Here is a 72,089-nt window from a genome sequence, read left to right on the forward strand (position 1 = left end):
AATTTGCTTTTTGGCAACTTTCCCAGGAGGACCATAATATTTAAATTGGTTCTATATGAGCTGAGGTGGCAAGCAAGGCTTATAATATTAGGTACTTTGCATTGTTGGGTATATATTTCAATACAGGTCTACAAACAAGGGTCACCACCTAAGAGATAAGTGGAACTTTTGCTAATTAAAAAACAAGCTATTAAACACTGGTATCCTGATATCCTGCCCAACTGTTATAATTATACAATCATAAACCCAGCTTTGCTGGATTCAGAGGACTTCAGTCCCTTTAAAACCAGCTGGACAGTGCAGATCTGATAATGTATATGTTACTTTGATGGAAAATGACTTCCTGCACCAAGGTATAACTAGAGGATCCAATGGAATGAATTGCCTGGCAATATTTTGTAAAGAATGAATTGCACAGCAATATTTTGTAAAGTCTCTCTAAAAGCACTTTTCAGAGTTAGAGATGTCTCAAGTATTAATGTTATGTAAGAGACATATTTTGACAGGAGTCCCCCCAGGCAAGCCCCTGGGTGTGTATGCAAGAACTGAAAGCCCTTTAATCAAAATCTTTTTATCTGTACCCACAACGGCCGCAGGGCATGCAGCCCAAATGTGGCACCTTATGGAAACAGAAGAGTATTTTAAGATACAAAATCCCATCGTGAGAAAAAAACCAAAACACGTACTTGTTACAGATTGAGAAATGTGTGTGAAAATGTGAGAAACTTCCATGATCGTCAAGGTAGAGCAACTCAATCCCTCGTGGGGGATTGGAACTTGGTGATTACATCTTCAAACTGAAATTGGAACTTTGCACAGCAATGCGTAGACATACTGATGCATTCTGTGGCTACAGAATACAAAGAATGGTGGGCTTTGTGGAACACCAACCAGCAAAGGTGGTAGGGCAGTGAGGAAATCCATTTGCTTTCTAGAAACTTCATAGTTCCAATAGCCGAACAAGGAAAAACTTGACATCTACCTCCAAAGATGGATGCTTCCCCCAATGATGATAGCAATGTGTAAGAAGGGAGGGAAAAATTACCTTGTGACAGAGATACCCACCTGTGTAGGAGTTTGGTGTTACCAGCAGAAGGCCCCAGGTCCAATCCCCAGCTCTCAGGTAGCAGACCTGCAAAATACCCATGCCTGGGACCCCTGCAGCAGTGCAACCACTGCCAGTCAGAGTAGACAATGCTGAGCTAGATGGACAAATGTTTGTACAAGGTGGCCACATAGCTTCATATACTGATTTAATGCAACCAGCACTTGCAAATGTTTCTGCCTGGAAAAACTCTAATCACTAGAGGTGTGCAGAACATTCCACCAGAGGAACGTTCTGCCTTGAAACGGGGCATTTTGAGTGTTCTGAGCTTGAACACATTCTTTTAAAAGTAGTCCTGTTCTGAACATGGAACAGAACAACCTTGTTTTAACCAGAACACTCTGACAGTTCCGGTCGCCAATTTGAAATCCAAAATGGCGTCTGGAATGGTCCGGCAGAACAAGGGTCATTCCGTTGGAACATTTGGCTCACCTGGTTGTTCCAACGGAACATTTTGTGCCCCGTTCCAAACTTGGAATGGAACACAAAACAGAACACAAAATGCATTTCATGCAAATCCCTACTGATCCCAGTAATTTGTTTCTACTTGGCATGGATTATGGTGCATTATATGCTTATATAAGCATATAAATGCTTATAGTGCATTTGAACCGGGTCCTTTCCATTCCTTCTAGAGTGCCTAAGATGGCACCCCTCTGTACACACTTGCCAAATTATTCTTTAGGGATGTACGAATATGCTTTGTTTTCCACCATTCTCATATTATCTCTCCATTACTGCATATGTAAAAGCCTCTGGTGGGATTTAGTTAATAATCACACTCACTTGTAGTTAACACATCTGTTGTATTTTCTATGTTATTCACCAAGCAGGCTAAGAATACAGGAAGAAACTTATTACATCAGACCAAAAGCCTATCTAGTATAGCAGTGTTCTTCACTAAAGCCCAGGGCCCAGTGGCAGCCCCCATCAACCCTAACTGGGACCCCCTGACTAATTTTTCATTGGGCCCATGAAGCTTTGGCCAAAGCTGAATACTCTGCAATGTCATAGGAACATAGGAAGCTGCTATATACTGAGTCAGACCATTGGTCCATCTTGCTCAGTATTGTCTACACAGACTGTCAGTGGCTTCTCCAAGGTTGCAGGCAGGAGTCTCTCTCAGCCCTATCTTGGAGATGCCAGGGAGGGAACTTGGAACCTTCTGAATGCAAACATGCAGATGCTCTTCCCAGAGCAGCCCCTGTCCCCTAAGGAGAATATCTTACAGTGCTCATATGTAGTCTCCTATTCAAATGCAACCAGGGCAGATCCTGCTTAGCAAAGGGGACAATTCATGCTTGCTACCTTCTCCTTCCAGGCAGCATGTGGAGAGACTACCATTCCTACCATGCAGTACTGTGCCAGAGGGCTCCTTTAGGGGAAATTGAGCCTTCTTGAGCCCCTGCACCATCTGGGAAGACATCTACAGAGTGCTGAGAAGTCTAGCCCTTCCCAGTGCTTTCCTCCTCAAGAGAGGGCATCATCTCTCTTAAAGGGCCCTCCCGGTGTAGAGAAAAACACAGTACTGAACAGAGGTCAGCATAGTGGGAAATGGCTCTTACACTGAAGCCTTTAGAAAAAGTGCCCCTCACTTGAAAAACAGTGAAGATCACTGAAGGATAGCATCCTGTTTCCCACTGTGGACTGCCATATGTTTCTGGAAAGTCCACAAGCAGACCATGAAGGCAATACTACTCCCCTGCTGTTGCCCAACAGCAACTGGCATTCAGTGGAATGCAGCATTTGAACACGGACTAGGGCGTATCATCTAGTAAGTCTGCACAATCGTGCAAAACATTAGGAATGGTGGCTAACACAATGTGCAATGTTACAGCTCTGTAATGCTGTGACCCGGGGCTGCTGTCAACTTCTAGGGCAGAAGCAGCGGTTACAGAAGCAGTGTTTCCGTATGCTGTTCCCCAAAATGCTGTTTCCACACCCACTGCTTCTGAACAGCATCAGGACTGCCTTAGAAGTCTGCAGCAGCCCCAGGGCACAGCATTATTGCGCTGAAATGCTGCACATTATGTCAGTCACTTTCTTCACCTTGCAAACCTTGCTTTTAAACAAGGAAGTTGATTAGGCCAGGACGATAATAAGAATATCACAGACTTCAACCACATTTGTGTAGCAAAGTAAAGGTCAAACTAGACAAGACACTGAATGTGTCATCATTTAATTTAGGGTTTATTTTAAAATAAAAATAGCAGCTCAATTGGACTACAACCTGGATCAGAACTGAAGTGCGGAGATAGGGAAGCTTACCCCTTTATTTCTGTGTCATTCTCCCCGCTAAAAATACCCTCCTGAAAGAGAAATTGAAATAAATGGTGCCTTCAGAGGAGGATTTTCAATGGGAAAATTGCTTGGAAGTAAAGGGTCAAACACGCAAACCTCTGTGCTGCAGTCCCAGTACAGACTGGGCCCCTCCATGGCATTTATCTTAACTTTAAAATAAACCCCAAACTAGACAAGGCACTTAACATTTTGTCTCATTTGGCCCTAAGCTGAAGCTCCTACTCAAATTGCTATAATTTATCAGCATGGCAACACCATGCTCTGTCCCTTCTACACTGCTTCCCAAATTATGCCACTACAGAAAAGGCAGGTCACACTGCATTAGAGATGCCAAATAGTAAACAACTGCTGCAGAGACGTTGAAGGCCCACCCTTTCCTTTCAGATCGTGACTGACTGCCCACACAAGTGTTTTCCTTTCCATGCCATGCTTTCCCTTGTCTCAGTGTGCTCACAGGAAAAGGTGGTAGTGGTGGGGACCAACCGGCATTATTCAACAGGGGTTGCAGAATTCTGAGATGTCCTCCTGAACAGGAAAGAGGAAAGAAGCAACTAGAGGAACAGCATCATGATTTGCAAACAGAGAGATTCCTGATGCCCTCTTTTACACTAGCTTATGTTATGACCACAGAGAAATAAGCAAGTCTATCTGGCAGATGTACCAACTGAGGATTTGGCAAGTACAACACTGATGTGCTTGAAAACTTTTGTTGCTGCTTTAACAAAGAGCAGCGTCAAGAGTGCCCCCAGTATCATTGCTCATTTACAACCGTAAAGAAAAATTCTCATTCTTGGAATAAACCATGTTCTTCTGGTGCTGTCATTCTCCGAAAACCCAATTACACCGTTCCCTGTTCTGATCCGCATTAGGTATGCCTCAGCGATGAACCCGCTCTGCTATAATTCCATCCACGAGAACTCTCATTGGAAGAGCAAACCTCCAGCAGCAGAAAGAAACAATCAGGAAATAGGCTGGAGCAAAGCTAATCCATTTAGGTGAGATTAAAACAGCCTTTATGATTATTATTAAGACAAAGAATTAAAAAAAAAAAGGCTCAGCTAGTGATTCTAGAAATGATCTGCGTTGGTCAAGAAAAGCAAAGACCATGAAGCATTTGACCAGCAGCTCGAAGTCGGCAGGGAAAGTGGAGAAAAGGGAGGAAGAGGGAGTTCGAGAAAGGCAACATACTCCATCAGCACTCAGAGTCTCTCTTATAGCTTTTTACTAGCTTCACCCCATCAACTCAGAAATCAAAGAGCTTCAAGCATCAGACATTTGCGTCTGCTGCTTCATCTTCATCACTGCCAGACACAGTCCTGCGATTAAAAGAATGGAGAAATAAGAAGCTTACAGATTCACTTTCCCCAGCTGGTGCTGGGGCTCGCTGCACAGAGGTATCGATCCACAGGTCTGGCCTCTGCCGATAACTATACGCCATGGGGGTTAATTTAACTCCCCCTCAAACTTGGCCCTACCTTAGATGCTTGGCAGAGAACAGCTATAATTTATCCAGACCTCCATAGACAGAAACCAGCACGTTTCCTTTGCCCTTTTGTCTCCGCATCTTCCTTCATGTGGACTTGTTTGGCTCTTTATAAGCCTCATTTGTTTTCTTCCTGAAATTATATTAGAGCCATTCACTCAAATACAAACAGACCTTAGGGCACTAGGAATTGCAATCAACGACAGGAAAAGAGCAAAAGGAAAAGAAGAAAAAGCTTGCAAGGTGTCCAGTTATTTTAGAAGCACATACACAGATACACACACACACTGTGCACCAGAATTAAGGAACATGGTTGTAATTACACTGTACACTGAACACAGAGACCCCAGAGGCAATCAGTTTGAGGGGGACTTAAATTAAGCCCCATGGCCTGGTCAGACAGATGGGATATTTGTCCCAGGCACTGTCCTTGAAAGAAAACGTCTAGAGAGCTTTTCAACTCAGGGCCAGCATCAGCGACCTTCTAATGCCCGAGACTGCCTCTGTCCCCATAGCCTTTGTGTGTGGCAGTGGAATGACTCTCTCGGGGCCCACCCAGGCAATAGATGGTCCATAGAGGGTAGTTTGCCAAGGGCAAACCGACCCTGAAACCAGCCCCCTTTCAACGACTCTAATAGTACTGTTACTACATTCTTAGTATACTTCAGCCATAGTCAATAATGTTTCATCTCTGTTTCAGTTGCTTTTTTGGCTGGTCCTGAATTGTGGGGGAAAAGTACTTTGAAGTTCTGCTAGGAGGAACACTACTGCTCCAGGTGCAACACAGGGACATACAGGTAAGGGAGAGAGAGAGAGAGAGAGATCATCTGAAGAGGTGCAGTACAGGATCAAGTGGGGATCAGTAATACTGGGCAAGTGAGAAATGAGGTAGAAGGCAGCAGCAATGGAATGGTGGGGATGTCATAGATGATGGATAAAGAATCAATGATACCAGCTGGGTGAAAAATTATTCTAGCATTAATTGGGGTACAGAGTCCTCGCAAGTGAAGGGAGACTGGGCTTTGTCATCCTATGGAAAAGCACAGAACTCAGCTCTTTCAGAGCAACCTACTGGCTATACAATGTTCATTACTAAAGCAGTTTGCAAATAAAAGCATACAACCATTGCAACAATGTTGAAATAGCAGCATAATTAAAACCTTAAAAGTCCCAGGAGAATTAAAAAGGGCTTTGTCTGGTGTCAAAAGGATAGCAGTGTAAGTGTCAGGTGAGCTTTTCTGGGGAGGAGGTTTCACAAACCAGGTGCCAATCACTACCCATTTCACCTCAAAAGGTGGAACATCCAAAGATGTCCTTAGCATATGGGCAGGTTGATGTGGGCTGTACTTACGCAACTGTGGCACAGCTTCATATCTGATAACACTCCTAAACCATGTCTCAAGGCAGCTTCATACACAGTCCTGTGGGTAGGCTTTAGCTGCTTTAGGATTCAGGAGTAAATCTCTGAGTTCTCCCTACCTTCAAAGAACCTTTAATATGGATTAATGTTAAACTTTAAAATGAATTGTCAATAGTGGCTATGTGAGCAAATCCCATTCACTGTTTTGCAGTGGATGGAATATGTGGGTGGATGGATGCATGCAAGCATGCATGCATGAAATGCAAGGAAGGTCTACTTTGCACAGGAGAGAGGGCATTTGCTATATGTGCATCTTAGTGCCGTGTGTGAACTGGACTTCAATGGCTTCAAGAACTGGTCGAATGTAAGAATCGTAAGCATGCACACTGCACTTTCGTGTTATGCTTGCCAATGTGCTGATGATGCCAACAATAACACATGAGAACAGTTTAGCTTCAACTGAGTCTTCAACAGATTCCCATGACAAATTCCCAAAAAACTGTCATGCTTATGACAAACTATGAGTGGACTCAACAACAGGGATCCACATGGTAGCTACTTTAAAAACAAAACAAAACCTTATCACATGGTACCTGTGTGGGAAAGCAGCCATGGGCCACTTTCTGACCATAATTCCTGACCATAGAGTTAAAGAAAAAATCTAACTCCTGACCATAGAGTTAAAGTAAAAGAGAGTGTTGCTATTCCACTGCTTCTCTAGATATCTAAGTAGGTAATGTGGGGTGGTAATGCTGGAAGTAACCAGTTGTGGGTGCCCAATGGTAAATGTTTTAGTAGCTTATGTGTGGTTCCTGGTTGCACACATCCATCCAAGCAATATTTTTTACTGCACAGCAGGCAAGACAGCATAGCCTACCCCTTTCTCATTCGTTCTGTGCAGCAAACCTACTTGAATTTTTATTGATACTAAACGCTTCAGAAAAAGGAAAATTAAATTCTTCTGATGAAACTAAATACAGTTTGAAGAGATAGTTATCATACAACTATAGGCACCTAATTACTGCATTTAAGCATCTCATCATCAGATTCTTCACTCTCTTTCTTATGTAGCTTGTCTGCACCACCTTTCATATTTAATTCCACTACACATTTCTTGCATCATTTACTAGTAACTGGATAGTCTTCAAAACATCGATTTTGTTAACTCTGCATTAACCACTAGAAAGCATTACCTAAGGTTAGAATTATGCATGCTGTTAGATCTTGGTAACTTTTTACTTCTTATGTTGAATCCTCCAGCAATTCAACATGCCTGCAAATGCCTCCTTTCTATTGCCAGATATTAAACATTCTAATTGCATTGGTGCTTATGTAGAGAACACAGTTATTTGAAGGAAGATCAGGGGCGTAAATACCGTTAGGCAAGGGGAGACAGTTGTCTCGGGGCCCCACTGCCTCGAGGGGCCCCCCAGAGACATGCCACATGACTCCCCGCCTGCCTGTGTTGCACCCTAGGGATGTGCACAAAACCGGTTCACCTGGTTCGGTTTGAATTCGAACCAGGTTCGAACCAGGAGGGGGTAGTTCGGTTTTGGTTTTGTTCGAACCACCCCCTGGTTCGGTTCAAATTTGAACCCATTTGAACCGGTTCAAACTGGTTCGGACACCCAAAAATTGGTAGGATGGTAGCTGGCACCCAGGGGTACCTGTCACCCAAACCCCAAAGCAATCGGACACTCGTACGATTTTTTTAATGAATTTTTGAAAATTATTTTTATTTTTTTCTCATAGGATATAATGGTACTCCAACCAGCCCATTATTCCTTATTGTGGAGCACCCATGGGTGCCAACAACCATGCAAACCCCGAAGCAATAATACACCCCTATGATATTTAATGAATATTTGAAATATTTTTAATTATTTTCCTCATAGAGTATAATGGGACCCGAACCAGTCCATATCCCCTATTGTGGAGCACCTAGGGGCACAAAAGCGGGGTGGGTGGTAGACAGACAGGGGTGCCTACCACCCACAAAACCCCAAGGCAATTGGACACTCCTCTGATTATTGGTGAATTGTTAAAGTATTTTTGAATTCCTCATAGAGAATAATTAGGATTGTAGCAAATGTATAGCTTCACGTCGGGGGGAAAGGGGTGTCATAGAGTGGAGTGTGGTGGGTGGTAGTTCCTAGGGTGGGCAAAGAAGCTATCAGAATTATTTGAAAGGAATTGGGCAAAAGGCTGATTTTTAAGTGATTTTTGAAGTTTACGCGTCTTTAAGGTTCCCCCCCGTTAGGTATAATGGAGGGTGTATCACTTCACGTCAGGGGGAAAGGGGTGGCCTAGAGCAGTGTGGGGTTGGTGGTAGTGCCAGGTAGGGGCAAGGAAGCTACCTGAATTTTTCCAAAGGATTTGGGAAGAGGGCTGATTTTTGGTGAATTGTTGAAGTTTATGCGTCTTTAAGGTTTTTCCTCATAAGGTATAATGGAGCTTTCAGCAGCCCCATAAGTGAACTTGGGGGGTGCTGGGGTGGCCCAGAGTGAGTGGTGGTGTAATGCACATAGGGTGCCAACCACCCACATGGGTTTCTAACCCATGGGGTACAGGGTTCTGTTGTTTCTGAGGTATTCTGAGTGTGGATTCTATGATAGCAAATTAGAGTTGATTCATGGTGAAAATCTCATTTGCTATCATAGAATCTACACTCAGAATACCTCAGAAACAACAGAACCCTGTACCTCATGGGTTAGAAACCCATGTGGGTGGTTGGCACCCTATGTGCACTACACCACCACTCACTCTGGGCCACCCCAGCACCCCGCAAGTGCACTTATGGGGCTGCTGAAAGCTCCATTATACCTTATGAGGAAAAACCTTAAAGACGCATAAACTTCAACAATTCACCAAAAATCAGCCCTCTGCCCAAATCCTTTGGAAAAATTCAGGTAGCTTCCTTGCCCCTACCTGGCACTACCACCAACCCCACACTGCTCTAGGCCACCCCTTTCCCCCTGATGTGAAGTGATACACCCTCCATTATACCTAATGGGGGGAAACCTTAAAGATGCGTAAACTTCAAAAATCACTTAAAAATCAGCCCTTTGCCCAATTCCTTTCAAATAATTCTGATAGCTTCCTTGCCCACCCTAGGAATTACCACCCACCACACTCTACTCTACAACACCCCTTCCCCCCAACGTGAAGCTATACATTTGCTACAATCCTAATTATTCTCTATGAAGAATTCAAAAATACTTTAACAATTCACCAATAATCAGAGGAGTGTCCAATTGCCTTGGAGTTTTGTGGGTGGTAGGCACCCCTGTCTGTCTACCACCCACCCCGCTTTTGTGCCCCTAGGTGCTCCACAGTAGGGGATATGGACTGGTTTGGGTCCCATTATACTCTATGAGGAAAATAATTAAAAATATTTCAAATATTCATTAAAAATGATAGGACTTTCCGATTGCTTCAGGGTTTGGGTAGTTGTTGGCACCCATGGGTGCTCCACAATAAGGTATAATGGCCTGGTTCGAGTCCCATTATAACCTATGAGAAAAAAACAAAAATAATTTTCAAAAATTCATTAAAAAGATCGTACGAGTGTCCGATTGCTTTGGGGTTTGGGTGACAGGTACCCCTGGGTGCCAGATACCATCCTACCAATTTTTTGGTGTCTGAACTTGTTCAAATAAGTTCAAACCAGTTCGAATCGAACCACCCCTGGTTCGGTTCGAATTCGAACCTGCAGCTCGAACTTGATGGTTGGTTCGGTTCGAATTCGAACCTTCGAACCACCCTGGTTAGAATTCGAACCGGTTCGCACATCCCTATTGCACCCCCTATGAATTATGTTGAGTAGCAGAGAGTAAAAAAACTAGATTCAATGTGAACTAGATATTCACCGTATTCATAATGGGGATGTGAGTGTGAGTGCACTATATATTGTGAAGTGTGTTTGTGTGTGTATATCAGCAAGGGGCCCATTTTAAAATCTTGTCTCCAACCTTGCTACGCCCCTGAGGAAGATAATATTTTGCCTGTGTCTACCTCTTCAAGGATTCTCTTTCTTCTGTATGTGCTTAGTGCTCAATATTTAAGCTTCTTAATAGGCTTCCAGTTACATAATCAAATCAACCAATCATTTGACAACTTTATAGAGTTTTCCAAGTGCGTACATTGCTAATCAGCAAAAATTAAAAAGATAATTGGTTACAAAAACAAAACTTCCAGACTTGAGGAATTGATAGTTGTGACAAAATAAAGTTGCTATGAATCATTGTGTTACTAATAAAGAAAAAATATAATAGGATTGAGTGAGAAAATAAACGTAGCACTTACAGGATTATTAATAGACTGAACCTAAATGAATAATTCTATGGTTAAAATGTCCCTATTATAGTAAAAAAAATTAGCAAATCAAAAGTAAAAACAAAACATTTGCATAAATTTTTTTTCAAACTACATAAAAACATTAAAATTGAGTTATTCATAGTTCTCAGAAATACAGCTGTTTGGTTCTATTGTGGAGTAGCTGCTCTTGATCAGGCTTGAAAGCAGCTAACTCTGGCTTAAATCAGTCTTTATAGGCCAAAATTGCAAGCTGGTGTTTCATAATGTGAAACTATCCAAATTCCTTTTCATGGGACCACCTCAGAGCAGCATCTGTAAGTATCAACAATTTACATTCTGAAAGTTAAACAGGTTCCTCCTAACATAAGCTTGGTAATATTAATTCTCTTTCCATTTATGGCTGTGTGCTGAGTGTAACTCATTTTACAGAACCACACCTGGTCCCTTCTACAGGCACAAGTGGAGATCACTTTCAATCACCGTTAACCAAAGCACTGTTGAAGCAGCTGTGCAAAGCTAGGTGGGCTGATATATATTGCATCTCCCTTTGAGTGAAAGAAGTTCTTCTAACAACTAAGTTATTTTAATAAAGCTCACCTTTAAGCATTAATACTCCTCATCTCCCATCTCATAAAGTTATCCCTTCTAACCAAAGCAACCAAGCTGTTGCAATGCCCAGTATAACTAGTGTAAGTATCCTAAAATGGCTGAAATGTTGGTCATGGGAAGTCTTACATTCCTGCAAGTGTCTATGAGAAAGTGATATATTTAAAAGGTGTGCTGTTCTTTCTTACTTATTCTTTTTCTTTCTTACCCCTTGTGTGATATTGGGTGCATGCCAGCTTCTAAACTGTGCAGGCTGACATTGTTTGATCCTAGCAAAGTAGAAAAATCTACTTTGCCTGCTACCAGTCTAGTTTCCCGGGAAAAACCGTTTAAAGAAATGAAAAGAATCACTTCTAAGCAACAGAACTGTGCTAAATTTCAGTTTAATTTCCCCCAGAACTAATTTCTTTTTAAAAGACAAGTAAGAGTGGCAAGAAGTTTTATAGGGGGCTTTGTGCATTTTTATCAGAATTATAGCAAGTTCCTTGCCCTTACCTGTCTTCCCCCTGCCCACCAAGCGCACAATATGAAGAGCTTTATGAAAGACAATGACATTGATCCAGTCCATAACAGGTTGTCAAAGAGAAACCTAAGGTGCTCTACTATTTGACCTGCCTCCCCACAGGTATTTCTTTAGCAAGGTACCTGGGGCAATTGTTCTCCACAGCAGGAGAACATGCGGAGTTCAGATGCTTTCATTCATGTGCAGAAATAGCAGCAGGATTCCAAAAGACTTGAAGCTGTCACTGCAGATGCTGACACCCTTTTCTCACTTAAAGTGGAGGTAACAGCAGAGGCCCTGAAAGACTTCTACAAATAGTACCATATTTCGCACATAGTCCCTGCCCATGGCAACTGCCCACACTGTCGAGCCTGCATCTCAGAAGGATCCCCTGCTAACTGAGCAAAGAGGCACCTTTCTAAAATGGTGATTCTCTTTATTTAGCAGGGGGAGAGAAACTAGCCCTATCCATCCCCAGCACAGCATCCCACCAGTGGCTGTTGCCGGTGTCTCTTCTTCTTCTTCTTTATTTTTAGATTGTGAGCCCTTTGGGAACAGGGAACCATTTTATTTATTTGTATCTATGTAAACCACTTTGGGAGCTTTTTGTTGGAGAGTGCTATATAAATATATGTTGCATTCATATAAAAAGGAAATTTGACAGCCTGCGCCCAGCTGCTCTCTATGGGGAATTAGTGCTGCAGGGGGGCATGCTGCCGGCTGACATGGGCCCTCCTCTGCCTCCTGCTCAGGGCAAAGCTCCTCAGCAGAGCCAAGTAGCAGCAGGGGCGAGAGGCGCAGAAGCCACTGCTTGTGTCCCAGCCCTGCTGTCTCTCTCCCACAACCACCTGCCAGGTCAGCAGCCATAGAGGCGGGCTGGGGGTAGTAGTGTGTGATTTATTTTTAAAGCACCACTCTTTGTCTTTTCAGGCACCCGGCGTCAGCCTCTGTGAACCGGTGGAGGCTCACCCGGCATTCTGCAGGGAGGCTGCCTCACCTCCACCACTCAGTGAGCCTCTGTGGAGGCTTCAGAGAGGCTGATGCTGGGTACCTGAAAAAGTGAAAAGCGGCACTTTAAAAATAAATAATGCACTGCCCCCACCCCCACCGCCTGCCTCTCTGGCTGCTGGCCCTGGTGGTGGTTGGGGGAGAGATAGTGGGGCATGGATATGAGCAAAAGTTCCTGCACCTCTCGCCCCTGTTTCTGTTCTGCTCCGCTCAGGAGCATCTACTTTCCTCCTCCAAGCCTGCCTCACTGGCTGCATGACTGAGGGAGAGTGGGGCCTGGGGGAGCATGGAAAGCAATTGAAGGTAGCAGAAGAGCAATGGAGGTTGTGGGGAGAGACGTTTATGTTTAGTTTAGATAGACAACCTGCAGCCTTTTAAGTTTACACCCTCCCCCTTCTATTTGTAAAAAATCAGTATTACCCGTGGGTTCTTGGTGTGAAATTATGATGATACCTAAAGAACACTATGGGTGGGTTCAGACAACCTATTTCAAGTTAGGTGGCAGGAACCAGAGGTTCTTGGTGAGCATGCCCTACAGTGTTCTCTCTAACAGGGATTCCCATATGTTGACTACAACTCCTAGAATCCCCAGCTGCAATGGCCTTTGCTTGGGGATTCTGGGAGTTGTAGTCAACAACATCTGGGAATCCCTGTTAGAGGGAACACTGATGCCCTCCTGATGTGAGCTGGTACTTCTGCTCATTTTCGTATCATCTGAACCTGCCAATGTTGGGTTCCCTCCTGCCATCCAACACCTTTAACCTACATTAGAAGTTTGGCAGAGAATGTTGCATGGTGAAAGAAACCCAATATTGTCACAGAAGTGAGTGGAAGGACTGGCTCTTGCTGAGTGCACGCTGTCACTGGATATCTCTGGTTTCTTTTACCTTACTTGCTGCAGGTTGTCTGAACCTGCCCTAAATGAATGACTCATCTGCAACACTATTCCTAACTTAAGGCTAAGACTGCATTTCTAATTGTAGTTCCATTTTACATGGCCCCATATTGAAACTGCCATTTTCCGTTCTTTTACAAATCCACACTTGTACATAGCTTGATAGTGTTGCTGAGCTAAAGTTATATAGCTGTATCTACATGTTATGTTCTTACATTTATGGGTTTGTGTCCCAAGTGTACAACAATGTATGTCTCACTGTTGTAGTACTGTCTTATATCTTGTCTGGGAAGAAATACAACACAAACAGAAGTATCAAGTTCAAACACAGAATGACATTTATTTAAAAGTGAAACAAAAGCAGTAGAAAATAGCTTTTCCCTATAAAAGTATTGTTTTCATTGAAAATGAAAAATACACATGGGTTTCTGTTTTCTTTAACTTTTTGTAGACTTTTTTTGTACAGAAAAAATAATAAATGCATTCATTTATTATGTTGTTAAAAGGTAATTTAGAAAAAAAGAAATGGGTTCTTTCATGGAAAAAAAGATAAATGTATATACAATTTGCTCTTCTCTGTTCAAAGATAAAAGGAACACCTTAGGAAAAAATAAGCCACCATCTCTCTTCGTACTGTTTCATGGATTTGGATATATCATCCAGTGCCTCAGTTTGTTTCCTGGCACAGTGGCTCCATGGGTTGGCAGTGGATCCACTTCGCTTCTCTTTGTGACTGATGTTCTGTGTTGGGAAAAATTAAAAAGATTAAGATTGGTCCTGCTGCACTGTCATCTTTCTCCTGCCCCCTTCAATATACCTAAAGCAACACACATTTCATACATTGACATTCAGACTGTTTCCCCCTTTGTTCTGGTACCACACTTTGTAAATCACAGTGCCTCTTTTCAGGTTTCAGCCTGACGTTTCAGTCCTCTTATCCTAGAAGTGATAGGGGAACATGGACCCTGGAATGAGAGTTACAGAGGACGACAGAGCCCCTTCTTAGATGGAAGGATACACCCCAACCCCAGGAATGATCAGGCAAAAATGACTGCTCTTATAGACAGAGGTGGAGGTGCAGCTTGTTCTTTAGGACCCAGAGGCTCGCTTGCTGTGCTTTGGGAGCAGAGATTAGCTGTAAAGGAGGAGCTGAGCCGAGGACAATAGGATAGCTGGTGAAATTCTCCTGAGCCAAGATTGAAAACAAATTGCAGAGGTTCATTAAAGTCCACCTCCAAGGGAAGGCAAACTATTATAATCCCCAAATTCTTCTGCAACTCAGATTAAAATCTGAGCAGAAAGGAGACCTTGGGTTCCCTCACTCCTTATTTAATGTAACAGAGATTCATGGCTCCGTTACACTAAACTGAAATTTTAGACACTACTAGAGCAAAAAACAAGGGCATGGGGGAGAATGTCAACGCTTCAGAACAAACCCTCTCCCAGTCCTAAGTTTTTGCCCTGGCAGCTCCAGTTTAATGTAATGCGATGACTGAATGTCATTTACAGTAAACTGGGGCTAAATGGTAGTATTTTTTACTGCCTCCTGAGAAACTGGGCAGAGGGGCAAAGGGCAAACCCCTATGAAAACCCTCTGACTGTGAGGTGCACCCTTTCAATTGAGCCTTGGAGCTAAACAGCTGAGACCTTCTCTGCTGCTGAGCTCTGAGGCTCCCCCCCACGAAGAACCCTTAAGGTCAGAGGGTTCCCTGTTGGAAATTGCTTTTTCTTCTCTCTTCATCATTTTTCAAGTTGCACCCCTTTAAGATGAGCATCAGAAAATCAACAGCAGAAACTTCCTCTTCCTCCCCCATGTTCCAGTATGCACCTGAAAAATGGCAACAGAGATGTTTCTCCCTTGCTTTGCCCTGAGGCTGCTTTTTTGAACCTTGGATTGACTCAGATAAGGAACCAAAATTTGAAATTGGTTCATTTCTGAGCCTAGCTGAAGTGATCCTGGGAAACTCACTCAGCTCTAGAAGACAGCTAATATGTGGAGAGAGCGAGAGAGAGCTGAGGTTCAGAGTGGAGAGGCCAAGTTCTGAACAGTGAGCTTGTAGTTCATTTCCATTCTATAATATTTATAAACAGTGTCCCCCCTCCCGCTTCAGTACATTTGGGATCCTTTTAACGTAATTTTTAATTTAGAATTGGATCTATTTACAGCCTGTCTCCACTTTTCAATTAGAACAGTGTATAATCTAACTGCCCAAGCCTACGGATGTTCACTCAGGTAACTGTGTATAGGGGTATCAGCAGATTAAATAGATGTGCTGACCTCAGCCATTGCTGGGTAAAACTGAGAAGTGTGCAGGCTGGAGGGAAGTGTGGTAGGCCTCAAGTCTTTCTCTCTGGAGACAGAAAAGCAAAACAAACTTTGGGCAGTGGAGGGGGTAAAATGGCATCCAATGTTCCAATAATAAATGAAAAGTTTCTAGCTTTCTACAAAATATTTTGTTTGTTGTGTACTTTTCTTCCTTCTCTGAAGTGAGTAATATGGGTTAGCTTCATAAGCGAACTCCATCTACAGTTTTTATTCTGATCAGTTTGTAGTTCTTAGATTTATTTCCTTTAAAAATTTCCTTTTAAAAATTCAACTTTATGTATTAGTGTGATAAACTCATTAGCAATAGTGAATACTATATAATTTAATATTTGTACATTTAATTTGCAGATTAAAAATGTGTCTGCAAAGTAAGCACTATTCATCATATGCTAAGCCCCTTGAGTCCCTCTCCCACCTTAAACATACTTCCAAGGTCCCTGAACACTTATTTGGCACAAGTTTCCTTGGTCAAGAGGCCTTTTCCCCTTGAAGAGCTACATAAAGCAGAGCCTTGTCTATGAAAGCTCACCCCACAAAACAGGGACGGTGCCTTTGTTTCTTTACAAAATATAAAAGATAAGTTTACTTATGTTTGCTTTGTTGTGGTACCATCAAAAGACAAAGTCCTTATGCTTTGGCATCTTTAAAAAAAAATCCTCAATACACACTTGGTTGGTTTTCTGTTGACCACTAGCTATCTATGAGCAATATAAATCCTCTTGTGATGGTATCACATGCACAGTGGCATGAACCACAGATACGTAGGGAAACACATTCCTTAGGCTACTCATGCTCATCTTTCCACTGTCCAGTATCTCCCAATATGCAAAGGAGCCCATCACTTCAATTACTTTCGATTGGTTTTGGCTTTAGCTCATGTACAAAGAGAGAAGTAGAAAAACTGAAGGCTCAATTTGGCTATCACTATTTGGAAAACTAAACATTGTCCTATTCCTCTCCACTCCTGACCCCATCTAGCTTCTACTTTTGGCCCCAACATTCCTACTTAAATTGCACTTACCAGTTTTTCTGGAAAGCCATGAGTGCTGAAAGTGAAGCTGAAGCCTTTGCTGCTATTCAGATTGAAGCTGCTGCTGGTTCCATGTTTTGGCAATTGACTTCTGTAAATGGAATATTATAGCCCAGAACAGTCAACAGCCCAGAACATTCTAATGCACAATGGGTAACATCAAACTCTTTGATACAGCAGTGGGCCATTTCTAGATTCTTCGTGCCTATGGAGGATCCACCAAATCCAGCCTTGGACCACCTTCCTGAGCTCCTGCAAGGCATTTTATTTTAACAGGAATTTAATCAATCAAGTATTGAAGCTCTTCTCACAATCTGTGAGAAGATCTTCTGTTGGGCTTGCGGGGAGAGCAGGCTTAGCCTGCTCTCCCCGCAGACAAGCAGCCGCTCATAGCTGGGTGGCCGGCTCCATCATGGAGGCAGCGGAGGCTACATGGATCGGGGGCTCTGCGGCCCCTGGAAGTTCCAGGATGCCTCACGCAAGGGTGCGGCTCATCCTAGAGAGACCCCTGAGCCCAGGAGGCTGTTTGCAGCCTCCCGGCCAGGGGTCTACTCATGTGTCGCCACATGCCATGGTGACACATGAGCAGAAAAATGAGGTTAACAGAGCATTCGCTCCATTAACCTCATTTGAGGGGAGGGTGGTTTAGGCGGTCTAGCCGGCTTAGGAGCACCAGGCTCACCTGCAAGCCTGGTGGTTCCCACGATCCCTGGAAAGCGGGCTAAGCTCCCTTAGCCTGCTTTCCAGGGATCATGGGAATAGCCTCACTGAGTCAGGTGAGTAGTTAATTTGGCTGAATGCTTTGTAAACATTTTCTTTATAGATGTGCCCATGGTGTGTGTGTCTTGTAGTTCCCTGAACTGAGCAGGAGGTTGGACTTCCAAGATCCCTTCCAACCTTTACATGCTATAAACATCTTTTATATTTCTAAAACAGTTCCTAAGCAGGGGCGTAACTATGATAGGGCAATGGGAGACAGTTGTCTGGGGGCCCACTGTCTTGCCCCCCTGAGGCAATTCACATGACTGACTCCCCCAGCCGCACACCCGTCCAGGCTTCCTTCAGTTGTATTGATCCTCTGAAATTATTGATGTGAATATTAAGACCTGGAGCTACCAGAACAGCATGTTTTTCTCTAGTACCATTAGATGACTTGCATTGTCCACAATTTACAAAACTTTTTTTTAAAAAAAATGGGAATTTTTTTTGGATAGGATTGTCCTATTGTGGCACATAGGTGTTTATACACACGCACTCACACACACACACAATGTTTTTTGTTACCACTATTCAGCCTCATTTAAGATTTCTTTACATCATGAGCTGGGGGGGGGGCATTTTAAATTCTTGTTTCTGGGCCCACTCCAACCTTGCTACACCCCTGACTCCAAGACTTCAAAACAGAATTAAGGCTACAAATCCAAAGAAACATGGACATGCAGCTAAAGTGGTAAAACAAGAACTAGGCACAGTTTTATTAGGGTGGTCTATGAAGATAAGGAAAGTGTGATGAGGCAGTCAGGAGCATAGCTGGGGAGAGGGGACCCGTGTCCACCCCTCTTCCCAGCAGCCCCTCAGAGTGAGGGAGATAATGAAGAAATTAGGGAGGGGTGGACCGGGGGCCCCTGGGTTCTTTGAACCCATCCACTCCACTATAGCTATATCCCTGGAGGCAGTTATGAGAAGATGATTTTCACTCCTGAAAGTCAACATGAGATTTATTGCCATTTGAGCACAGAGCCTGATCAGAGCAAAGAAAGGCACTTATCCTCATAGCAAAACTGAATGCAAATTCTATAAGTTTATCTGACCATCATACTACACCCAAAAGCATGAGAACAGATCAAGAAGGATGCCTATGAATAAGGCAGCCACTCCTCCCTTAAACAGACATAACTTAAAAATACCTGTGCTTTTCCTGTATTAGAATCCTGCTGGCTCTAATCTAATATCTTGCACAGGAACATATTTCGTTTGGAAGAAAATATTTATCTCGCCTTTAAATATGAAGATCTGTATTTGGCAGTCATCTACAGATATTATGCATAAGATGCAGCATTAACTGCCCTTTCGTTCCATCATTCATGCCTTTCAGTGCTCCATTTACAAATCTAAATAGGACAATTGTGTATTCCTTGATGATAATTTTATTGACAGATAGGGATATAACAGTTATATATAATGTATCCCTAAGGGTTGATAATTGAACATAGATTGTGCTGAGAATGGGGAGATTGGCCTTAAACGCACCTAAATCTCTCAAATGGACTGGGATGTGATGGGCTGTAAGGTAGAGAAAGGAGAATTATGTGCCAGGTATGAATATAAAATGCATTTTCATTTTATCAGCCCTAGTGAAATTTAACAGCTCCCTCCAATGCCCTGCCATACTTCTAAAAAATGTACAATAAACAAGAAAGAAAAATGAACAAAAACATCACTGCAGATTGCTTGATGAGCTTAGGGAGTTCTCCCTTGCTCTTTCCACCTTCAAAGCTTATTTGTTAGTGAACTATGTCTTACTTAGATCTTCCCCTGTGGTAGAGTGAAGCCCATTTCCTAAACAGGATACAAAGCAGCAGCAGCTATACATTTCTTAACAGGAGATCATAGCAAGTGTGGGGGTGGATGGGAATCCGATCTTCAATCAAAATCAATCTGCCCCCCCTCCAAACCCTGCTACCAAGGTCAGAAACAGTTTAGGATGGTATGGAGGCCATATGCTTTTCCTGTTCTTGCTGCCTCCATCCTATCTCCCTTCTTCCCCATCAGCACAGGACCTAATTCATGCTCTATCAGTCATAACAGAAGAAGTACATCCATTGATTGGGAAGAGAAGCGTCCTGCTTTTGCTTCAGATTCTTGAACAAAGCAAGATATGGAGGAGAAAGATAGTAGGTGATGAGGTTCTCAGAGAAGTATTCAAGGGATGTATTCCTGTGATGTCAGGCTTTGCAAATGTCAGAGACTGAAAGCATATTAAAAACTTGTCATATGATTCTGTATTTTTATTTATTCAACCAATTGCTTGTCTCACCCTGAAGGTTCAGTACAGATAACAGAAAACACACAAAAAACCCCAATCAGTTAATAGAGAAAGCCATATAAAATAAAAGCTCTACTCTCACAGAACTCTGTATCAGACCACCAAAGCCAATCAAAGACTCCTTCCAGGAAAAAGCTCAGGCTTGCGTTTTAGCAAGTCTCTAAATGAAGATTATTCCACAACGGATGGGCAGTCACCAAGAATGCCTTTTTATGTGCCCGCACAGTTCTCGTTTGACATGTATGTTCTCATTTGGCAGCAGTAAGAGTGGCCTTAGCTGATCTTAGAGGTGGTCATGGAAAAATGGGAGTGCAGGTGGTCACTAGGGTACGTGGGACCTAATCTGTATGGGGCATTATGGGCCACAGCCTGAACCTTGAAGAATTGACACCATGAAAGTCTTTTGCAGCAAACTTCATCGCATGCTCAGTCTTCAAATAGCTTACAGCCTTCCAGTCTCCACCTCATATACTCAGTGGTAGAAGCAGAAATCTGAAACCAGCTTTGAGGCAATTATGATACAAGGGCAAGTTCCAAACAACCATGGCTGCAAAACAATTTCATACAATTCACCCATTCATATTAGGAAAAACAACTTTGGTTGCCCTGGCAGACCATCCAACTGGCCTCCTCTCCCCTAATGTTGGTTGAAATTCTGAATTGGTGTATAAATGGTTGGTACCAGCCGATTGTTGCTTGACAGTTCAAAGTAAGATGGCATAATGGATATATTTCCCCTCTGTTTCCTTGGTGCCTGAGTGGGGCGGGGGGAACTCTACCGAATGGTTTCAAAAGAGATGCTTGGAAATAATACTTTATAATCCTATGAATACAAAAGGCAATGGGATGAAACTGGTATCATTACCACAGTCTGCAGCCTTTCCGATAGTCAGTGCATTATATCTTTGAAGTGAAAAATGTGCTGTGATTAGGCCACAGTTTATCTTCAGTGACTAAAAATATCCGCATTTGTAACTACATTTGTTCTCTGCGTGGCTGAGAATTAACTGCTTTGCATTCTGTCTTATTAAAAAGTTCTGCACCAACTCAAAAGTTTGAGTACTTCTTCACAAGCAGAACCTTATCTAAATAAGAGATGCCAACTTTACTTATTCCATTGCCCCTAATATGAAATAACCTTCTATATATGATAAGCTAGGATGGTCTCTCTCTCTCTCTCTTTTTTTTTTTTACAAACTACGAGAAAAGGATGGGTTTTGGTTTGAAGACAAATCTCTAGAACTTCTGACAAGACCTACAATACTTACTACGTTAGAGAGCTACTGCCACCCACAGACAGTTATAAGCAATACAGGCAAACCACAGGTTCGCCTTTTAGCAGACTACAAGCAGTCCAGCTCTCAGGGCTAGGCAACCTTGGCTCTCCGGCTGTTGTTGAACTATAACTTCCATAATCCCAGCCACAAAACTGTGGTTGGAGATGACAAGAGTTGTAGTTCAGCAACAGCCAGAGAGCCAAGGTTGCCTATCTCTGCTGAGTCTGTTCTAAAGAGTAGCTCGTTGTCAAGCCGATGGCTATATTCAGCAAGGCAAGATGATTTTCATACTCCGTGTGTGTGTGTGTGTGTGTGTGTGTGTGTGTGTGTGTGTGTGTGTGTTTGAGAGTGAAAAACCACAAGAGCAAGCTGCTTACATATAGGGAAGTGCATGAACAGCTCGTGAGGGTGTGGGCGGAGTGGGGAGCGGTTCCCTTAAAAAGTAAGTAAGCAGACCTTTCCCTGCTCTGCTGCTGCCCTGCTGCTTTTCCTGGCATGGTGCTTGCCAGGAAAGGCTGCAGCGCTGTTCCTTGTAGCCTGTGTGTGCTGATGCCATGCAAAGGCTGCAGGGAACAGTGCCACAGCCATGTACAGCCTCTGGTAGAGAGAGCGCCACGCCCATAAAAGTGGAGGGGCCACAGCAGAGCAGGTAAGGACCTGCTTAGCTGCTTTTTAAGGGAACCACTCCCTGCCCTGCTGAACCGGTTTGGCTGTGGGCACCTGAGCCAGTTTAGTACTTCCCAAAGGAGGCGGCAAATTGGTTCATGCACGTCCCTACTTAGATGTTAGAAGAGACGCCATAACATGCACATGCACACACACACTACTTTTCTTATATATATGATATATATTTTGACATCTAAGCAGCTTGCATATATGTTTTCAATGCAGATATTTAAGGATAGGGCTAGGCAATCGTGCTGAATTACCTAATTGTCAGTTATAGCCAAGGTGGTTATAAATCTATCACTGCCAGTTCTTGAATGCCTACTGTCTTAAAAAAAAGTCTTTATGGTTACTGAGGCATGCAAGAAGCATGGCTTGCACTTTCAACTCTTTGCTTTCAAGCAAGCAAAGCTCCTGTTAGAGACAGAAATTCACTAAGAGCGAGGCAAGAAGCCAGGTCAGGAAACTTGGCTAGGTTTCTTAGCTGAAGCAAACAACAGGAGCTACTATGGAAACATTCTTTTAATTTTACATCTTTGGCATTTCCAACTCAACAAACTTAGATACTCTCATAAAGAGGAAAGTTATTTTTCCTAGATCACCTGGGAGGGTTCTGCTCTGCATACTGACACCTACTGACTCTTGTTTGTTGAGCACGTGGACAGAGCCTTCTCAGTGATTGCCCCCAGGGTGTGAAACTCGTTTATGGTTGAGATCTGCATGGCTCCCTCTCTCCTGGCCTATTGGAAGAATCTGAAGACCACCCATTTAAAATAGGCTTTTGGTCAATGAGTAAACCCCACCCCCCAGCTCTCTTTTTAATGTAGCTGTGTTTTTGTTTTAGCAGTTTGTTTTGATTGAAACGTTATTGCTTTCCACCCTTGTTGTTAACCACCCTGGGGTCTTTGGATGAAGTATGGTATAAAAATATAAATAAGTAAAGAAATCTGACATGAGGTGGAGAAATGCACTGAAATGACATTACTTACAAGGAGCGATTTAGGCAAAATGAGCCAACCACTTTTTCCTAGGTCACGATTTCTGTCCAGACTAAATGCCTTTGACTGTTAGAAACAAAAAGGATAGTTTCTCAAAGATTAGACACTCAGGATCACTAAGCAAATCCTCAAAGGAGAACATGCCACCTCTAAGTTTGCCTTTCAGTGGGATCTCTACTGCTAACTTACACCCAATACAAAAGCAGGAGGGAAAATGCAGGTTGATACTAATGGGCATCTTCCCATTGGTGTTTTTCGCTTCCTCCTCAGCCAGCCAGCCTGGTTTTCTGTATGTCATGGAAACAAAAGCCAGGAACACATTTATGTTCTCTCTCATTTACATGGTTGTTATTGTTCACTCAAGCTGTAACACTCATATAATAGTGTTTATTTCATCTGTCACATGGAGGGAGGAATTGGATTAGCTCTTCAAAGCAGTTTAAGTGATAATGAAAGGCAGAATGAATTTCTAGGCCATCAGAGGCCAACTTAGAAGTTATTATAAAGCACTTAACAATTCAGAAGCCAGGGTTAAGAATTAACCTGGCTCTTCCTGGTTTGCTGTGGCTGCTTGCAATCCCAGTTGTGTGTGCTGCCTTTAACAGACAACACAGTGCAAAAGTGTGGAGACTCCATAAAATGTGGTAGAAGGTGCCTACTCTGAGGTATGGTTTATATTTTAGTTATCCCTAGCATGTAAATTGTGTGTCCCTATAGTGTTGGAAACATCAGTTTAAAGAATTATGTATTACGAATATTTTGCCAAAAAGTTCCCAAAGCAGTTTACATAGATATAAATTGATAAATAAAATTACTCCCTGTCCCCAAAGGGCTAATGATCTAAGGAGTAAATATACTACTCTCCAACTCCTGTCAAGAAACTGGCACTGTTGAACAGTCATGATTTAGATTACAGGGCTGCACAACTGAGGCCCTCCAGCTGTTGTTGCACTGCAACTCCCATCATCCCTGGCCACAGTGGCTAATAGTGAGGGATTGTGGGAGTTGTAGTCCAACAACAGCTAGAGGGCAGAAGTTGTACAGCCCTGGTTTAGAAGAATTTCAACCTTAGGTTCTAAAGGAAGTGTCAGAGTACCCCCAAAAAAGTACAAAGAAAAGGCTTTGATTTACATTTTTTTTCAGTTATGCAAACAATTATACACAAAGGAAAATAGGATCCACCAACATGACTTTCATATACTATGTGCAGTGTTACAATAGACTTACTTTTATTTTATGTTACTGTATTATGATATAGGTGGGGAGGAGATTTCTTTTGAACACTTCTCCCCTTGATGGTGAGGGGTGCTGAAAATTCTACTGAGAATTGGAAGAGGGAGAAAAACAGAGATCAGCATCTCTCTGCAGCCTTCTTAAAAAGGTAAAGTGTGCTGCTGTCAAGTTTATTTCGACTCTTGTCACCCACAGACCCCTGTGGTTTTCTTTGGTAGAGTACAGGAGGGGTTTACCACTGCCATCTCCCGCACAGTATGAGATGATGTCTTTTACATCTTCCTATATCATTGCTGCCCGATATAGGCGTTTCCCATAGTCTGGGAAACATACCAGCGGGGATTTGAACCAGCAACCTTCTGCTTGTTAGTCAAGCATTTCCCTGCTGTGCCACTTAAGGTAGTTGCAGCCGTCCTACTTTATCCAAAACCACATTAAAAGCTACATGGTCACAAATACACCCCAAGTAAAAATGGTATTCTGGCAATAATTCTTTTTTCTATAGATAGCATCTAAAATAATGAATGGTACTCTCAATTTAAAAAACCCCAAACAACTTTTATACAATTCCTTTTATGGTCTAGAAGTTAGACTCTAACCTGATCACTAAACTTTCTTTTACACTTTTACACAATTTTAAGCCATGTGAAAGAAAACATCTGCTATTAGGTGGTGTGTCAAAGCAAACTAACTAGCCCATTGTCTCACTATATTTTTCATACAGTTGGCTTGATATTCCCAGAAGACAAAAACAACTACAATTAAATATCATTGCTTTGGTAACCAGACTAGCCTGGGAAAGGCACAGAATGCAGACCATTCCTCCACCATTTAGATAGATTTGGGTATAATGCTGTACGTCACCACCTCCTCCATCATAACAGTGTTTGAGGAGGCTTAAGGTAATGTAAGTCACACAGACAACATTCAGCCCCTCAAGACTTAGCTGTACAATATAGATCAGTCATCCAGGGCAGAAGGGAGGAAAAGAGAGAAAATGTGTTTCAAAAAAAAAAAATTAAAAAACAAGAAAAAACAAGATACATAATTAAGGCCTTATGTTACTTATCCAATTCATTAAACTGATAAGAACAGATGACTTTAGTAGAGAATGCTTTCCTACAGTCTTAATAAACCAAGCATTACTGTGTTTGCTACAGAATGAAGGATATGTCCCAACACACATGTATGCACAGACTGTTACCAATAGCAGCTTAATTTTGGGAGAGACAAATTATCCTCCAACTCAGCCAGATTTCACTGAAAGCTGTGGATGCTCTCTATCTCTAAAAATCACATTCAACCTCCCAAAAATCAATGGCCTCTTGAATGCTTTGAGTGTAGCACAAGTTGGCTAGGGCAGGAGTTGAAGGATTATACTAACAGGGAGATAACACTATCAGCTGAGCTACAGGAGGAGAAATGCAGTGAATCTTTGCCATATACAAAGGATAGTTCCATTAGCCATTGTAATTGTATGCTCTGCATACCAAGTATTTCCTTAAATTATAAGAATAACATATTAATCTATGGATTTATTGACAGTAATAGTTTTTACAAATCCCAATAGCTAATTAAATAGTTCCCAAATAAAAATATTTACTGCTCAATAATAGTTACTAAAGTAGAAAAATAATATAATTGCTGTTTTGCTGATACTTACCCTGCATAGTTAGATAATGTATTGCAGTGTGAGGCACCAACATGTTGCCTTGTGATTTAATGGTAGAGAAGGGGAAAGATGCTCATTGTTTCTATAAGGTTACTGCTCTTTTCTCTCTCCTTGAGATGCTAAATTTAACATTGGTTGCAGTTTACTAAAACACATTTACTAAATAAAATGAGATTTACTTTTCTAGGCTTAATAGGTTTGGGAAGTTATAGTCAATATTTATTCCCTACCTCCAAATACCAAATGCTCTAAGAATGCTATTACAATATTTAAAACAAAATGCCCTTGTAGTGGTTTACTTTTCTCTGTAATTAGATGCAATGATCAAAATTAGTTTCTATTATCATGCTTGCTTTTCTTTATCAGCAAACAGCAGTCATTCTAGAAGGCACCTGTTCCCATTTCATTACATTTTTAAAGATAATGACCACCATGAAGAGTTTCCATTGAAGAAAACTAGGTATCCTGCAGGTATTCTGGAGTCAGGAAAGGTGCTACCTTCACCCTTTTCTTCCACTGATGAGGCACTGAGAAATGAGCCAGTGCTAATGATTCACTAATGAAACAGATGCTCAACATAGCTCATTGCTTTCACACATGGCTGACCCTTTGGCAATCTGGCATCCTAGGAGCCCCCTGACTTTAGGAGGCTGCCAAAGTGGACTTTTGCTGAAGCACACAGAGCAACCTGTCATCTCTTTCACCACAGAAATTCCACATTGCATTCTGTTGTCTTCTGCACTGGCTTGGCATTTTGCATGCTTTCTTCACTGGCATCATTTTGAACAAATGGTATTAGCAAAGGATGCAGAAAACTGAGGCAAAGGTTCTAAAGTTTATCACTAAGAACAAACCTGATGGGCGTACTGTGAAATTCAGCTCACTGGAATTCATTACAATTTAATATTTAAAACCAGCATGTGAAAATGCTCAAATCACTCATGCTGTCTAGCGACCAGAATAGCATACGGGCTGCTCCTCAAGGTTTGCTTGAGCCAGGGTCACTTGTTACGTCACTATGCCAATCAGGGCCACTTCCTATTTTCATTCACTGGAATAATATCACAAGTAATTTCCAAAACAAAATCTATTACAAAGGGTCATATACAATCATATACAAGCATGGAGACCAAGCCATTTCTCAGAATCTGCATGTTTGACTTGCAAGGCAAATGATTACAAAGCTGACTCACATTAGGATTTTATTCATGACAATGGCCCAGTTCAGTCACAATGCTAAATTATGGTTTAGCACTATGCAAACAAGTCTAGGGGAAATCGTGTGCTCACATGTGTTCTCTTTCCTCTTTTCATATGTGCCAGAGAAAGAGAGTAAATGCTTCTGTTCTCACATTAAGAACAAATGACACCTTATTATTATATACTAGTTTTGTCTCTAACCATTCATCTGGTCACCATTGGTGACCATGGATTTGAGGAGCGGGCAAGTGGAATTGGGGGTCTTTTAAATAAAAAAAGCTTTCTTGCCACAGATGCAGTTTTAACAACATTCCCTGAGCTGGCTGCCATCTTTTAAAGTCTAGAATGAGGCGGGACATGACGCTACCATGTAAAATAAGGGAATTTCCTACCTCATTCTAGAATAAAAAGCACAGTATGACCAGCTGGGCACTGAGAATACTGTTAAAGCTGCAGCTGAATCAGCAGCAGCAGTAAAAAAATGGTTAAAAAACCCTTCTCACCCCAGCAGGCAAGTATACTCGCAAGGGAATGAGTTGCTTTGGGGGGCTGTGGTGATTTGTTTTTAAATGAAAGCAAATGCTTTCATGCTCCCTCTCTGGTACATGAGAGAGGAGAGTATAGCATGTGGCTCTTGTAGGCTAGATCACATACTGTAATTCAAAACCACGGTTTAGTGTTATGGTATATCTGATCCAAACTAGTGTGTTCCAGTTCTGACTCATGATTACGTTTCAGAAAAAAGATGAAAAATAATGGTGGATTCAGTCACCATTTAAGACAGTTCCTAAAATCCAACATGGAGGGAGTGCATGCTTGGATAAATCAGTAATTATCGAACCTGGCCAAATTTGAACAAAATGAAACTGCCAATGCTTTCATTCACAAAAAGTCTGAAGAGAGAATATTTCCAAGATAGCCCAAACTGCGGCTTTGTAGTTCAAATGCTGCAGAGCCTCAGTTCAGACTTCACACCCCTTTCTCACAGTGGTGCTAGGAACCCAAAGGAAGAGCTTGCTTACTAAAAGTGCTTCAGTTCTTTCCAGGACAAGCTGCCTCAGAAAATATGGTAAAGGAGGCAAAGAATGAGAAGAGCCACTGCAGCAAACAAATGAATACTATTTCAGAAACCATGAAAGTGAGCATGGCATAGAAGCAGAACAGAATAAATATTCTTTCCTTATTGGAAAGGCTGCATCAAAAACAGAATAAATAAGATTATCTTTCCAAGAAACTTGTGGATGATACAGTAAGGCATCTCCTTAACAGCTTTTCTATATGTCTGGAAACACACTAGCTCAGTATGAAACTATTATTTTAACCCACAGCCCTTCACAAATGCAGTCTACCTTAGCTTCACTTACTTGTAATGACCTTGATCCTGAGAAAGAGAGTCAGCTTTCCTTTCTCCAACTTCTCCTGTTATTTAGTGATGCTGTGCCAATGGTCCTAGGTACACCTGGCCAAAGCCATGAGAATCCGGTCATGGGCCATGTTCAAATCTTTTCAAACTCCCTGCTAAATGATATGGTCACATTACAAAATTTATGGCTACTGGAGCACAGCACAAAATATTTTTTCCTCTGCTTTAAATCAACATTTGCCTATTACTAAAGTGTATTACTGCCAGCAGTTTAATGGACTTAAAGTGCCGAGGTATTGATGGCTCTGAAATGGAAACTATTTATCCTGTAAATACTGTAACAGCTAATAGAGCTCACCCCATTTTCATTTGTTTCCTAAAATCAAACATTTGGAAAGCAGTTTTGTTTCTTCCCCCCCTCGGAATGGCTTGTAATAGAAGAGACCCAGTTTGGAGACCCAGTCACTAGATACTGAGCCTCTTCTCATGAGCAGTGAGAAGGGCTCCAGAGTTGGCTGCAGGAAAGGCAGGTTAAACTTACCTTCCCCACAGATGACCACTCCTCCTGTGGGGAAGGAGACACTCCCCCGCATGCCCAGACAATGCCCCGTGCACCCAGGCAGCAGGAAGGGTTAAGGGCCAGGATGTGTCATACCAAAGTGCACTGCATGGGTGCGTGGTGCATCATGAGGATCCCCCATCCAGGGGCTCCCTGCAGACTAGCAGCTGCAGAAAATCGGGGTTAAGGAAGCTTTCGCTCCCATAAGTTCATTTTAATGGGTGGCTAGTTACGCGGGTTTGCCGCCGTGGTGCCGCCAGGATTGGCTCGATCCCAGTGGTTCACACACACATGCAAAACTGGACTGGGCTCCCTTAGCCTGGTTTTGCACACACGTGTGAATAGCCTCACTGTAAGCTGGGTCTCACAATCGGTGAGACCCGGTTTTGGAAGCAGAGTGGTGAGAGCGGGCTAAGCCCACTCTTCCTGCAGACGATCCTGCCGGGAGCCCTGGGTGGCTGGATCGGCCGCCCACACGATTGCCGGCTCCGTGACGGAGCCAGTGGGGACTGGGGGGAGTGGGGGCCAATTGGCCCCCGCAAGCTCCAGCATGCCCTGTGCGAGCACGCAGGGCATGCTGGAGAGACCCCCGGAGCCAGGAGGCGGCTTTTTGCCTCCCCTCTGGGGGTCTCCTCATGAGTAGGCATGATGCGAAGCCGTGCTGCGGCTACTCACGATCTAGAAAACCAGGTTTGTGGAGTGCTCTCTCCGCAAACCTGGATTTAGGGCAGGGGTTCTTCAGCGGGTTACCTGCTCTAGAACCACCGGGCTCACAGCCGAGCCCGGTGGTTCTTGCAATCTGCAAAAATCGGGCTAGGCTCTCCTAGCCCGACTTTTGCAGATTGTGAGAATAGCCCCTGTATGTTTGTGTGGGTGGGTGAAAAGTGCAATTAGTGACGATTCCCCAACCTCAACATGATCCCAATATATTCCAGCCCTTTTCTTTATACTCTATACATGAATTTTCTGCCTTATTTGTTTTCTAATATATCATCTGGGACCAGCTGTGTTTATGATGAGTCCCAGATACACTATTATTTGTTTGGGAATGAGAGGTAGGCTGTTCAATTTTCTGTGGTATACTGGAATGCATGTGTTAGTAGGCATTCTACATATTGTAAATTTGAAGCGGATACTCTTTATGAAACTCAAAGGGCCTCAAATAAATTCTGGATATAGACAAGGTTCTTGTGAGCCACAGGCTGGAAATTATCTTATTTCTGCAAACCTGAGGGACAGTGGTGAGGGGACATACCTAGGTCATCATGTCCTTGTGAAATCTCACACAGAACTTTTAAAAGGCAGAGAAGATAGATTCCCCCCCAGCCAATTAAATGAAGATAAAATAAGTATCGAACTGTTCTGTTGAGATAGGCACTTGTGAGCATCCTAAAGCTCATAGCCTGTGATTCCAAGCCTCCAAATCATTCAGCTCTGCATAACCTTTCAGTTGAATTATCTGAGAAAAAATTGGGAGATAATCCTAGTGATTTCCAGGCAAAACCCTACTGGGCTCTGCATGTGATACATGGGCAGAAGGGAGTGAGTGAGAGTGTGGGAGGTAGAAACAGGGGGAGGAGAGTCAATACTTTGTACTTACTTTATTTGTCTCACAGTGTAGCAAATTTATAGACCTTTAAGAGACTTGACTTTCCAGTACCTTTGATTGTAATGGAAGCTACCCACATTCTATATGTATCCCTGATGTTGATGCTGTTTAATTGATAATGAGGCTAGTCTGATGACACAAGCTGCCAGGAGTGCAGAGAGCCTTCTGCTCCTGGCTGCTCCAGTCGAGGGTAGTCCAGTTCTTCTACCCGCCGTTTTAGCGAGGGAGAACGAACCATGGGTTCGTTCAGCAGGCTATCATCTGGGTGATCACTGCCAGGTAGAAGGCTTCTTCCCCTCCCACCACCACTTTGGGCAATGAGCCAAGAGAGGAGGAGTGGCCACACCATGCACAGAGGCTGCCCTAATGAGAGCACCTGCTGCACTCCTGGTGTGGGGCGTACTGGGATGTTGGAGGACTTTTTCCTCCCAATCCCAGCTTTGGCCTCCACCACCCCACCACTTGTCTGTGGAGGAAGGCAGGTGAGCTCCTGTCTTCCCCTCAGCCCTCCAGAGTGGTGGCTTGAGGTCATGTGAACAATCTCATAATCTATTACGTTAATCAGTAGGCTAGTACAGAGCAGTTTTTACACTCTTATCTGTGGACTGAAACTCTGGCTAATAGTTTCAAAAAAAAAAAAAAAAGAGAAGGGGAAAGCAGACCTAAGGTTAACACCAAGTATCTATACCTCCACCAGCTGCCTGTTTAAAGCCAAGTGGAAGAACTAGAAGCCATAAGCAGGTTAATTACTTTGATTGAAACTTTCTCTTTTGCTTCTAAAGCCCAGAGATAATATAGTTCATCAGCTTAAAACCTGAAGTATCTTTCTGCAGCTAAGGGCCAGATTATATAATTTCAAAGCTTAGTTCTCAAGGTGCTTCATGCACCTTTTATGCCAAGGGGGCATAAAGAAACTGGTTTCTTCACCACTGTTTATTGTACTAGATGGGTCAAAACATGGTTGCAGAATACGGCTAGTATACCCATCATAATTCTATATAGGCATATAATTAAATTTTCTTTACAGTGAGTCTCTTTCCCAGCCTCTTACAGACTCACAGAGGATACCTAATTATGAGACTCAAATTCCTTGCTTCTGACTTCTATTGTTTATCTAGCGTCAATGTAGGTCAGGATTACATTTATATGCATACAAGGAGACTAAGCCAAGACCAAGCCAAAAAGAATTCTGGCTTTATCTAAGTCTTAATTATTCCCCATTATAAAGAGAGTTGTTAGAATAAATAGGCAGCATGGCAAAGAATGGTGAAGACCATGATTTAATGAGCCAGAATTTGGCAACACAACTTTGGAAAAAATAAGGCTGGTTATTTCCCACCAGCAGGAAATATTCAAGGAGATGGCTGCTACTCCTTGGCATCATCGGCCCCATTCCAAGAGCTCAACAATTTATCCTTGTCTCAATAAACATATGAGAGTCAAGTGACGATTGCTGCCAATTTCAATGAAACCCACTGTCTCTGTTCTATTCTTATTTCTGCTTTTTTCTCTTCCTTTGAAAAATAGGTCATTGTTCTATTACCAGCCAAATAAGAACTGGAGAACTGGGCAACTATTTGAGAACACTGCTTGATGCACTGACCTCAGTCAAATCCATGTACATCTAAGGAATTACTGGAGATACACAACAGTGGGGATCTGGCCGCTTTTCTGGATTACGTAAGCAACTGACAATCACTATTACTGCTTGGCTAATCTGCATGTCAGAAAGCTGTGGATCTGAAGCTTTGTTCAAAAGAAGTGGAAGAAACATGGCATACAAGTGGAGAATTTTGTTTAGCAAAGTCAATGGCCAACATCGTATGTAATGGTATCTGCGAGCTTCTTACAAAAGCACATGTGCAGCGCTGGCATCCCCACTGCCAAAGTGCAGCATCTGTTACCAAAATAGCTTGTTTGGGGGCTCCCAGGAACACTCCTATATCTGTTTTGGAGCTACAGGCATGCAGTTTCCACTTTTGCCTTTCTAAACTCATGGGATCTCTCTCTCTCTCTCTCTCTCTCACTCACTTTTTTTTCCCAATTTTATTGAAAAATAAGCAAAAGAAAAGAAAAACAGTTTCATGATATTTCTTTAAGCAAGTAGTAGAAAGAAAACATTCTGGATATATTAACAGTTCTCAGAAAATTTGGCAGCAATGATCAACATTTGATTACATCTGATCAACACTTGGTTGCATAAATCTGGGTACATAAAGCTTCACAAATCAAATCTAAACAATGGGAACAAATGATGTCCTTGTCGGATATTAAAGTTTATAAAGGGATCCCAAATTGACATAAATGACTCAGTTGAGACTTCATTCATATAAGCTGAAACTTTAGAAATTGAGGCATAATCCCATAATTTCAAAAAACAATCATTTAAAGAGGGGACTTCAGAAACACGCCAATTATGAGCATATAAACTCCTGGCTGCAATAATCATATATAAAGACAGCTCATTACATTTAGAAGGAATATAAGGTTTTGTCATACTTAAAAGAAAGATTTCTGGTAAAAAAGGAAATTTAATCTCTAGAATTTGTTCCATTTTCTCATGAATTTGCTTCCAATACAATTGAGCCTTATTACAGGTCCATCACATATGGAAAAATGACCCTGGTTGGTAATTACATTTCCAACAGTTTTTTGAGAATGAATTATGGGATCTCATGGGGTATGTCACCTGGCACATAGCCTGGAGAAAAGTGGCTTTAGGTCAAACCCAGGACTGCAGGAGGACAATCCCTGTGCTCCCTTCCCTGATTAGTTTTCAGGTGGGGAAGCTGGAATAGAAATGAGTTAATTAAGTGCTATTCTTCTCAAGAACTAGCCAAATACTCCTCCCCATGTTGGCACATCGGATCAGTTCAATGCTATCATCTTCACAGGAAGGAATAGATAAGAGGTAACAAGCTCATCTCCTTCTCTAACAAAGTGCTAATGGCTGGCTCGGAGTCACAGGAATCGGGCTTGTTAAACCATTCCTAGGCACTCCCAAGGTCTCTGTTAAACACAAGATAAGCTCTGATGCGCCCATTTCATTTTGCCCCACACAAGTTTCTCAAATCTATCCAACTATTGTTCTGCAAGAGCACACCTAGCAAGGTTGCATAGGACAAGGATGAACTCCTTTGTCTATTCCTATTGTCACCTTTGTCAACAGAAAGATGTGGTCAGCATGCCAGCTGTCTATTTCTAGTCAAGACACAATCAATCAGTGCGTCCCTTCCTCGGATTCACCAGCTGTGTGTTTGTACATATGGGCATTGGCCACTCTGTCTTGCCTTTCCTGGACTTTTGCTCCTGTTTTGCTTGTCGCTTCCAGATAGGCTCTTTTCCCATGCCCGATCTGTGCAGTATGCTTGGCTATGAGATACTGGTCTCCCCAGATCATCAGGCCCCCTTTGGATTTTGCCTGGATCCCAGATCCTCGTTTTGCCCTTGAGTCCCCACTCTTGCCTTCTGCCTTCCTACCTGTCCCGGAGGAGAGAGGTCCCTCAACATCGGCTGAGCTACAAGGGTCCATTCACCCCACTAGATTAACTTAGATATCACTAATCTCTGCTCCAAAACGTCTTGCTCCCCTCCTCTCTCTCCCCCCTCAAATCCAAAGCCGTTCTCCAAGACCATTTCTCTGGTCAGCATTGAGTAGACAATTAGAATCTCAAGACAAATTGCCTCTTTGTGAGCTGTAACTTAGTCCTACTGATTTGTTAGTCTTGTTAGTTTTGCCAGTTAATATTGTGTTGCCTGTTAATCATAGTTCAGCTCCTGTACCCCTAAACCCTAAAATAAACCTGATTCTGTTCTTAAACTACACACTGAGGCTATTCACACGATTGTAGAAAATTGGGCTAGCCTCCGCTAGCCCGATTTTCTGCAATCGTGAGGACCACTGGGCTTGGCTGCGAGCCCAGTGGTTCTTAAGCGGGCCACCCACTTAAGTATCCTGGTGCTTTAACCGGGATAAGCGTGTGCTCTGCAGCCCAGTTTAAGCAATCGTGAGTTGCCATGGCGCGGCTTCGCGCCCCAGCAACTCACGAGGAGACCTCTGGAGGGGAGGCAAAAAGCTGCCTCCTGGCTTTGGGGGTCTCTCCAGCATGCCCTGCACACTCGTGCAGGGCATGCTGGAGCTTCCAGGGGCCAATTGGCCCCTGCTCCCCCCAGTACCCACCAGCTCCGTAACAGAGCCGGCAGTTGTGTGGGCGGCTGCTTCGACTAAGCCCGCTCTCCCCACTCACCCTTCTGAGGCAGGTCTCTGTGATAGTGAGACCCGCCTCACTCTGTCAGTTCTTTCTGAGACCAAAGCTTTGCACAAGTTTATGCTGAAGTTGGCTGCTCCATTCACGCCTGCTAGTTCCCCACACAAGCCCCAAAAGTAGTCGGGGTGTTTGCCAATTCCCCAGGAAAAGTACCATAAATAGAGTCCCAGGAGCAGTATCATCAACAGTGCTCTTGCACAGCAGTGAAACAATCTGCACTATTTCCCCCTTGATCCAGAAGTGCTTTTTGACAGCAGAAACACATCACTGAGGGGTGTGTTTTTGCAGGGACTGTTTTCTCAGAGATGTTTTTGCAGGTTAAAAAGTGCTTCCAGAGCAAATAGAAAGTAGGGGGAGGGGAATCACACTGCTGTGCAAGATCATCTATGCTTTGAAAGGAGGCAGGCCAGCGCTGCATGTGTGCTTTTGTTAAAAGCATGTACACACTGTTAGGATGTTGGCTATTGTGTCTGAAAAATTATACCAAAAACAGACTATGGGATTTTCCAGCTCACAAAATATTATTTTCAAAAGTTATTAAAACAGACAAACACCATGAAAGAGAAAAACGTTGATCCAATTGAAAGATCAGCCATGGCCAATGCTAAATAGCTAATTCTGCAAGGGTTGCCTATTGTCTTCTTTATATTATAAAAAGAGGTCAACTAGATAATAAACATTAGGGATGTGCAAATTGATTTGGGTACAAATTGATTTGTACCTGAATCTAGCTGATTCGGGTGATTTGGAGACAAAACAAATCACCCCTGTCATCCATTGGCTAGATTCAGATCCAAATCGAATCACGCCTGAATTGATTTGACATTCGGATCCCTCCTATTAATTTCCCCAGATTACCAGCCAGAGGCATATCTAGGGAAAATAGCGCCTAGGGCAAGCACTGTAATTGTGTCCCCTGTCCAAACATCTGACACCCATCTTTCAGATAACTTTACCATAATATCAGCTCAAAAGTACAAGTCAAGCTCCTTAATCTTTTAATATTTCAAAAACTATTTAGCAGAGGACATAGCCAGACCAAAAAATGCTGGAAAACTACAAATTTCAGTATGCTGGGGCTCATGAAATACCCAAATACTATGTGGAGGTGTACTTGGAAAACTAAACAGAATATTTAATTCCCTACTATGCATTGTAGCATCACTATTACATAAGTTTTAAAAATAAATGGAGAATTTGACTTTTCCCAGATACTCTGAAAATAATTAAAGGATATGCAGAATAAACTGTGTCACTGCTTGGAATAGATTCTAGTATTTCAGAAAGACAGTTAAAATGAGAGAAAGAGAGCAAGAAACTCCCAGTGGGCCTTAATACTAAGGATTTCACACTGATGCAAAGACAAACTCACCATTAATAGCCCTATTATTAAGACATCACATTTAACTCATTTATCACAAGAAGCAAAGTAAGAGCAAATGAATACAATCCTAGCTCATAAGCTTCAGCTCAGTATTCACAAGCCATGATTCTCTGTACATAGTGCCAATCTGAATATGTGTACAGTCACACACACACACACACACACACACACACACACACAAATATATATATTAAAAATTACCTATAGCCCCCGTGGGGGACTTCCTAAAGGCTGTGGGGGGGGGGGTCCTGCAAAGGTTCCCTCTCCCCCCGCTGGCCTCTAGGGCTTCGCAGGGACCATTTGAACATGTGTAGTGGACATTTTTTTAAAATTTGTTTTTAGAAAAAATGGCTGCTGAAAACAAAATGGCAATCGTGCATGCTCAAATGGCCTCTGCAAGGCCTGGCCTGGCCTAGGGCCTCACAGAGGCCATTTGAGCATGCATGGTGGCCATTTTGTTTTTGGTGGCTATTTTTTAATTTTTTTTATAATTTTAAAAAATGGCGCCCCCTTCAAGTGGCGCCTGGGGCACGTGCCCTGCCTGCCCCATCCTAGATATACCCCTGTTCCCAGCTTTCTTTTTTAAAAAAAGCTAAGCTCTAGCCCTTGTAGAAGAGGAGTTATGGAGTAAAATGTGTGGTCACTATTTTTCAATTGTTTGGATTCTTTGGTGTATAATAACTTCCCATCAATGAATCCCTATGAGGATTCATTACACACCTTCATTTCTTCCATTCATTTTGACTGTCTTTTGGACAGTGGAACATAGGAACATAGGAAGCTGCCATATACTGAGTCAGACCATTGGTCTATCTAGCTCAGTATTATCTTCACAGACTGGCAGCAGCTTCTCCAAGGTTGCAGGCAAGAATCACTCTCAGCCCTATCTTGGAGATGCCAGGGAGAGAACTTGGAAACTTCTGATGCTCTTCCCAGAGTGGCTTCATCCCCTGAGGGGAATATCTTACAGGGCTCACACTTCTAGTCTCCTATTCATTTGTAACCAGGGTGGACCCTGCTTAGCTAAGGGGACAAGTCATGCTTGCTACCACAAGACCTGCTGTCCTCCTATGACAGTGCCAGCTGTCAAATGCCATGTGCCAACCACACCCCACTCCCACCTGCAAGGCAGTGGGGTACTACTCAGTTTATGTTCTAGGATTTTTTTCAAGTGTTTAGGCTCTTTGGTGTTCAATAGCCTTTCCTCATAATGAATCCCTATGAGGATTTATTGCACACCAAAGAGTCTGAACACCCCCAAAATTCCTAAAATATAAACTGAGTACCCAGCAGCTTGTGGGTTGTGGGGGTAGTTGGAACATGGGATGCCACTAATTCCCCACCTGCAAAGCAGTGGGATTAAAATGAACAGAAGAAATGAAGGAGTATAATGAAGACACAAAAGAATCTAAACACTTCAAAAATACCTAAAAAAATAAATTGAGTACCCCAGTGTGTGTGTGTGTGGGGGGGGGAGTTGACACATGGCAGTTGACAGTTGGCACTGTCCAGTGATAGTCAAAATGAACAGAAGAAATGAAGAAACGAATCCTCATAGGGATTCATTATGAGAAAAAGTTATTAGACGCCAAAGAATCTAAACATTTCAATATTCCTAAAAATTAAGATTACCCCACTGCCTTGCAGGTAGATATATATATGTGTGTGTGTGTGTGTGTGTGTGTGTGTGTGTGTGTGTGTGTGTGTAGATGGGGTGTAGCTGGCACATGGCAGTTGACAGTTGGCAATGTCCAGTGACAGTCAAAATGAACAGAAGAAATGAAAGTGTGCAATGAATCATCATAGGGATTCAGTTGTGGAAAAGTTATTATACATCTAAGAATCTGTACACTTGGAAAATAATGACCGCACATTTTGCTCCATAACTCCTCTTCTACAAGGGCTAGAGCTTAGCTCTTTTTTAAAAATTGAAAACTGGAGATCTGTGTAAGGGTTAGGTAATGGCAGCATCGAATCCCCATTATTTCCAATGGCAGAAATGTTTAAAATCAGTAAGAACTAAAATAATTCATTAAAAACTAACCAAGTGTCCCACTGCCTTGAAATTTGGATGGTAGGTGGCACCCATGGGGCCCTACCTACCACCCAAATTTGCTGCCCCTAGGACCTTGTTAAGTGGTTTGAATGGATCCAAATCTGAATTGAATCAAAGCAAATAAAAATTGAATATGGGGTGATGGGGGATAGATTTGGACACAAAACAAATCAGGGGTGATGTGTTTGGGGCACAAATCGAATTTTAAAAATCAATTTGTGCACATCCCTAATGAACATGTCAAAACCAACCAAACAAAAGGACAAAAAAGAAAGGAGTTAGCAGTCAGCAAGAAAAAGGGCAAGTATTAAAAACAAAACTAGCTGACCCTGCACAGAGCATCTGTACGGTTGTGGTCTGAGCTTGTGGCATCCCCCCCGCAACTCTCTCACTCACTCGCTCTCACCGCTGCCCCCGCAACTCGCTCGCACCACCACCCCCACAACTCACTCACTCGCACCGCCGCCCCCACAGCTCTCTCGCTCTCTCTTGCTGCCCCCTCTCTCTATCTAGCAGTCCTTGCTTCCCCCTGCCTCTGCCAGGGACTGCCACCCGCTCGCCTGACAGCTTCCAAGCTCCCTGCTCCCTGCCGCTTCACGGTGCAGCTTAGCCAACTGTCTGCTGCCCGCAGCCCCCAGAGCCAACTGTCCAGTTCCCAAAGCTGCCTCCAGCCTCCAAGCTCCCTGCCACTTCATAGCACCCCTGAGCCAACTGTCAAACTGCTTTCCAGCTGCCCTGCAAAACTCCCTGCTGCTCCGGAACTCTCTCCCCCTCTGTCAGCCCATCACCTCCTCCCCCTCTTTCAGCCAATCGCCTCCTTTCTGCCACATCCCCATGCATGGCCCATCTTGGAAAATTAATAATATAGATAATCGCAACGCAAGCATGCCTAACTTCTTCACAGAATTCAGAACTATAGAGTTATGAATGTTGCATCACTACATTCTGTTCCTTGAAATTCTGAAGCAAGGATTAACTTCCTTTTTCATATAGCTCTTCTAGGGAAAGACTTTATATTTTGCCCTATGGAATATATATTTTACTTTATATATTGCCCAGTATCAGAGATGCTGCTGTAAGCACAACAATGGGAATGGTTACTGAAAGCTCTGGGAATTCCAGCATTTGCTCCTGAGATGAATCTTTTATGATGCCCTTTTGAAATCCAAGAGACCCACAAAGAAAGATCTGCAGAAACATGGCAAAGTTCTGCTACTGAATCTAAGCAGATCTTGCCCCTGCAAGCTGTCTGGCTGCAGGGCTATTTGGGAAACAGGTGCATACTGCCCTCATCTCTGCAACATGTCACAAACAAAGACAGGAATGCTCTTGCGCATGAGTGGATCAGGTAGAGCTCAGAGGCCCAGCAGAAACAGCAGGGCCAGTATGATCCAGACTCAATAGGCAGAAAGTGGAAGTTAAAAGAGTGTGCAAACATAGGTCTCAAGACAAGCATCAGGCTACAAGGCAAATCAAACACACATAATATATATACATACACAATATCACATTTAGAGGATGCTGGTTTGATTCTTCAGCATTTCGTTGGCCCAAACTACTCCCTCCTGCTTTTTTTCCAATTTCAGCAGGCTAGGAGAAGAAAAGAAAACTAGACAATAGTAAATAATATCTAATTTGCATTTAGTGCTGTTGAGGCTTTGGGGATTAAGTTCACAGGAAAGGAAAAAAATTAGCATCTGCTTTTTAAAATCAGCATCTGTTTTTAAAAGAAGGAATTGTGCAAGTTTCTTTGCTTTCCTCAGTGAGAATCAATCTACAGTTACCTAATCAACAGCCATAGTTTTCAGCATCACCATAAAGTATGTAAAAGATGCCAGGGCTATATGAAGCTTTGGGAGACAGATCTAGTGTGATGCCTGTTCCCTGGGTTTTAGCCAACAAAGTGTGTATAGTGCAGAAGAGAGAAAACTGAATGCTGCTTTAAAATCTACAATCCATTCATGATTGACATTGGTCCAGTTCAGATGATACTTTCAACACATGATCAGATTTTTCTACTGTGCACAAACGATCACCCAAATGGAAAACCACACATTCTTTACCCTGGACTGAAACACTATGAGCTGGGTCACACGATCATTCGTGTGGGATTGGCCGCCCACACGATTGCTGGCTCCGTGACGGAGCCGGCGGGGACTGGGGTGTTCAAGGGCTGCGCGGCCCCCAGAAGCTCCAGTATGCCCTGCGCAAGCATGTGGGGCATACTGGAGAGACCCCCGGAGCCGGGAGGCTGCTTTTCACCTCCCCTCTGGGGGTCTACTCATGAGTAGCCATGGCACGGAGCTGTGCCACGGCTACTCACAATCGGGAAGCCCGGGTTAGCGGAGAGCTTGCTCCACTAACCTGGGCTTAGAGGAGGGCTACAAAAGCGGGTGACCCGCTTTGAGTCTACCAGGCTCGACTGCGAGCACAGTGAGTCTCACGATTGGTGGCAAGCAGGCTAAGCACCCTTAGCCCGCTTTCCACCGATTGTCAGAATAACTCCAATATGTAATGTAGGATTTAAAAAGTGGGGTAGTCACTATCATGTGATTAGATGATAGTCTGAATTGCAATCTGGTATTTCTGCCCCTCAACAACAGAGTTTGAATTGAAAACAGGACAGAGCCCAGAATTGGTTCATCCAGTTATGTAGGCAGGACTTACTTGTGGCACAGTTTCCCCCCTCCCTGCCTGAGAAACATGCTGTTGACAAATTTCACCCACTTCCTGGTATAAAATAAATGTGAAAAATTGTGTGTGTGTGTGCCTGTGTGATTTTTTATTTTTGCTGTGATAAGAAAAAAGGGGGGCAGTTTTACCACCCAAGCTTTAAGGGCCACCCCTGGTCCCTTGTCTTAATGCCCCCACTTTCTAGAGCCCCACTTACAGTCTCTTCAGTCATTTTTATCCCCTCCGCAACCACATTTCTCACTATAGGATCTAACAGAGCATTTTCCCCAGGAAGATTCTAGTAAAGTTGGGGGTGCCGACATAGAGCATTTGCAAGAGGAGAGAGCTCAAGGTGGGGTCCCTTAAGGCATGGGTTCACCCCCAGGGGCGGATTAACCTTTTTGCCACCCACAGGCAAAAAGGTTTTAGCCACTCCTAAAAAACACAAGTTGTTCTAGTAAGAACTAATTGGCCTACTTGCCTTCCACTGTCTCTACATCTGGACTAAATCTGGTGCAAATTGAGGTCCACAAGTTAGATCTCTTGTGCCTCAAATGCTCATGTGTCTGCCATCTTGGATTGGAGTGGATGTCGTCATTACAAACTGCACCATTGAGGTGTCCCTGTGTGCCATTCACTACAGCTGTTCCAAATTTGATTCAAATCGGTTAGCCAGTCCTCAAGTTAGGGCACTCGTGCCTCAAAAGTTTATGCATCCACTATCTTGGATCGGGGTGGGTGGCATCATCATAAACTAAACCATTGGGGCATCCCTATATATCCATTCAGCTGTAGCTGTAGATCTTTGTCCCCATTATTAATTATTCTCTATCTATCTCAGGAGAGAGAGTGTGTGTTAGCCTGTGTGAAGCTTCAGAGTAGGGTTGTGCGTTTTGGGTTTTTTCTGTTTTGTTTTTGGCCCAAATCTGAAACATCCCCATTTTGTTCTGTGTTCAAAATCAGCCAATCCAAAACACCCCAATTTTGTTCTTTGTGCAAAATTGCAAAATCCAAATCTGGAACGTTTTGGATTTTAAAAAATGGCCCCGGTGGAAAACTAGTGGGTGGGGGTGGTAGTGCCCAATGGGTGGAAACTACCACCCAAATTTCAGAGGAATTGGGCAACGGGCTGATTTTTGGTGAATTTTTGAAGTATAGGATTTTTCCCATAGGGAAGAATGGAGGTTTCAGCAAAAGTATAGCTTCATATTGGGGGGAAAGGGGTGGCCCAGAGCAGAGTAGGGTGGGTGGTAGTGCCCAGTGGGGGCAAGGAAGCTGCCAGAATTATTTCAAAGGAATTGGGCAGAGGGCTGATTTTTAAAGTTGTAATGGAGTTTGTGCGTCTGTAAAGTTCTTCCCCATAGGGAATGATGGACCTCCATAATTCCTGCCCCATAACTGCACTTGGGGGGCACCAGGGTGGCCCAGAGCGAATGGTGGTGTAGAGCACATAGGGTGCCAACCACGCCCATGGGTTGCTAACCCATGGGGTACTGGGTTCTGTTGTTTCTGAGATGTTTTGAGTGTAGATTCAGATTCTCTGGTGGCATATGAGAGTGGATTCATGGTTTGTCGTTGAAAATCTCATATGCTACCAGAGAATCTACACTCAGAACACCTCAGAAACAACAGAACCCAGCACCCCATGGGTTAGCAACCCATGGGGGTGGTTGGCACCTTATGTGCACTACACCACCACTCGCTCCCGGCCACCCCAGTGCCCCCGAGGTGGAGTTATGGGTCTGCTGAAACCTCCATTATTCCCTAAGGGGAAAAAACCTTAAAGAAGCGTAAACTTCAACAATTCCTAAGAAATCAGCCCTTTGCCCTATTCCTTTGGAATCTGGGTTGTGGCAGGCACCCCTTGGGGCACTGCCACCCAACCCACTGTTTTGCCCCTCAGGCCCCCTTTCTGCCCCTAATCTGCCCCAAAGACATGTCAACTTCAGAAATTCTTTAAAAATAAGCCCCTTTCCCCAATTCCTTTGGAATCTGGGTGGCAGCAGGCACCCATTGGGGCACTACCACCTGAACCACTCTTCTGTCCCCAAAGCCCCCTTTCTGCCCCAAATCCACCCCAAATAACATCAACATCACACATCAACAACAGCAGAGCTTTGGAAAAAATCAGGCAGATTTCCAAAGGACATGCACATCCACATCTCCCCCGCCTGGAATGCAACTGATCTACACAAAACAGTGTGAAAAAACAACAATGAAATGCACACTGCCCCACTAGCCAATGAGGGTAAAATTTACCCTTAAATTTGCTTAAAAGGAATAAGGAGGCAATTGCCAGAAGATCAGCCCATGCTTTCGCTGGCCAATCTGTGGGCTGGAAGGGCTGGAAATTCAAACAGATGTCAAAACTCAAAATGGAGACTGAAGGAGAAAGACTTTTTGTGATTGCAAAATGGAGTTCCAAAACAGCTGAAACAACAAAACGTTTTGTATCCGAAACAGGGACGTTTTGTTTTGGCAACAAAATTTTCTGTTTTGAGCATTGGGTGTTTTGTTTTGGCTACAAAACAGCCGAAATGGCCTGTTTTGTGCACAAAATGTTTTGTATCCAAAACAAAATGCCCATCCCTACTTCAGAGGTCAAATTGGAGCCAGGTTGAATTTGCCCAATCCATCCTGAATTGAACTAGCGTGGTGTAGTGGTTAGAGTGCCAGACTAGGACCGGGGAGACCCGAGTTCAAATCCCCATTCAGCCATGAAACTAGCTGGGTGACTCTGGGCCAGTCACTTCTCTCTCAGCCTAACCTACTTCACAGGGTTGTTGTGAAAGAGAAACTCAAGTATGCAGTACACCGCTCTGGGCTCCTTGGAGGAAGAGCGGGATATAAATGTAAAATAATAATAATAATAATAATAATAACTACAGTCCAGTTAGAGCCATACACAGTCAAATCAGAGCCAAAATGTAGGCCATTGCAGCAGCCCCAGAAAATACCACCTTTCCAGGAAACTCAGCTGTCAGGGATCCCCCTGCCTGAGCACAGCAGATTCCTCAGAGGAGAAGCTGGAGGTGAGTGGAGTTCCCAAACTAGAAGCCCCTCTTCTCCTCAACTCTACCCTTTCACAACTCTGGGGAGTACCAGGGAGAGGTTGCACCAGGGGAAGGCTGTACTCTGGAGATCCCTCATATAGCCCCCACTGTGGAACCACTCCTCTGCTTGGTCCCCAGGAACACTGCTGTTATGATACCCAGATGCAGCAGTAGTGCTGGAGTGCCTGGCTGGCAGTACGCAAGCTTGGTTTGGAAAGGTCTTCTCATAAGGCAGAGAAGTCTCCCTGGGAAGAGGAGGCAGGAGCATGCCCAGCTGGAAGGATTGAGGCTGAGTAACACCAGGCCAAGACCTTTCCCATCCTACTTAGGAGCTTCAGTTGCAGCCAGACATTGCTGGTGCAATAGTCCACTCTGACTGCACTCACCCAGCTGCTGCCTTGCCATGACCAGCTCCTACAGGTGGAGCTCAGACACATACACTGTTTCACAGGCCTGCAGGGGAATTAAAGGGGGAAATGCTGCCCAGAAAGTCTTTTACAAAATGAAACTGTGGCTCCTGCTGCCTGTCTCCTCCTGTCCCATTTGGTAAGTTAGTACAAAGATCATGAGGTAGAGAGAAGGAGCAAAGCTACAGTCTGATTAGAAGCAGAATAGCCCCAAAGCGTCGAGTCAAATCAGTGGCCCTCAAATCAAAACAATGCTGATATACACAATTCAAATATATACAACATGTTGCAAGACTCTTTTAAAATCTGGACTTTTGAAAGGATGGGATTTTCACCAGGCTGAAGCTCTGGAAATGGTGTTTGTCTCCACTGAGTCTGGACAGTTGGAGAGTAAGCAGATACAAGCTGCTCTAAACTCAACAGAATAAATACACAAAAGCTCTAAACTCTACAAATAAATAAGCACCTTTATCTTACTACCAAATGGAATAGCTCATTATATTTAGCACAGTAGAAAGGGGGGTTGCGTATAAGAAAGTAGAAGAACTGAGATAAGTTATGAAATCCCTATCCATCTCAGTTTCGAGCAGTTGAAGATACATTTTGTAGCTGGATTCTGATACCAGAGTGCAAAATATACATCTCAGATCACTTATCAAGGGGGGCACATAATTCCTAATTTGCAACTTACTTCTTGAAATATTGTACCATCTAGAAAAGGGTTGACTTGGTCTTGCAAGTACTTTGAGAGAGAAGTCATTAATTACTCACCTTTCATAACTGACACAATGTGTGTATATCTGGTATTTGGTAGTTGGAACCCAAGAACAAAACTATAAGTAAAAACCAGCAGTGAGGAAACATTTCCTAATTGCAGAGTATTGTCATGTTCCCTGTTCCAAGTAGTAACCCTGCATCTACCACTGAGAAGGCAGGACAAGCATTGCTACTACTAGAATTCTCATTCTCTATCTCTATCTCTAATCTCTATCTCTATCTGTGTGTGTACACACACACACAGCTTTCCCCCCAGAAAATTCTCATAGAATGTTTACACAGAAAAATAATAAGATGGTTCCTTGTTGCAAAAGGACTCACAATCTAAAAAGAAGTGCACGGTAGACACCAGCAACAACCACTGAAGGAATGTTGTGTTGGAGATGGATAGGGACAATTATTCTCCACCTGCTAAATCACCACTAGGCATAGTTCTCAGTCTCAACCTAGAGACATTTTAAGGCTCATTATCCACTGACTAATGTCAGAGCAACTTGTCCTTCAGAACTGTCCATGGTGCTGAAACCAAACTTGCCTTGCCTTAAAGTAAATAAAGTGTGCTGTCAAGTTGATTTTGACTCCTAGTGCCCACAGAGCCCTGTGGTTTTCTTTGGTAGGAAGGGTTTACCATTGCCGCCTCCTCCCACGCAGTATGAGCCTTGCCTTACATCACTACTTTTCAGTCTCTGTGGGTTCTAGTCTTTGGAATGGGACAAAACAAGTATGAGATTTAGAGTACCCATGTCTCCACCTCTCATGTGGCATAAAGATATTTATTCAGGAATTACAATTATTATTAGTATGCCAATTCTTGTCATTTGTTTGCAAAGTTCTTGCTTAGGTCCTGCTCTTCTGTAACTAATGAGCACAGCCTCTTATGACCCTTAAAATGGAAGAAGCATATTGAAAGGTCTAAAAAATAAGATCTGCATCCCTGCTTAGTTCCTCACCCTAAATATAATAGGGCCTATCCTTTAAATTAACTCAAGTGAGGAGGAGACTGTTCTAAGACAGCTGCATGATGATGAGTTTCCTGTTGCATTCCAATCCATCCAAGGCTAATCTATATCTATATATAATTCACTAAGATGTACCTGTGGCTAATCCTGTGTGGCAGCTCTTGTGAGAGTTCGCGAGCAAGCTGCCCGGGGCGGGCGGGGGGGGGGGGGGAGAAAGAGGCGGCAGGGGGGAGAGTTGATGCTGCTGAACTACAGCTCCCATCAGCCCAGCCACAATAAATTGCAGCTGATGCTGATGGAAGTTGTAGTTCAGCAACATCTAGAGGCTCCCAGTTTGGGAACTACTGGGCTATAGGGTTCCTGGATACCTTGGTCTAATTCTTCTAGATAGGTGTTAAGGGCACAAGAGGCAGACTCAACCATATTAAAATATTTAAATGGGAGCATGTATTTGTACAATATGAAGATTGCAAAGAGACTGTTATATTTGCAGTTTTCCAAACTCAAGACCAAATGACGCAAAGATGAAAAGAAAGGCAAGTTCCCCAGGGAGATTCTCCTACACTCTAACTTAACTGCCACAAGATTGCTGGTTGTTTGAAATTGTTTCATTTGTTTCACGCACTGGGAGTTCAGAATAGTCCAAGCAGGGGAGCAGTAGAGGAGCCAGAAGAAAGATTGCCAAAGCCCTGCGTGGTGCAGAAATGATCAGTAGCTTCAGAGTTTATACTCTTCATATGACATTGCCTACATGCTCTGTATTGCCTCTCCATGGGAGTGTAAGAAGGGAAAGGATTTTTTTTTTTTTTAAGAAAAAAAAAATTCAAGCACTCCCAGCTTTTAAATAAATAGATCAGATGTCCTATTCTGCCAGAGACCTTTTCACTTTTATAGCAGCCAGGTCCACAAGTAATATAATTTGCTAGATAAAACAATGATATGTTCTGGAATTGGTAAGTTCCCTTTCCTTTTTGGACCAGGATAGGGGTGGAGTGGGTTGGAACTGGAAGACATGGCAGGGGGGATTTCATTTTCAACTATTCTAACAGAGCTATTTGGAAGTAAGGGGAAAGGTTTTCATGCAGTTTAAAAAGGAATTGTGAAAGGTAAACTTCTGGTGATAGGTAAAATATGTTCTTTTAGTAGGACTCATCTATCCTCAGATTGGGCCAGAGCCCAGGGGGAAAAAAGACTAGCTTGAGATGCAACCAAAAAAAAAGAAATACAGTTACTTCCTCAGTTTGCAAAGAGTTAGCATTGCTGTGTGCAAACTGATAAAGGGGAAAGTTCCTTTCCCACCACATCTTCAGAGGTCATCACCAGGAGCCTTCTGCTAATATACAGTAATGAGTTCCTTCCTTCCCCTTCCTTCCATAAAAGTTCTGCATTGTTGCAGGACTGGCCCAAGGGGTTTTGGAAGCTTAAGTGAAGTATGGCTTTGGCATCCATCTACCCCATTCAATACAGAGACAAGTTGTTCTAGTAAGAACTAATCTGCCTACTTTCCTTTCACTATCCCTACAACTGGACTAAATTTGGCCCGGATCAGTTATTTCAGCCAAATTTCATGTTAGCCCATTTGTACCTCAAACTTTCATGTGTCCACCATCTTGAATTCGGGTAGATGACATCATCACAAACTACGCGTTTGAGGTGTCTCTATGTGTCCCTACAACTATACCATATTTGGTCCAAATCGGTTCCTACTTGCACCTCAAATGTTCACATGTCTGCCATCTTGAATCAGGGTGGATGACATTACAAACTATGCCCTTCAGTGTCCCTACAGCTGTAGCAAATTTGATTCAAGGTGGTTAGGCAGTTCACATATTAGTCCAATTGTACCTCAAATGTTCATGTGTCCGCCATCTTGAATTGGGGGGGATGACATCATCACAAATAATGCTGTTGAGGTGTCCCTACAACTGTATCCAATTGGTTCATATTGGTCCAGGCATTGTGAAGTTGATAGCAGCATGCGCGCGCGCACACACACACACACACGGAATGCCAGGTGATCTCATAAGCCTACTGGAAAGCAGGCTGAAAAACGATCCTGAAAACGCCTGAAGAACAATCATATCCATGTTTCCTCAGAAGTAAGCCCCACTGTGTAAATGAAGCACATTTAACTCCCTCCCCCACTTACCAAATTCCCAAAGCTGATGCTCCCAAATTTGCTCCATGAGCTACAGAGACTTCAAAGTTTGTCAAAACTCAAAATTAAGGATGAGAAGATCCCACTCCCCCCTCTGATTTCGGGGAGTAAGTCTGGTTTTTGCAGCTGTCCTGCTGCTCAGGGAAAGCTGCCCTCAAATGCCAGATCGCAAACCCTACAGAACTTATAGCATATTACTTGACAAAACTGCTGTTTGGGGAAGGGGTGCTGAGGTCTGCTCCACTCCCCCTTTGTAGTACACAGTTAGCTGCATGCCACTCAACAGCCAAGAACTAGAGTCCCTCAAAGATGGATTTTGGGGTGGGGGGGTGAGAGGTGGCGGCCGCAGTGGGGCAGGCACCTCTCATATCCTTTTCCCTTGCCTAGCAGGCCACTTTCCTGACTTTCCACCCTGAAAGGTGGGGTTTCCCCAGATTCTGCAGTGGTAACTGTAGCCTCCCCGACTGATCTGTCCAAATTGCCAGCCAACACCATTCCAAACAACACCCCACCCGTCTCTCTTCCCTTGCCCTCCAGGGACAGTGGCTGCAATAAAACTCCCTGGCACATGCTCTAGCTCCTACTTGCAGCCCAGCAACTCTCCGCTCCCTACCCTTTGCTCATGCTGCATTTGCAATGGCAGCAGTTGACGGAGGATGCTTTGCTGAGGTCGTATTGGCAGAGCTATGGCAGTGCAGCAGCGCCCCTTAAAACCTGGTGCCCTAGCAGATAGAGGTGAGCTGGCCCTGCATCACTGCAGGAGTGATGGACATTGTACTGCATTACACACAATACAAGTACTGTATCTCAACCCTAGAATGCTTTGGTTTAGAAAATAAATAAATGAAGGTTTTTTTTTCATCATTAGGATGAACCTCCCCCCACCCTGCACACACACAATTAAAACTCTCGAGAAAGGCCTGAGTGATCACCAGCAGAGGGCAGAGCTGTGCAGGAATGACTGTCCCCAGGGGAACTGGAAAAAACACACAGTAGGAGAGAGCAGGAACTGTATGAATAGCGGAGAACATTTGCTCTAAATAAAAGCTATTTTGAGGAATTAAAGCAAACAAATGTCAGCCCCATGCAGCGGTGTATTAAGATGTGATGCACTGTAATGTATTGTGACACTTCATAAATTAAAGCTTTTTCTTCTCCCCTGAGGGGAAAGCATTCAAGAGCAGTCAAACACTTGAACTTGGAAGTTCTTGTCTGCTGGTTTGACGGCGTTTTATGATTCCATTGATCCTGCAAATCAAGACAGTTCAGTGCATGGCCCTCAGATTGCCCCCATACTCCCATGGTCTGCAAGAAAGAGACCCAATATGCTGGAGGTTCGGAGGCAGCAAATACTTATAAACACATCTTACTACCGGGCTTCAGCTCAATGCCGATCAGGCTTTTTTGATGATACCACATGGTGAAATAAATGTCTGTCATTCACATGCTTGCAACTAGAAAGCATTTCCTAGCCAAGGACAGCACAGCATTTCAAACAGGATATCTGAATCAAGGGGCATACATTACCACCCTCCAACCCAACCCAAACATACCTGGGTAAGAGATTTGTTTAGCTGTGGCAGTTTGGATGCACAGGAAAAATCCTAATATCTAAGATAAAATGGATCAACAAAGACATACTTAGGGGACTTATTGAAAAACTGGGGGAGGGGGAATTCAATTCTGCTCAATGCTACTGCTGTATTTCCAGCTTTCTTTCTGCCAACACTTTTATTGCTTTCAAATGTCCTCAGGGACAAAGAATAAGATAATGGAGAAAAACCCAGCAACATGAAAAAGTAGGAATGCAAACTCTAAAGATCTAAGACAGAGAAGGGCTGCACACAACCTACAAGGTATATTTGTGCAATTCATAGACATGTGTGCAAATCACAGGATTATTAGCTGAACTGTCGTGTTTTAAAACAGATCCCATCCCTTGATGAGAAAAACTTAATGCAACAATGTGTCAAACACACACAAATAAATTGGAGAAATAAAACAGTTTCCTAATCATATTACTTTTTAATCCATTCACATGATTTTGAACATTTGGTGCTAGCAATATTAGGACCCTTAGTACATTCTAGCTAAATGGTACACAGAGGCTGCATTGACCAGGTACCTTTACTCACAGCAGGCTTTACCACAAGTTTACTGGGAGGCATGCGAACTCGAGGTTGTCCCCTGAAAATGACGAAAATAGTGGATCTTTTTACCCCGGATATAAATTAGGCTATACTCTAATGCACAGTGAAAAACCCTAATTGTGTGTGAACTGCTCCCCGATAACTCGCAGGGACTTCAGGGTAAATCTGGCTGATATGTGCGCTAAAGGGCTTTAAAAGCCCCCTGTGGAAAACTTCCATGACAATTTAGGGCTGAACATTGGTGATGGGGGAAATGACAACATGATCCTGCCCACACTCACTACTGTAGATTCTACTTAGCCACTAAGTAGCTATAACTTCAGCAGTTACAGCTCTGCTGCTCCTTTGTAACTTGGTGGGTAGAGCTATCCTCCCATCTTCAGCATGAATAATTTCCCCACACAGTTGCATATCTGTAGATAATATTTAAATTATCGAAACTACATGAAAAAATTGCATATCATACATCTACTAAATGCAGAACAAGTCTTTCATCCTTCATCTGGTAGCTTTACACTCTCATAATAATCTGTCTGTCCAATTTCCTTCAAGGTGCTTTAGTTGTTTTATGGTCATGATTGCTCAATATAAAGATTGTCCATGGCCTTGGCAAAAGAGACTGTCTAAAAACAACAGCTGGGCTAAAACAAAGCCAGAAAAAGAAGCAGTTTTATACCTCTTTTTCTATTCCTTCTTGAATGTGACATGTGCACCTTTTTGAAGGATCTAAATGAAAGGAAACTGGATAAGGCCGAGCATGTGGTTTTTGTTGCAGAGTGTGTTTTGTCTGCGTGGATTACAGAGCAAACACCAGTGCAAGGTTCTAAAGATAACTCTACCTGGGAGACAAAGACACCCAGAGATCAGTACTGAACTTGGAGACACATACACAAAAGAACAGAAACAAACAGGAAGGAAAATAGAAACTCCTAGCTAGCCCAAACAATACAGTGGAAACTATAGTGCCTCCTCTGGCTTTGTAGTAGATTACATGCAAACTATACAGCAAGCTAAGTTGCAGCTGTTGCTTATCACAACAGTTTTAAGTGCAGGACACTACAAGAGAAGAGGTTTTAAAACAAGATTGGGATAAAGTGACTCAGTATCTGATTGGTTTAAAAAGCACGAGCATATTACTAATCTTCAAACATTCAAAGGTAGTATTACTCCCATTTTACAGAAGAAAATGCAGATTTTGTAGAGGAAAGCAACATATTTATAGCAATTCAAGAAGGTGCCTTAGAACATTTTCCATTTTAGTTTTAAAGAGAGAGAGAGTGTAAGTTTTATATGTTTGATTAATTACAGTATCGCATGAACATCCTCTTGTAGAACAGGGAAGTATACACCATAATTTTCCTATCTCATCAACAACACTGGGAGTTCCTAGTAGCACACCAGGGAAACCCTTTCACATGCTCACAAAACACACACAACATATTCCCCCATCGTCTAGCAACACTACTACACCTGGACTAATTTGTCCATGAATATGTATACCTGAGCAAGCAACATAGCTGCATGTGCAGCAGGTGGCCTGATTCCATACACCAGTTACTTGGGCTGTATTTATAGCAACAGAGGATTCTCAGAATTGCTTCAGTGAGAATGGTGGAGTACTATTCCAGCTGAAGCAAGGCCCTTCTTGCTAAATTAGAACAAGATTAACACAAAGCAGCAAGGATGGTAAACCATCATCAAACTGGGAAATATTTCTCCTAGAACATGGCTGGCCAGCATCTGAAGACTGTATATATTAGCATTAAAAACATGCAACCTGTCACTAAGTGCTGGATATGCACTTCCCAACTTCTCCTGTGCTGTGACCAGCTTAAGTATTTCTTGAATGGGAAGCAGCTGCTGTAATTAGCCAACTTCAAAGGCTCTTGGCTTTCTCTTTTAACTGCATTGTCATTTGTCACCACATTTCCTCAAGGCTCTTATTGCCACACCCTTAACTCCTTCAGCTCTTTCTTGCCATCCCCGAACAAACTTTTAGCCCCACAGCTGAATCATCATCCATCCATGGCAGAGGAAAGGAATTACACTCTAGGGATCTGCAGAACTGAGCAACTCAAAACCATGACCTAAAGTAGGATCCTGGGGAGCTGTACAAGATCACCTGGTAGGCCAGATGCTCCCTGTGAAATCTGTCTGCATCCCACAATTTTGAAACATGTGCTTTGATTTTTCATTGTAGTAACTTTGATTAGCACCAGACTCTCTGATTTTAATACAGTCAAGTGTTTCAATGTTTCCTGGATGGTAAAACTTCCCTTTAAAAAACAGGAAAACTTGCTTTATGGAAAAAAATGAAATTACAGATGGCCATTATTTGTGGGGGTTCTGTTCTCGCCTATAGGCGAAAATACAGAAACTGCGAAGAATGAAACCTTAAGTCAATGGGGATTGGGGGGGGGGTGTTAGGTTCCTAACCAAAGAAAAAGGGCCAGAAAAGCAAGGGGGACAGAAATAAGATAAGAAAAGGGCAGTACCTTACTGTCCAGGTTCTAGTTCTTCAGTAACATCCCCCAAACCCCGGAAACAGTTGAATATTAGCAAAAAAAAATTTTTTAAGATCCACACAATGGCTCTTTTTTGGAAAATGGTGCCTGGAAATGAAATCAGAAGTAATTTCTGGGTGATTTCTGGCCACTCAAAACTGCTGATAGGCAAATTTCACTTATTTTTCTACCCACAGATAATGAAACTGGGTCTCTAAGACCAAACTGTGGGTATGTTAAATCATGGATAATGAGGGCCACCTGTATAGAAAATCTTTTGTCTCTTCCCATCTCTCAAAACTGCAGCTGAGAAAGCTGAACTACTCTGCCTGCAGACATGGTTACAAGCCATTGAAGTTAATGCTGCCTAGCTTCAGACTATTGCAAATTCCCACCACTACATCCTAAGCCAGAAAATATGAATTTGGATTGAAAGAAGATACCACTGGCCTCTAGGTCTATCTAGAAGGCTATAGCTGTAATCAAAACCCAATTCTTAAATCTGTGTAGCTATGGAAATATCAAACAAAGATACAGATACAATGTTGTTGTTGTTCTTAAACATGAGGTTTTCAAAATGGTTGTTCAAAGATTATGTGAGAACTGCAAATATGGGGAAAGTTCTAATTAAAAGTTTAGACTGAGGGAACTTAAAAAGAAGTTGAGAGAAATATAGGGACATCAAATTTCAGAGCTCTCCACTTTTGACTGTGGGTCTCAGCATGAAGGCAAGTGCTACTACATGTATAGAAAATGTATGGGTTACTGTGAACGGAAAATTTAAATTCAGAGTAACCACATTGAGTAGCAGCTTAAATGTATGAAAACAAGTTGCACCCTTCAAAAATCAGATAAGGTGTTTTTCTTAGTAATATTCACTCTCCACTTATTTCCCTCCCTGCAGCACTCCAGTAATCAAGATCATACACTCCTCTCATCCTCGTGAACAATCCATCTCCCCCACTCTCCCCTCAACACACACACACACACACACCCCTCCTCACATATGCCCACCAACCCCCACTCTCCCAAAAATCCTATTGTTGCATTCATTATCTTATTCCACCTATTTCACACATCACTCACCCACTCCTCTATGTCCACATTCATTCCAGATGCTCCCCACCTCCAAACTCTGAACTCTTGAGCTAGAGGACATTTGACAGCATCCCTTAACCTTTAGTTTTGCTATGTTCTTTTTTGATATGGAAAAGCCTGCTTGTGATGATTTCACCGCCTCTCCTTCACATGAGGTCAGCTATTTTGCAGAAATAGCCCTCATGTGAAAATCACTGCGGTGTCCACATAGGAGAAAATGCTTCAAACATAGCATTTTCTCTGATATGGAACTCTGAAGATGTGTCACGGAGGAGCTATTTCAGAAAAATGAGTTGGTGAAGTCACTCTGGGCCAGCTTTGCAGGCATGGAAAGAAACATGTGAACTGGCCCCTAGCCCATATATTTCAAGTATAAAAAAGGGCCAGTCAAATTTTAAGTTAGGGCCCCTGCTAACTGAGCAAAGAGGTACCCTTTAAAAGTGGTGATTCTCTTTATTTAGCAGGGGGTGAGCAACTGGCCCTATCCATCCCCAGCACAGCATCCCTCCAGTGGCTGTTGCTAGAGTCTATCTTATATTTATTTTTTTAGATTGTGAGCCCTTTGAGATGCAAAGGGCTCACAGGGAGCCATTTTATTTATCTATTTATATCTATGTGTAAACCACTTTGGGAACTTTGTTGAAATTCAGTATATAAATATCCACCATATTTGTATTCATATTCACTAAAAAGTCAATGGATGTTTGCATTATTAAAGTACAAAGTGCTTCCACATAGTTGTGGATTTTGAATACAACTTCCTAAAACAAGCTTTGTGGGTGAAAAATGACAACATGAAAGTTTAAAGAAGCATCCATAAAGCCCTTTGGGATGCAAATAATGGATAATGTCAGTCCTACCTTTCACCCTGCAAAATGCCACAGTGAATCCAGAATTAAAAACAAGTGAGTGGCAAAGAGAAAAATGGGGGAAGGGGAGGTGGTGGTGGTGGAGAAAAAGGTTACAACCATCTTTCATTGGTCTTCCATTTTGGTGCTGAAGCAGGACAGGCCAGTGGTGCCAAATATATGAACAATATACTTTGTTTAAATAGCAAGAAGCAGGAAAATCTAAGAAAACCAAGTAACCTAGAAATTGGATGTTGTTCTTTAGGAAGGTGTCTGCCTACTGAGGAAACATGCTCAAAGCAGTCCCACTGAAATTAAAAGGACAAGGGGCTTAGCAGCAATTGAACAAAAGGGGACAAATGATCCTAGGCCCTTGAGGGAGGGGCCCCTGCCAGTTGAGCAATCGCTTGCTCTTTCCTCTCCCCGCTCCCTGAAGAAGGTTGTGGGAGGCAAGGGCCAATCTGCACTTTTTATCCCAGGGCCCACTCCTACTTTGGTATGCCCCTGGTTAAGTGAACTACTCTGATTAATTTTCCTTGGTATGTTAGTCATTTTTCCTATTCTGCTTGCTTCACTGATCAATGAATGGAGAGCTATACCATATACTGTCAAGGCTCCTTTTCCAACACACATACAGCTTCAAAAGTATGAGTTCAGAAAGAAAGGCTGACCTTACCTTGGATGGTGGCACAGCTTCAAGCTGGCAAGGGCAGGTGCATGAGTCCAGCTCAGGCTCCTGGAGACTAAAAAACTGAACGCCCAGAGAGGCAGGATTTCTAGTCACTGGGTCAGACTTCAGAGACCTGGATTCCAAAAGGGATTGTTGTGTGAATTTATCAGGCCTGAATGAATTATGAAGCCTGGGCTATAAGTCTGGACTAGAAAAGAAGGGAAGCTTGCAGAAAAGAAGGGAAGGGAACACAGCATGTGGGGAACCCTGCCCAACAACAGCTTGCAGGGAGCAACAGGTTTTGGAAGATTGCAATGATGCCTCTCCCCTTCCTCAGAAGGCAGGTGGAACCTCCCAAACTGGATGCCTAAAGCAATACTTCTAAACTTTAGCAATGAAGCAGAATGTACACAATGTGACTGTGACAGGAATGGGAGACATTATGTCCATTTTCACTTATGCTCTGAATGTTTATCCCAGATGGTTTGCCCATTTTGTGCATGGTTTATAGCTTGCCTTGCTCTCTTTTCCCATTTCAAATGTGCAGGAAAAATGATGGTCAAAATTCTTCCATCAAATTCTACCAGCAAAGGAGACATGAACCATTTTAGGTCAGGCAAATAGCAGAAATGGGCAGCTCAGCTGAATTTCTCAGCACACAAGGCAGCTTTCCTTGGGACTGCAAAATATTCTGCTCATCTCCTATCGAGTCACAAAGAAAAAGAATTGTCTGTAATAAGCTCCATTTTCCTGAATTGTTGAGGAGGAGTAGGGAAGAAAATTATTCCTTTAGCACTTCTGGAAAACTTTAAGATGTTATTGCTATGGCAACAGTTCCCGCTCACGAGATAAAGTGCGAAGGGAGAGAGAGAGAGAGAGAGAGAAAGAGAGAACATGGTACATGGAATCTGAATTTTAATGTCCTAGATTTAATCTGCATATCTCAGGTGTCTGTTGTGAATGCCATCATTGATTTGCCTTGACTTTGGCATAAACAAAATGACAAAAAATGGCTACTAAACCAAAGAACAGCTTGCAGAATTTAAATTTAAAAACATGTTGTTTATGATAGTACAAAATCAAGTACTCTATTCAACTAGGAACACTTTTTTCCACACCAAGCACATATAAAGTACATCTACTAATTCTCCTGGGTGTGCCTTGGAATGTGCGTCCCAGAGCCCAGCTGATTGGCTGGGCGGCAGACACACCTGATTGGTTGAGGCGCACCCAGGAGGGTTGGTTGCCGTGGCAGTGGCCCAGCCGTGGAGGCCAGAGGTGGCAGGCCCGGCCACGGAGGCAAGGCCCAGGAGGGGGGAAAGAAAGTGGGGGGGCAGAAGTGGCAGTGGGGAGGAGTCGTGGCTGGGCTTGGAAGCAGAGACTGGGGCAGAAGCGGGGGGAGGTAACCACCGGCCCCAAAGAACACACAGATGCTCTGTGTGGGGTCGGCTAGTAGTGAAAATTCTAGATGAATTCTTGCAGCCAGCAAGAGAAGCATCCTGTAGCACAAACTAAACAAGGGAACCATAAAAATAATGAATGGACACAAAACAGTTATTAAAAATAGTCACACACACACACACACACACACACACAAGACTGTCAGAGCATTTTAGTCTCTCTGGACTGCTCACCTTAAATGTTGCTGACTTTTAAAAAAATGAAGTGACAGTTTAAATTAGAAGTTACAAAAGTGAAGTTTTTCAACCAAATTGGACACTCATTGCTCTCTGGGAAGAAACTGAACTCCTGCACCTGCCCCCTTCATCAAGTGAACTGGGCTGGCCATTTCTTGACCCATTATAACCACAGCTGATGCTGTATTCCTAATGTGTGAAAATGTACAACTTATGCCACAGTTAAAAGCAAACCCACTTGGGAGATATGTGTTGGTGTTTGTGTACGTCTAATATGTTTATTTATTCTTACATTTCTGCTGGATGATGTGTTTCATTTTTACATCAAAAGGTGTCTCTTGTGTTTCTCTTCACACATATTAGGGTGTGTTTCTTACCTTGTTCAGCCAATGAGTGTTTATAACAGAACCTTGCTGAGTAGGTTGCACTTTTGGAAAGCTTAGCAGTAGCTTGCTGCTTTTCATGTTAGTGGTGGCAGGCAACACAAATAGATCAATATGCCCCAAAATGGATTATTGACAAATACCTTGCATGCCAGACAGAAATGTAGAATAGGTGGGAACAGCAGCTCTGCGGAAGTAGCAAAAATAAAGAAGCAATCAAGTACCCTGTATCCAAATTGGTACTAAGCATGACACATTTTAGTCAACCTTATCCACCTACATTGCTTGTTCATACAAGTTCCTTCTAACAGTTAGGTCTAGTTTACTGAGCACCGTGGCTGACATCCAGACTAATGCTGCACTAGTACAACAGACAAATATGCACACACTCAAGAAGGTTGCGTAGCTAGGAGATGATCAAATCTGCACAACGCCTTACAGTCTCAGTCTACTTGGGCAAGTATTGCGCTTGCACAACCGGGATAGTGGATAGCTTTGTATCAGTCCCTGCAACATAGCTGAGCTGAGGAAGTGGGTTCACAGTGGGAAGTGTGCTACAGGTTGCATAAGGGGAAGGATGCAACATTAGTCTGGAATGCAAGCTACCTGACTTAGCAGAGCTAGCCAGTACAACATCCTTGCCCTAATGCAACCTGTTTGCACTAGTGCAGTGTTAGTCTGGATGTCAGCCCACCATTTTATTTTGGGAGGTGGGAGGAATCCTCCCCTCACCATTACCCATCCTTGCATGGCAATCTCACCTGACGTTCCATCCAGGATAGACACTGGGATATCATCATCACTCCACTCACTCTGGTTCCCCTCTGCTGCTCATTCCCTCCCACCTCCTCCTTTGACTACAGCCCTGTACCTGTCGCATGCTTTCCAGCATTCCACCAAATGAAAATAGAGATACATTTGTAATAACCAGTTCTCATACCAAAGATTACTGCACATGTCCCACAGCCGTTTTACATACAGGCGCCCTAGATACATAATGTATTCACCCACCTACTTGGAGATTTAATTTAGGAACATAGGAAGCTGCCATATACTGAGTCAGACCACTGGTCTATCTTGCTCAGTACTGTCTTCACAGACTGGCAGTGGCTTCTCCAAGGTTGCAGGCAGGAGTCTCTCCCAAACCTATCTTGGAGATGCCAGGGAGGGAACTTGGAACCTTTTGCTCTTCCCAGAGTAGCTCCATCCCATGGGGAATATCTTACAGTGCTCACACATCAAGTCTCCCATTCATATGCAACCAGGGTGGACCCTGCTTAGCTAAGGGGACAAGTCATGCTTGCTACCACAAGACCAGCTTCTAGAGACTCTGGGGAAGGAGTTGAATCCTGAATAATGGCAAATCTAGCAACTTGCTTAAATAAATAAATAAATAAATAAATGACCAAGGTATCTCCAAAAGGCAAAAATAGGAATAGAGGCCATGATTTACCTGGGACAGATTCCAGAAAATAGGGACTGTCCCTGGTAAAAAGGGGCAGTTGGTGCCTGTGATGTCACATTGTTTCTCTTACACAATAACTGAGTGCACACTGTATATGTACGGAGGAAGCAGGATCATGCCCTCTGGTCCTGCCCTCTGTCTAGTGCTCATAATCATGGTGCTCATAATCGGCACTAGTCCTACCTATATATGAACTATGTGCTCTGAACACATAGCTGAAACTGCTGCTTTTACAAGGTGTCTTCATGACTTTTTCCTGGATTAGTGTAGAAATCCATATGACCACAAATCATTAAATCAACACACATGTGCACTGCAAGCAATGGTTTTCTATTCGCTTTGGAATAGATGCAGAGACCCCATATCTACAACGGCAGCATTTGGTGAGGCTTCCTCTCAGAACAACCACTGAATGCTAAAAATTAGGCAACGTTTTTCTTGTCACCAAAGAAATATACCATTCTGCTCCTGAAAATGGGACTGATTTCTAAGTAACCTGATTTCAGTGGGGCTTCCTTTCCAGTGACTATGCTTAGGACTGCAGCTTCAGGAGCAAAGATAAAAGATCTGTCATGGAACACACAGGGAATCTCAAAACACTCACCAGCCTAGCAAGGGTTAAGCTCAGTCTTGAAAGAACATTCTTATTCAGGGACTAAGCTTTGCTGCTGGAGGGGAATTTTACAAATAAACTTGCAAGCTTTGCAGATCAATTTTCTACTTGGTTTTATCACCCTGTTTCTCTCTTAATCAGCCCCTGCTGCCTGTCTGTCTCTTTTCCAGACACATTTTGAAGGCTCAGTGCCATATCTGAAACAATGCAGGACCCTCTGTTCCCTTCTTCAGTAGTGCTTGAATCCACACTGAAAACTTTGCTGGCATTTGTATTGCCATCAAGAGTATTTAGGAATAAACAGCTTTCAAAAACAATACTCTAGGGCTCCAGCACTGCAGAGCATGTGGCACAGACCTTGGTTGTCTGAATACTCGCCAAACATTTAAATGATAATAATATTACATTACAAGAGAGGGAACAGCCATATAAATAATTGTGTATTGTCCCTATTCATTGATTTTTTTAAACACTGGGCCTTGGCTGAAAAATTGATTAAGAAAAATAAAAAAAACAGAAAACAATAATGTCATGTACATTGAAACAATAGGCTACTTAGCGGCAGAGAGATGAAAGGCATTTAATAAGAATTAGAAAGAATGGAAGGGATGATTCACTGATTCTTTGATCTCGGCAGCACCTTCCAGAGAGGCAAAGCAAATATGGTTTAAATAACAAGGAGATAGTGGATGTGTTCAGACATTAAGTAGGTGTAGCAGATTTAAAGCCTTTGTCTCAGAGCAGCTCACGTGAGGGGAAAAAATGCTGAATCCTCCCTGGCAAGCTGCCTGGCTGGGCTGCTGATAAAACTAATCTATATTTCCAGTAGAATTAAATTGCTGCCGCCACCACCCCTCTTGTTGACAGGGCTTGAACCTCTCAGGGCTTGGGGGTGGAATCCCAGGGGGAAACTGTTTATTTTGCTATTGGATAAGTACAAAAACCTTCCATATGTAGACATACATGTGATGAAAAAACTGATAGCTGCTGAGCACTTGAGGATGCTTTTGCACCAGAGAAATGAAATCCCCTTTCTGCCCTCCCATTTTCTTGAGTTAAAAACCAACTCTGAGAGGAGAGGCTTGTAAAAAGAAAAGAACAAAAAAGAGTTTTATTCAATTGCTACAGACTGCTTCCACCTGAGGCTTTTAGGATTTAAATACACTCAAAAAAACTTAGCAGGTTACAAAAATAGGTTGTCTTAGGCTTCATTTAAGGTTGCCTTTAAGTGCACTTTAAAGTTCACAGAGTCTTCTGCAACACCCTAAATGGATTGAGCATAGGCTAGTGTATCTTATTTTAATTACATTGCCGGAAAACAATAATAGAACAGTATCAGGAATATACAAAGCACACACACAAAGATATTAGAAAGAAAGTTTCTAATGCAAAATCTGACTAACAAACTGCTCCCTATGCTGAATCCCCTTTTCCTTCAAAACTCACCCAGCACCTGATGAGAATTAAGCTTCCTGCAATCCTGTCATTCAAAGATCTGCAGTTATTCCATGTGAGAAACCTCCATGCTGACTTTGACCATGAGGGAGCAAAAACTCCATGCTCCTCACTAAGCCTTTCCGCACAGGCTTCTCCAGCACAGACTGCCCTTGTTCCCAGAATTCCCAGCAACTGCTCTCTAGGTCCTACTCACCTGGTGTACTGATTGGCTGCCCTGGAGTTCACTAGCCTGTCAGTCAAGATAAGGGTTCACTTCCTGTTAACTCTTTAGAAAGAGGGGAAGCTGATCACTACAGTAGGATACCATAGGTTTTCTAGCTGAACCATGTTTGCACATTATGCCTGCACTGGAGCCAAACATAGTATGTTTGGAGCCAATAAACTAGAGTTAGAAATTATAGTTTAAGGTTGGTTTTTAAGCCACAGTGAGTGGTAACTGTGGTTTCACATTATGTTTGAATTCACAAGTCACTGATGAACCACAGTAAGAGCTATTACTCTGCTGCACCATGGCAACAGGAGTGAACTTATGACCATATGAAGTTGAGTCTTGAGCAGATGGGAAACAAAAGCAAAACAAGGAGCTGTAAATCACAGTTTGCCTCTTGAATATCTGGAAGCTCAAACCATGACTTGGGTTCTTAACGATGGTTAGCACAAACTATGAGTTTGAGTTATTGCCTGAACCCAGCCATAGGTTGCATTAGAGAGTATAATGTTTCCTTAAAACAGAACTGTCAGAGACAGTCTGGCAATAGGAACATAGGAAGCTGCCATATACTGAGTCAGACCATTGGTCTATCTAGCTCAGTATTGTCTTCACAGACTGGCAGTGGCTTCTGCAAGGTTGTAGGCAGGAATCTCTCTCAGCTCTATCTGGGAGAGGCCAGGGAGGGGACTTGGAAGCTTCTGCTCTTCCCAGAGCGCCTCCATCCCCTGAGGGGAATATCTTACAGTGCTCACACTTCTAGTCTCCCTTTCATATGCAACCAGGGTGGACCCTACTTAGCTAAGGGGACAAGTCATGCTTGCTACAACAAGACCAGCTCTCCTCTCCATAGACCAGCTCTCCTCTCCATGTCCAACTCAGTGTCTGAGTTGCTGTATAAATGCTAGCTACAGTCAGTACTGATATCTAGGAGAACACATTCCATTTTATAAGCAGTGGATCAAAAAGCTCTGTGTGCCTCAGGCAGGGCATTAAATGCTCCCTTTCCCCCTCTTTCCCTTTCCCTCCCAAGTAGCTACTTGATTTCTTGCATGCACATGCACACACATACCCCTCTGACTCCTCTTCCTTTACTGCAGCAATAGCTGCTGCAGAGCATGCCCCTCTTCCTCCATGTACTACTAGGCTGATTATGAAAAAGGAAAAGTACCTTCTGCACCACTTGGCTGATTAAGCAAAGCAAAAATTATGAAGTGCAATTGGATACTGGAGACACTCCTTAAAGCATGGGTAGGCAACCTTTGGCACACCAGCTGTTGCTCTACTGCAACTTCCATCATCCCCAGCCTCAATAAAATGTGGCTGGGGTTGATGGGAGATGGAGTTCAGCAACAGCTGGAATGCCAAAGGTTGCCTACACCTGCTCTACAGAGTATCTAGTACTCTATTGCCCTTTTCTTGTTTCTTCTTCTGCCTCCTCCTCCTCCTTTTTATACACAGCCCATCAGCACACAAGAGAGGAGCTGGGGGAGATGGAAAAGGGTGCATGAATCCCACACTGAGGCAGGCAGTAAATAGGAGGCGGCAGAGGAAGAGGAGGTGAGTGGCTATTTGCCGAGTGATGGCTGTTCAAATTCTGTTGTATGGCCCTGGGCAAGTCACTTAAGCCTCCATTCTCCATCTGTAAAATGAGAATATAGTGTCCAAAAGTGTCTCAGAAACACTTAAAACATGAGAATTAAGAAGCAGTGAAGAATAACAATAATAATATGGGAATGGGTCCAGCCCCAACAGGAAAGGTCAGAGTTGTGTGTGTTTCAGATTCTGCAACAGCACAGAAAAAAGCACCAAGAATAGCATACTGTGTACAAAATTCAGCACCTGGGAATATTACTTTCATTTTTTAAAAGTATAATGGCTGGTATTATCCGCAGCCTTAGGAGGATGAAGCAAGAGCTCCAAAAGGAGCTGCGCAGCCCTTAGCGATATATTTCTACAAGTTACAGGGATTTTGTGGGAAGGAGAGAGAAGCTAAATTTTTCCCCTCTCCCTCCATGGTGCCTTGCAAGATAAGCCTACAAGACAAGGGCAGCTAGTTTACCCACTCCTCACAAGGGCAGAGCTCTTGCTCTGTCCTCTCAAGTCTGTGAAGGTATTCCTATGTGTCTCTACAGCTGTAGCAAATTTGGTTCAGATCAGTTAGGCAGTTCATAAGTTAGCCCTCTTGTGTCCCAAATGTTCACATTTGCCATCTTAAACTGCGATGAATGACATCATCACAAACTATGCCGTTGAGGTGTCCCTTTGTGTCACTCACTACAACTGCACCAAATTTGGTTCAAATCGGTTAGGTAGTTCATAAGTTAGCCCAGTTACTCCGCAAACATTCTTGCATCCGCCATCTTGAATTGGGGTGGGTGACATCATCACAAACTGTGCCATTGAGGTGTGCCTATGTGTCACTCACTACAACTGTTCCAAATTTGGTTCAAATCAGTTAGACAGTTCACAAGTTATCCCACTTGTGCCGCCAAAGTTCATGCATCTGCCATCTTGAATTGGAGTATTCAATACAACACTTGTACAGCAGTCGCTTATTGCTGGGCAGCCAGATCAGTTCACACACAACTAGGGACTGCAGGGATTGGGGGCCACCCAGCCCCCAGAAGCCCCAGGATACCCTGCACAAGTGCACGGGGCATCCTGGGGAGACTCCTAAGACCAGGAGGCTTGTTTTAGCCTCCCGGCAGGAGGTCTCCTTGCTACACCCCACCTGGCTTTAGTGAGGGCTACCCCTGGGAAGGTGTTGTTTTTATGGAAGAGTATTCAAACCTATGGATGCCTCAGCCCACACACTGAAATGATACAAACCCAGGAAAGATGTAGCCCGCTTCAGACATCATGCTATACGAATGTACAGAAGTCTGCACACTTGTACACATGTCTGTGTGAATGACTGTGCCTGTGTTCATTTTAAAAGTGAACCTGGATACAGGCCCTTTGAATGCCTCGTGCAGGTGGGAAGTGTACTTCTGTACCTGTGTTCCACATAACATGTGAATGACTGTGCCTGTGTACACTGTACACTCGTTGTATAAGTGTTGAACATAACATTCATCATGTGCTTTTCCAGAATGTTTAGATTTGGCTCAAATACAAATGCATGAATTCTTTCTCAGTAATCTCCAGAAATACTTTCACACAAGCAACATTGGAATAACATTTTAATACACTCATGTGTAGTATTTCGGTATGGAAGAAGTCCAGAAACAGAAGTTATTCTCAAAAATTAAAATTAGCATCTGCAAACGAGTTCTGCTTGTTGGCTTCCCAGAAGCACTTGTTTGGCCTCTGTGGGAAGTGGGATGCTAGACTAGAAAGACCTTTGCTCTGACCCAGCAAGGGTCTCATTATGCTGTTATGTGGCAGCTTGCACAAACTGGACAAGTAGTCCTCCAAGTACTTCATCTAAGGCAAAGTGTGGATACAGCCGTTGTGGCATGCACTATGCTTAAGTGAAGTCCACAGGAGCTTTACAAAATGTACAATATATTCAGACAATTGAAACGATATCTAACTGATAGAAAGGAAAAGACCTGGCTGAAAATGTCTCTCAAATACACACACACATACACAAATACATAGTCAGAAGCTATTAATTTTCTATCAATGTTTGTATCTTATATTCTGCTTCAAACACTGCCCTCAGGCCCAATAGATTATCTTTTCCAGATCGCTTTGGTACCGTCTTCCCTTTCCAGTTCAAGCAATGAAGAGGAGCCCCCCACACACACATTTTACTGAACTCTCTCTGCCAAACCTAATGACCCATGTCTCCCCTGTCCTCGGAAAGTGTCTTTCCTCCCCACGCATCCAAATTCAAGCGAGGACTTGCTCCTCAAGCGTTCCCCCTCTCTGTACCTGAGGCAGTACCATGCAAGCATTTGTCAACAGTCAGAGATTTTCATGTTGACTCTGTTCCATATATTACATACAGGCTGTGGATGGATTCCTTGTGTATACAACAAACAAACAGTAGTTTCCTTCTAAGAATGTTGCCTTCAGTGAGGCTGTTCTCACAAGCAGCCAAGTCTGGGCTAGGGCAGCTAAGCCCAGGCTTGGCTGCCTGTGGGAACCGCCAGGAGGTGCACAGATCATGGTGGCACCTCTGTGGCAAACCCGGCTAAGAAATGAGGTTAAGGGAGCAAACAGGCCCTGCTGGGAGAGAACCAGCATGGCTTCTGCAAAGGTAAATCTTCCCTCACCAACCTTTTGGACTTCTTTGAGAGTGTCAACAAGTGTGTGGATCAAGGTGATCCAGTTGACATAGTCTACCTGGACTTCAAAAAAGCTTTTGACAAAGTTCCTCATCAAAGACCCCTGATAAAACTTAGCAATCATGGGATAAGGGGACAAGTACATGTGTGGATTGATAACTGGTTGAAAGACAGGAAACAGAGGGTAGGTATCAATGGAGAGTTTTCACAATAGAGGGAAGTAAGAAGTGGGGTCCCCCAGGGATCTGTACTTGGACCAGTGCTTTTTAATTTATACATAAATGATCTAGAATTAGGGGTAAGCAGTGAGGTGGCCAAATTAGCAGATTACCAAACTCTTTTGGGTAGTGAAATCCAAAACGGATTGTGAGGAGCTCCAAAAGGATGTCTCCAAACTGGGTGAGTGGGTGACAAAATGGCAAATATGGTTCATTGTTGGCAAGTGTAAAGTGATGCACATTGGGACGGAAAAACCCAGCTTTAAGTATAGGTTGATGGGATCTGAGCTGTCAGTGACTGACCAGGAGAGGGATCTTGGGGTTGTGGTGGACAGCTCGTCTCAATGTGTAGCAGTTGTGAAAAAGGCCAATTCCATGGTAGGGATCATTAGGAAGGAGAATGGAAATAAAACTCCTAATTTTATAATGCCCTTATACAAAACTCTGGTGCAGACACACCTGGAGTACTGCATATAATTCTAGTCACCACATCTAAAGAAGGACATTGTAGAACTGGGGAAGGTGCAGAAGAGTACAACCAAGATGACCAGGGGCCTGGAGCACCTTTCTTATGAGGCAAGGCTGCAACACCTGGGGCTTTTTAGTTTAGAAAAAAGACAACTGCAGGGAGACATGAAAGAGGTCTATAAAACCTTGCATGGTGGGAGAAAGTGGATAAAGAGAAATTCTTCTCCCTCTCACATAACACTAGAACCAGGGATCATCCCATGAAATTGATTGCCAGAAAATTTTGGACCAGCAAACGGAGGTACTTTTTCACACAACGCATAATTGACTTGTGGAATTCTCTGCCACAAGATGTGGTGACAGCCAATAACCTGGATGGCTTTAAGAGGGGTTTGGATAGCTTCATGGAGGAGAGGTCTATCAACAGCTACTAGTGGAGCCAGCGTGGTCTAGTGGTTAGAGTGCTGGACTAGGACCAGGGAGACCTGAGTTCAAATCCCTATTCAGCCATGATACTTGCTGGGTGACTCTGGGCCAGTCACTTCTCTCTCAGCCTAACCTACTTCACAGGGTTAAGTATGTAATATACCTAAGTATGTAGTACACCGCTCTTGGCTCCTCGGAGGAAGAGTGGAATATAAAATGTAATAATAATAAAATAATAATAGTTGGAGGGCTATAGTCTGCCTCCAGCCTCAAAGGCAGGATGCCTCTGAATACCAGTTGCAGGGGAGTAACAGCAGGAGAGAGGGCATGCCCTCAATTGCTGCCTGTAGGCTTCCAGCGGCATCTGGTGGGCCACTGTGCGAAACAGGATGCTGGACTAGATGGGCCTTGGGCCTGATCCAGCAGGGCTGTTCTTATGAATGCTCCCTTCACCCTGTTCAATTGATCATATGTCAATGCCAGCTGCTTTCAGCTGGTGCTGAAGCACTGATGGGCGCCCACCCATCACTGGGGGGATCGCCACAATGCACCATGCACTCGCGTGGTGCATTGTGAGATTTCCAGGGGCTGGGACAAGAACTCCCAATCTCAGATTCACACTGCCTGGAGCAGGGCTGATCGTGTGGGAGCAGAGAGCACCCACCCACCAGGACAACCATGATCATCTGGGGGCAAGGCAAGGCTTGGGAAATCTCCCCCCACCCACGCCGGGTCGTTTGTGCAAATGACCCCATTATCTACCTACCCTTGCCTGGTTTAATGCCCCCCTAGATCCCCTCCAGCCCTCCAGCTTTTGTCCTTGCCTGCTCTTGGACTGCTGGGATTTTCAATATTTTGTCGTCTTGTCTGTTTTTGACTTTAGGACACCAATTCCCAAATAGCTACCTCAGCCCAATGACCCCAGGTCTGTCAAGGCCAGCCAAACCCCAGCTTTCTGACACATTTACCTTAGCATCGCATCTAACCAGTTTTAATGTTGCTTCCACCACACTCACCATACTAATAACTGATACACCACTTGAAAAATGAAAAGTGTTTTGCAATCCATGTCTTGTTAATCCTCACAGCAACATTATTTCCATTGAATTGAGTCTGGTAGTCACTCACTCAAGGATAGTGAATTCATGGCTGCACAGATATTTGAATGTTGGTTAGGTTCCCAGTTTCTCATGCAACATTTTATTCACTGCACCACATGAGCTCTTGTACATACAATGACGGATTGTCATATCTTGTAGTGAGGTCTAATCCAATAGATACTGGAGAAAACACCATAAAAATAGGATTGCCTTTTTTTGTTTTGCTTCCTGCTAAGGACATTACAAATATGGCAAGAGAGAGAAACTAGGCTCCCATTATTATTATTTTCCATGCACAGAATCAAAAATGATGAAGGGGAACCCCTCCCCCCCCAAAAAAAACCCCTCAGGCTCATTATTTTCTGATATACACCCACACAACTGTCTTCCTTCCAATTACAATAATTCATTAAATTAATTCAATTTGTAATTTTCTAGACACATATATTTAAGCAAATGTGGATTTTAACAGTGCAATACATGTGTTGATGTGGAATCCCCCTGCAGGAGAGGCAGAGAAGCTCAGATAAATTTGAATTATAGCATACAGCTTGACAGTAGTTCAAGATCCATGAAAATTGCTGGGACTGGTTGGTGTTTTGCCTTAGTGCACTTCCACAGTTCATGGGGCACCTTGAGGGCTGTTTATACTCAAGTGTTAACAATGTATACATATCTTCAAATACCTGTGTACGTATCCAGGAATTCTGGCCATCCACATATTAAAGCCCAATTCAGTGTACAAATGTCTGTACACTCGTACACGTTTCTGTGAATGACTGTACCTGTGTTCATTTTAAAAGTGAACCTGGATACAGGCCCTTTGAATGCCTAGTACAGGTGGGAAGTGTACCTCTCTGTACATGAATTAAGCACAAAATGTGAATGACTGTACCTGTGTACATATCTTTACCTGTGTGCACTGTACACTCATTGTACGAGTGTTGAACATAACTTGTGAATGGGACTTTCTCACAAAACTAGAACCAGGGTCATCCTATGAAACTGATGGCCAGGAAATTTAGAACAACAAAAGGGGGTATTCCCCACACCCCATGCATATTTACTCTATGGAATTCTCTGCCATGGGATGTGGTGATGGCCACCAGCTTGGATGGCTTTAAAAGGGGCTTAGACAAATTCATGGAGGACAGATCTACCAATGGCTACTCGACTTGATGGTTATAGGCTCCCTCCAGGCTCAGAGGCAGGATGCCTCTACAGGGGAGCAACAGCAGGAGAGAGGGCATGCCTTTATCTCTTGCCTGCAGGCTTCCCAGAAGCATTTGGTGGTCCACTGTGGGGGAAAAGATGCTGGACTAGATAGGCCTTGGGCCTAAAATTCAGCAAGGACATCTTATGCAGGACATCAACATTTTTATGTGTGTTTGTTATGGGGCATACAGGTGTACATACAACCATTGTTTCCATGTCAAGTGCTGAGTTGCCCTGATTTTATGTAACTCAGGTTCACTTTAGTCTCAGTGGGTGACATCCTGACTAATGCTGCATGTATGCAGCCAAAGAATGCACACCCACAATGGCTTGCCCCTGCTTCAGCAGCACATGCAGTCACACGTGTGGTGGTGTGGTAGTGATTTTAGAGGATCTCTCCTATGAAGGACTCTGTGCAACCCACAAACATGCCCCTAAGGGTTATGAGTGTAGGGGAAGAATGGCAGTACAACTCCTAGCAGAGCAGAGCCAGTTTGGGGAGAATTCAGCCAAGCAAGAGGTCTGGAGACAAGAAAGTTCTTTAAGTTTGAAGAACAAAATGGAATTATTTAGAAGTTACAAAAAGGATAGGAAAGCTGAGCTTAAGGCTGAAAGGGGAAAGAGACTAAACAAACAGCCATCTCTGGAGTGGATTCTCTCATTTCCTACCAGAGAATCTACTCTCAGAACACCAGACATTGAAAACAACAAAACCCAGCACCCCATAGGCTTGTCGTTTTGGGGGGGTAGTTTGCACCCTATATGCACTATACCACAACCTGCTCTGGCTCACCCTGGTGCCCCCCAAGTGGAGTTATGAGGCTGCTGAAATTCCTCATTATTCCCTTTAGGAGGAAAAGCTTAAAGACGCACAAACTTCAGAATTGTTTTTTTCCTAAATCACACCTTTTCATCAATTTATTTGAAATCTGGGTGGTAGCAGGCACCCATTGGGGCACTACCACCTGACCCACTTTTCTGCCCCGAAACCCCTTTACTTCCCTAAATCTGCCACAAAGACCTGCCAACTTCAAAAAATTTCTTAGAACACCCCTTTGCCCAATGTCTTTGAAATATGGGCGTTAGCTTCCTTGCACCCATTGGGCACTACCACCCACCACAACCCACTCTGGGCCACTCTGGCATCCCACCCCCCAGGAGTTATAAGGCTGCTGAAATCCCCACTATTCCCTATGGGGAAAAGGTTAAAGACCCGTGAACTTCAAAAACTTTTTAAAAATCACCCCTTTGCCAAATTCCTTTGAAATATGGGTGGTAGCTTCCTTGCACCCATTGGGAATTACTACCCACCACAACCCACTCTGGGCTACCCTGGTGCCCCCCACATGGAGCTATAAGGTTGCTGAAATCCTCATTATTCCCTTTGGGAAAAAGCTTAAAGATGCGCCAACTTCAAACATTCTTTAAATATCACCCCTTTGCCTAATATCTTTGAAATTTGGAAGGTAGCTTCCACCCATTGGGCACTACCATCCACCACACTCTTTTGCCCCTGGAACCCCTTTTGTGCCCCAAATTGATTCGGAATTGGAAAATTTGGGTGCAATTCAAATCTGTGGTGATTCGGGGGGGCAGATTCAGACCCAAAACTAATTGGGGGGTGATTGGATTTGGATAGAAATTGAATTGAAAAAATCAGTTTGTGCACAACCCTACAACCATCTAGCTAGCTAAAGACAGGCTGTGGGTGGATCCAGGGTTGTAGCTAAGTAATTTTGGAACCCAGACCTAATGGTTTGTGGGGGGTGGCTTGCATGATAAGCATCACCTATCTATCTATCTATCTATCTATCTATCTATCTATCTATCTATCTATCTATCTATCTACACACACACACATACACACACACACGCTCACTCCAGAATATGTTCAGGGAAAAGCTGAAAAAGACTTTTTTAGAAAAAATTCTGAACAACATACCTTCAGATTTCAAATTATGCTTGGACAGTCCTGACACTCCCCTCTTCCTCCCTCCTTTGCCTTTCACTCACTGAGTAGGAGGAAGGAAGCAGCCCCAGCAAGGGGGGCAAGAACATGGCAACCAGCCCCAGCAAATGGGGAGGAATGCCTCCATTTCAGTGGGCAGCACCACGGCTGGTGAGGAAGAAACACAGTGGTGGGAACCAGCCCCAGCTCATTGGCCCTGGTCAAGCGGGAGTTGTGGCTGAGCCAGCCAAGACTCAGCACGGAGAGTGCTGAGGGTCAGGGGAGCCTCCATAGAGTGTGTGAGGCGTTACCACCCAGACTTGGGCTCTGAGGTCTGGTAAGAACAGTGCCACTGAGAGGAACAGAGGAAGCTGCCATATAATGAGTCAGACCATTGGCCCATCTAGCTCAGTACTGTCACAGACTGGCAATGGCTTCTCCAAGTTTACAGGCAGGAGTCTCTCTCTGCCCTATCTTGGAGATGCCAGGGAATGAATTTGGAACCTTCTTCATGCCGATGCTCTTCCCAGAGTGGCCCCATCCCCTAAGGAGAATATCTTACTGTGCTCACATATAGTCTCCCATTCAAATACAAACCAGGGTGGACCCTGCCCTCCTCAGCCAGGCACATAGCTGACAGAACGATGCTGGAGAAATCCAAGCTGGGGGCCAAATCATGCCCTCAATAGCATTCTAAAGCATTAGGTAAGTGGGTAATTTACCCCGTAATTACAGAACTGTATTTTACAGTCAGTATTGCAGTTGTGGGAAGTGGTTCCAAATGGTCAAAGCACCTTGAGGATCATACACTGTAACCTTAAATTTAGTTTTAGGGTCCAATGCAACAGTTTTCCTACATACAAAGGAACAATTTTTGCAGAAGAGTCAATTGGCACAAAGATGTTGTGTGCCAAATGGTACTTTGCCATAACTGAGACACATCATAGGAACAAACTCAGTTTTTTGAATTTGGAATAAATTGTGTACCTAGCTCACAGTCTGCTACTGTTTGCTCTTATGAAAACCACGGTTCATAGTGACTGAAATCTATTTTGGAAAACATGACCACCTACATACTGTCTCCCTCTCCTTCCCCTGCCTTCACCCCAACTCTAATATATAAATGCAAGTCACATACAATAAAGTTGTGT

This window comes from Hemicordylus capensis, chromosome 1 (genome assembly GCF_027244095.1).
Source record: "Hemicordylus capensis ecotype Gifberg chromosome 1, rHemCap1.1.pri, whole genome shotgun sequence".
In the NCBI taxonomy this organism is placed as follows: Eukaryota; Metazoa; Chordata; class Lepidosauria; order Squamata; family Cordylidae; genus Hemicordylus; species Hemicordylus capensis.